The following is a 72,089-nucleotide window of genomic DNA, read 5'->3' on the forward strand; positions in this document are numbered from 1 at the left end:
AATGAGCAGCGATTATGGTGCATAAATACTTGGAAACTAAAAGATCAAATTGAGATAGCCTCTTCACTTTGTGGTTTAGGATATTAATCCGTAATTTTCAAATTGAATTATCTTAAACTCGATCTAGCTTGTATAATAGTTATTTTAGATTTACGGTGATTTAGCGGCAAATTTTCGAATCATAATATATTTTTATTGAAAATAAACCGAAATACGTTAATGAGCAGCGATTATGGTGCATAAGTACTTGGAAACTAAGGGATCAAATTGAGATAGCACATTCACTTTGTGGTTTAGGATATTAATCCGAAATTTTCAAATGGAATTATCTTAAACTCGATCTAGCTCTTGTATAATAGTTTTCTTAGATTTATGGTGATTTAGCGAAAAAATTTCGAATCAAAATATATTTTTATTGAAAATAAACCCAAATCGTTAATGAGCAAAGAATTATGGTGTATAAGTACTTGGGAACTAAGGGATCAAATTGAGATAGCCTCTTCACTTTGTGGTTTAGGATATTAATATGAAATTTTCAAATGGAATTATTTTAAACTCGATTTAGCTTATATAATAGTTTTCTTAGATTTATGGTGATTTAGCGGCAAATTTTCGAATCATAATATATTGTTATTGAAAATAAACCGAAATACGTTAATGAGCAGCGATTATGGTGCATAAGTACTTGGAAACTAAGAGATCAAATTGAGATAGCCTCTTCACTTTGTGGTTTAGGATATTAATCCGAAATTTTCAAATGGAATTATCTTAAACTCGATCTAGCTTGTATAATAGTTTTCTTAGATTTATGGTGATTTAGCGGTAAATCATCACCGCTCGGCTTACGTACTAATGTGTACAAATCACTAAAATATCTATCAAATCACTAAAACAGATTGCTTGTTTCCATATCCTCAAAGAATATATTACTCCCACTTGAAAATATGATTTGTAATAGGGAATTAGCTTATACAAATCACCTATTTTTTAGTAATTTTTTTTATTTGATTAAATATATAAGAATTTGAACACTAAAAGTGTTTGATTCGTAATAGAAAATTACCTTCTACAAATCACCTATTTCTTAGCAATTTTTTTTTATTTAATCAAATTTATAAGAATTGGAAATACACTCAAACTCTCCAAATATAAAAATTATAAATATACTCAAACTCTCAAAATATAAAAATTATAAATACACTCAAACTCTCCAAAGAAGTTCCATGTACGTGGGATTGTAGGCTAAAAGATTATCTTTCATATTATAGTGACACATAGGAGAAAGAAAATACTATCTCTTATATTAGAGTGTCACGTAGGAGAGAGAAAAATCTATTTCAGAGGTCTCTGCTTTAGTATATAGACAAGGTTTTAAACCCCGACCATTGGCCGGGCTCTTGTAGAGAGTTTTCCATAAAGTGTTGCATCTCCTAGTGTTTGTCTGGGCAGTCTCGAACTCCTGTAATTGTTCAAGCTCGATCTTTGAGGCCAATGTCAATATTTGTATTTTTTTTTTAATTTATTTATTTTCATAACAATCAAACTTCATACAATATCACAAGCTTACAAATACAGTATTGAAGGAAAATGCAATTCGAGTTCATACTTGACAAAGTATTGTGTAAAACGTTGTAAGCTCCAATAGAGAGTCACATATTTAAATAAGATAGAAATGAAAATTTGAAGGCATCGCCATGGCTTCAAGTATTCTTTAACCTACTGAAACCGAAGAATAATATGGTTCCATCCTTCACGATGCCATCAAAGTTTTAGTAATTGGACATTTAGACATAGGAAGCAAAACCATTGTGCATCAATAATATGCTCGAGGGCATGGGTTCCTTTTCGCCATCTCGTGACCATAATTCCTACATTGACATCCATTAGAAACCGGAAAATACATTGGTGTTTTCGCGACATGCTCTAATGGAGACTTGGAACCTTCTTAATAGTGGCTTGATTGACCCTCTCTGCACCACTCACTTTAGGAAGTGCATTCGGAAGCCAACCTTGTGTGATCCATGATAGTAAGCGCATGTACATGCCAGTAAGTGGACATTAGTAATGAACCTAGAGCTTCATTTCCTCTTGAAATAATAAAGCTTTTCAAAATTGTATGTTCTAATAACACACGCTCTAGCCACTTTTTTTAACACATTAGGAATTATGAAGAGATTAGGAAACTACTCATTCATCATGTTCAGTCTCAATTCAACTTGGCCAAAATCGTGACCTTCAATAGTTATGATACAATAAGTTGTTGCATAGATCCTTCATATATAGATAGCTTTTTGCACATCATCTAAGCCTTAGCTTTACTGAAGAGTAAAAAAGTAAGATGCAGGTTGTAGAATAGTATTTAGGATCTGCTTCAATCAGTGTGCTCCAACAATGCATTGCCCCTAAACTAATCGATCTAACAACCCATTAAGAGATCAGGTTCAAGGTTTGACCTTCCATCCCCCAAAGAAACAATTAAACTATACTAAAATTTATTCCTTGTAAAGCTTTTCCAAGTTTATTATATCAAAATTTCACGTGTCAAAAGAGTGCGAGAGACATTCAAAATCGACCATCATCAAATAAGGTCCCATATTCTGGTAAAATCAATACATCCACGTTAGAAAATTGAACAACCCTACTCAATAGTAGTTTCAATTTAGAAAGTTGATAGTAATAGTTCATAATCGATCTGCCAATGTCGCCTACCTATAGAAGAATGCTGGCATTATTTTGATTTCAATATTATTTCTTGGTTATAGGTAAAGGGAAATTCAGTTCATTGGCGGGGGCAAATCAACTAACAAATAAAGACGAAGAGATTTTTGCACCTGACAAAGTTTTTCTCCTATAATAATAATTATAGAATAATGCACATTGACAAAATGTTTACAAAGAGGTTTAGAAAGTGCACTTTGACAAAATGTTTATTATTGTAGTTAATAATTCTCTTGTCTTCATAAAGGGGTCTTGCATACATAACGATAATAATGTTGATCCTTAGGAATCATCATGCTGCAAGTCCTTTCAAAATCATTGGCCAAAATTGAAGAATTTAAGCAAATTATCATTATTAATACAACAATGGAAATAATAACAGATCAAAAGTAATCTAAAAATGATATGATTGTGGATGAGCTCTCCCCGTCTCGAACTTAAGGTATGTGGATTCTACATAATAAAGGTTCCATTCAAACTTACACTATTAACTTAAAAGTCATTTAAAACCGCTTGGGTAACGAATGTACTTGTAATAAGATAGGGTAACGAACGCCCCATTCGAATGTTCATGGAATGAGAAGAACATCTCCTAAGTTATACTTAGAAGACATCATCCGAAGCACAAAGCGACTTGATCGGTTTGGCAGAGCCTCTTATAGCACCCATTCGTTACTCCTTCATGGCTGATTAACGGGGATACACGAATAATTTTAAGCATAACCACTTTCGAGAGCAAAATAGGAAATATCCGGGTTTTGAAGAATGACATGGCAGTGAATGTGGTTGTCATTAATGAACAACATATAACTGTAAATTTGAATCAGCGCTTCATTTCATTTGTACATGCCAAATGCTTCTATATACAAAGACGAGCCTTATGGGAAGAACTTGGGGTTGTCGGTGCACTAAACACTCCTTGGCTTGTAATTGGCGACTTCAACTCCATCACCACAAGAACTGAGAAGAAAGGTGGAAGGTGTCCGAACCAAAGAGCAATGAATGAGTTCGTGGATTTCATTAACAACAATGCTCTTTTGGACACGGCTACTCTGGGACATAGATTCTCCTGGTGCAATAGGCAAATAGGGAAGAAGCGGATTCTGGCAAAGATAGACAGAGCTCTTGTATGCAACAGCTGGCTGATAGAAAATCCTAATTGGAGATGCAAGATATTGCAACGCAAGTTCTCTGACCACTCTCCAGTAATGGGATGGTGTCACAAAAACACTAAGTCGGAAAATGTGCCATTTCGGTTTAGAAAGATTTGGCTTGAGCACAATCAGTTTATGAATATGGTAAAGTTAAGCTGGAGTGAGCCAATGTGTGATGGCCCAATTCGTCTTGTCATGCGCAAGCTCAAAAGACTCAAGGGTACTCTAAAGGCCTGGCATAAAGATACATTCTGGGGCACTAGAGATAAAATTGCGCAGGCAACCAAATCCCTCAAAGACATCCAAAAACAGCAAGAGCAGGAGACCTTTGATGTCTAGCTGCACTTACAAGAAATGGAAACGGAGAAACTCATCTCAAACCTCATGCACACGGAAGCCACTATGTGGAAACAAAGAGCAAGCATCAAAGAGGAGCTTGAAGGGGATAGAAACTCGGCCTATTTCCAGGCTAAAGCACGAATGCAGCAGTCCAAATATTTTATTGAGGAGATCAAGACAGCTGAAGGTACTATCTTGCATGATCAAGGTCTTATCAAGGAGTACATGGTGCAAGCCTACAAAGCCAAGTTTGAGGCCATACCGGTACTGCAAAACCAGGAGCTTCTGAACCTCATTCCACAAGCTGATTCTGAATCGGCAAAATGAAATGCTCATAGCTATACCTAGCAGGATAGAAATAACAGACACAGTCATGGGTATGGATCCACAAAGCTCCCCAGGTCCGGACGGCTTTCAAGGCATGTTCTACCAAAATTGTTGGAGCATTGTGAGCACTAATGTTTGTCGAGCCATTATATCATTCTTCACTGATCACATCATCCCGCAAGGAATGAACGCAAATTTTCTGGTGCTGATTCCGAAGTGCACAAACGCCCGGGAGATTGGTCAGTATAGGCCCCTATGTTTAAGTAACTTCCTTTTTAAGATTGTTACTAAAATTTTGGCTAACCGGCTAACCTCTGTTGTCATGAACATCATCTATTGTGAGCAACATGGTTTTTTGAAGGGGAGAACAGGAAGTACGGCAATTGCAATGGCCTCAGAACTCATTAATGATATGCATATAAAAAGATGGGGTGGGAATGCAGTCATCAAATTGGACATATCTCAAGCATTTGATTCTCTAAGCTGGGATTTCCTTCTTATGGTGCTGGAGAGCTTTGGATTCAGCCCAAAGTTCCGCGATATGATCAAGGTCATTCTCAGCAGCGCAAAGATCTCTATTTTGATAAATGGTGGACCATGTGGGTTCTTTGGCACTGGCAGAGGTCTTCGGCAAGGAGACCCTCTATCCCCGCTTCTTTTTGCTATTGCGGAGGATGCTCTTAGCGTGTTTTGAGAGACTGCAAACTTCGTGCAAAACCATCCCTATGGCTTTTGTTGGGAATACATATTCTCCATCACATCTGCTGTTTGCGGACGACATCATCCTTTTTGCAAATGGAAGCTTAAAAGGACTCAGATACTTGAGAAATTGCCTCAATGACTACCAACTAGTGGCTGGACAGCTCATAAACAGGGAAAAAAGTAAGTTGTTCCTCGGAAGCATGACAGCCACCAAAAGAAGAAAGGTGGAAGCAATTTTTGATATGAAGGAAGGCTCCTTGCCTGAAGTATACCTGGGGGTCCCGTTATTCAAAGGTCGTGTCACACAATCCAAAGATGCAAATTCTAGCCGACAAGATCAAAAGAGAGCAAGTGGATGGGCGGGAAAGTTACTTTCTTTTCAGGGGAGAGTGGTCCTTGCACAGTCTATACTGAACATCATACCAGTGTACAACATGGGAATCTACAAATGGCCGAGACAAAGCATAAAGGAAGGGGAAAAAGCCATCAGAAACTTCATATGGTCTGGAAACCCACCAGTAAGAAAGACTATCACGCTAAAATGGGCGAAAGTGTGTAAGCCAAAGGCAGAAGGGGGACTAGACCTTAGACCCCTGAAGGAGTTGAACCTTGCACTGCTCATGAAATTGGCATGGCAAATGATCACGACGGACAACCAGTGGTCGCAGTATATGGTGCAGAAATACAAATTGAAGCACGGAAGGTGGTTGGCTAGCCACAAATGCTCATCCATTTGGAAAGGGCTGAAATGGGCGCTGGAAGAAATGAAAGGGCACATGGGCTGGTCTATTGGATCGGGTAGCTCTCTAGACGTCTGGAGAGATGATTGGGCTGGTCCAAACTCGGCAATAGCCCTGCATCCACATTTCGATTGGAGCAATCATTCTTCAAAAGTTCGAGACTTGATAGTGAACAATCAATGGAGCTTTCCTGATAGTTTGATCGATGTTTTCGCTCTTCTAGGGATGGATCTCAACTCTCTGCTGCCTCCAAGTACCGGATAAGGAAGGCAAATTCTCGGTGTCCTCTGCCTTCGACACCATCAGAGAGAAGGGGCAGCTGTTTGGTGGGGTACAATCATTTGGAACAGCTATGTGCATCCCAGGACAGCCGGTATAGCATGGAAAATACTGCAAAGAATCATCCCGACTGATGATAAGGTGAAGAGTAAATGCATTCCGATTGTTTCCAGGTGTGATGGATGCAAAGAAGAGGAGGAGAGTTACGACCATTTGTTATGGAGCTGTCCCACCACTCAAGCACTTTGGGAATGGATTCTTCATTTATTTCATTTGAATCCGCAATTAGTAGCAGGAGAGGTGGACATAAAGGGACTTTTCAAAGCAAAAAGACTTGCAAGTCCATTGATCCGAGAGTTGTGGACTGCGGCAGTTCTAAGCATGCTAGTAGCTATTTGGAAGATGAGAAATTGTCAAAGATACAATGACGCAAAGATTCAGCTCGGACACATAAAGAACTAGGTAAGGAAGGGCATTCAAGTCGTCAGCCCTCGTTCATGAGCTACATGTACAACACTCACGCCGAACTTGCTATTCTACACTCATTAGATATCGAATGCAAGCCAAAGCCGTGCGGTCGTTCAACAGTCAGTTGGTACCCGCTTTGAACAAGGAGAAATTAAAATCTATTGTGATGGATGTTCACTTGGAAATCCGGGAAGAGGAGGCGCTGGTTTAACATTCAGGGATTACCACTCCAACTTACTTGGTATTCAGGCACAAGGTCTCGGGGTGGTCACCAACTATGAGGAAGAAAGCATTGCGATTGTATTAGCAGCAGAGATAGCAATTGAGCATGGATGGAGGGTAATATGGATAGAAACTGACTCCCAATCGGTTGCTCAATCTTTTGCAAATGGTCACATTTCATGGAAACTGAAGACTAGATGGGAAAGAGCCACTCAAAACTTGATATCCTACAGGATAACACATAGTTGGAGAGAAGCTAACTTTAGTGCGGACTCGGCAGCAAAGCATGGGGCGACTTTGGATTTAGATGCATCGGAATGGAGTGCATCACGACCATCTTTTGTACCCAAAATTGAGAGTCCTGATCAGGTGTACTTTAGATTTAGCTAGAGTATGTTCACTCCTTTTGCAATATGGTGGGATCCTTGTATGTAACTTGTTAATGTTGACTCATCATGTAACCTTATATTAATATTAATATATTCACATTTTTCCTGCAAAAAAAATAAAAAATAAAACTTGTTTAATTTGCTTCCTTGTTATCTTTAAGTGTATCTTGAAACCTGTCATTGATAAGCAATAGCCTTAAGCTCTGTACGTCATTTTGACGATTTATATAGCTTCATAGCTACTGAATATGCTACGTACTACTTTGTCAATAATATCATTATGAACAGATGTTCATTTATTTGTTCAATATATATAGGTACACTTTCCTGTGGTTTTCAAACAAAATAATCAGTCTCGAAGTACCTTGTCATCGTCTCACACCTGATGCATGCCCTCGTTTTTAGGGAGAAGCAATTTTACTGGCTGTTTGTAAAGGAGTACAATACAAAATTAAGGGTTATATCTTTCGGATTTAGCTGCATCAATAAGCCATTATGATGAGGATGGGATCTTTAGGTGTATCAAATTTATTAGTTGGTATTTGATAATCAAAGGGAATATTTCCATCGATGAATATATAGATAGTCAGATTTTCCAGACTTTGTCTTGACGATTAATTCCAATGGTTCAGTTAAGTGTGTAAACTTCCCACTTCAACCAAGCTGGTTATAAATGTAAATAGCTTCACTAAGCCCTATGTATCATAATAACAGGTTCAAGGATGTACTAGTGTATGTGTCATGTACAAAATACTTGGCAAAAAAAAAAAAGTGTGATGTACAAAACACCTACCATGACAATTACATGGAAAAAAAAAAGTAATAATGGTATTGTAACAATTGTGTAAAAAGGAAAAAAAAAAAAAAAAACTAGAGATCACGCACCTTGGAAAGAGACGTTGTGGGATTAATGTACGTAGTAGCAGGATCAAACAAAACGTTAAGTTCCACTAAGTCCGAGTAGCAAGATTAAGCACATGCATAAGCAAATTTGTTGGCCAACAACACCTCAATTTTATTGGTTTCCTTATATTTTCCAAACCGTCATAATCTATAAGCGTTTTATGTTGTTAACAACATATTGGATCAAGTTAAAGTAGAAAATATCTTCCACCTTATATGATATGCAGCGAGATTTGTTGAATATGTACTGTGGTGCCAATGGAAAGGATATGATATGAGCATAGTAGTGTGATCAATCAAGGGTAGTACACTTTGAGATGAGAGAAATATCGATAGTCCTATACTTCACATAAGGTGATCCATCACCAGATACTTTTTTAGTACGAAGAAGATAGAGTATAGGCGCAATTAATTACATAAACTACTGTATAAAGATTTCTCAATTGGAGTTGGTTATATGAGATTTCCTTGTGATGTAGAATTAAGCCGTAGATATTTGTAGAGATTATTTCTTGTAATTAATTGTTATTAAGAGAAACAGAGTTTATAGGAAGCACTCTCCCTAATTATAGGAAACTTTTTAATTTCATAATTAAGCCATAGATCTTTGTAGAGATTATTTCTTGTTATTAAGAGAAACAAAGTTTATAGGAAACACTCTCTTTGATTATAGGAAACTTTTTAATTTCTAACTTGAGTTAGAAATCTATGACTCTCTATGAGTGTTCTAATTGAATTAGGAAAAGTGTTTAACGTGGAAATCTCTATTTATTTTAAAGTCCACGTGGCAGAACTCTCTGTCAAGAATGCACCACCTAGGAAAGAGACATCCCACTTGACTTGTAATGTGCTTTAATATAGAGAGAGATGATAGTAGACTTGAGATTAATAGGTTATGTTCTTGCAATGACCGAACCACAAGTGAACCAAGGTCGCAGAATGAAACATGTGAAATAAAAATAAAATTGGGGTGGGAATGCTTATAGTTTGATGAGGTGCAAGAGTTCATGTAAACTACAAGTGAACTTTTTTACAATAAGTAAACTAAAATCGTACAGTAATGAAACATTTGGGGAAAAAAATTGGGGATGGAAATGCTAATAGTTTGGACATTTTTCTAGCTAATTACTAAAGTAGTTGTTTCGACCAAATATGATCAAAATACTAAGTGGTGACGAAAGAGATGAATAATGTAGAAAAGTGATGGTGACTGAGAGAATGATGAGACTGTACCTTTCGGTTGCCTACATACCTAAATTATCGATGGGATCAAGTCTCAGAAACGTAGTTCTGTATGAAAAATAGTTTGGTATTTATATAGGTAGAGTAGAGGCTTCTTGTCGCTCAAGTATTCTTGTAGCTCAAGTAATTGCAATTGAATATAACTCTCAACTGATAATTATCTCTTTGATAAGAAATGAATCTGGACATAAATTAATGTACGTTAGTAGCAAGCCATGTGGCTAAGGTTCAGCCTTAGACACATGAGTTAATATGCCTGTACATTGATCCATGGTATTACAAATTGGGCTTTAGCCCTTGTCGATTAAACGAATAAAATGGAGACCCCTACTAATGGACGTTTGCCACGTAGGTGGGGTCGAAACACCGCCCCCTCTTTGGCATGCGAACAAAGTTCATATGGTAAAGAAGAGAAGAAAAATCAAGGAAAAAATGGAATAAGAAAAGAGTGAGCGTAATGTATAACAAAGTGTCGTGTGAATGTAAATGATAGGAAAATGGACTGTCGAGAAAAATTCGTGAATTATTGTGAACGAAATAATTGGGATTTGAAAAATGTACAAGAATAGGTGGAGTAAAATAGGACCAAAGAATTGTTCCGAAATATGAACACGAGTAGCGTGATAGGTGGACATAAAGAAATATAAAGAAGTGTACATACTGATGAATAGCAAAATTGACTTGGAGCGCACATGCAAAAATTGCACATATGGAATTGTAGGCAATAGAACAATAATATATACGAGGTGGTACAAAACAGATTGAGGAAGTGAAAAGTACATCCATGCAACTAATAACTTATTTGCATGATAGCAATTCCTAGTATCCTTACATAATTTGATAATTAGAAGATGTGCACGTGATGGGATCAAATACCATAGAAAACTAGGACTCCAAAATTAAATCCGGATTGGATAAGGCTTATAAGCGAGTCTCCCACCTTAAATTGGTTTGGATAATAGAATTATATAAGGACTGGGATACTGGACCAACACAAGATCATGAAAAGGGAAAGAATATATAAACAGATAGAACGTGATGATAACTAAACAAAAAACAGTAAACAAGCACAGAGAAAATAAAGAAGTCCAGGCCTAGCACAAATCATAGAGAAAAATCACGAGCTAGCAATGATAAACGAGAAAAAACAAAAGTAAACACCACCTTGCGAACAAAAGTACTACACCATTGAGACAGTGAGATTTCGTACTTTGCCGTTAAAACTTCCAACTAGACTTTGAAATGCAGCTTCCAAGTTTGAAGTTGTAATACATAAAACAAATTTAAATCAACGTTTTCTTCATTCTAAATCTTAAATCAAATCCAGTAAAACTAGACTTGAAGATGAACATGTTCGAACAAGGGTGGTTGAATGGATTTTGTGTAGACGACGAACATTATACACTAGTATGAAAATGTTAAAATGGCGCCGCCTCTTGCTTCATGCATCCATCACTGAACTTTGGGTCTATAATCTACTACATGCCTCAAAGAGACCAAGACTCCAACGAGTAACCAGCTATGTTGCACAGATGCAGACGCGAACATTGACGCGGCGACTCGGTTATATCACAAAAAAGTAGGACGCGGAAATTAAGTAATATTTATAATTTTATTTTATATAAATTAAACATTAAAAACTAAATTAAATGTATCAACATTCATAAATTCAAAACTATTAAAGATAAATAGTCACAAAATTAAGTTTAATATTTCCTAATCAAACTTTAAAAATATGTCACAAGTTTTAACAAAACAAAAAAAAAATGAAAAAATTAAGTTTTTAATATTATTTTTATTTATTTTTATTTTTTATTTTTTTAGGTCAAAATCCGCGTCCGGTTTAGTTGATTGCGTCTTGACCATGTTGACCGTGTCCGATGCGCGTCTATATCCGCGTCCGCATCCGACGCGAACACAGTGATAAACCGTAAAAACTCAATTAGATTACTCTAACCTAGTTCTTACGGTATCAATAATTTTTTTCCTACTCTCGCATATATATTCTTGCAATATATAGAGTACGGAATTGTTACACTCTTAACTCTCTAGACTTAAACGAATTCAACTAATCAAACACAAGGAACAATGTTGAGAGTAATATAATGTGTGATGTGAAATTTCTATTCTACGATTATACGATAGATTCAAATAAATCTAAATTAACTAAACTAATAAAAATAGGGTTTCGATGGAAGAGAAAGTTATAGAGAAGAGTGATCAATATGCCTAATAACTAGTTTCATGCAATAATCGAATTATTCATTGAAAAGATATCGTATTTAGGTTTTCACGCAACGATTTAACCTAAAGCCTCAACCTTTATCATCCCTAGCAACAACCTACATCTTTGTAGTCATTATTACTAGCATGTAGGATTATTACAACTAAGTCTCTCGACTTAATTACAACAATCCCTAGTTTAATTTATCATATGCTTATTTTGGAAGTCATACAATAAACTAAACTCGTTGAAATACATACACAATTAAATAATTCTACTAATAAGCAATCTATTCCTCATTAGGTTTCATAATCACTCCCTCTAATGGGGGGATTAGCCTAATATCATTGGATTAATTAAACTAAAATAATGAAAGGAAAACATAATGTAAATTAAACTAAACTTGATTAAACAAATAGAACAAGTCATTATTGAATAAGTATTAAACTCTATTAATCTATTTGAACAATAACAATAATAATTCAAAATGAATTAAAACTAAAATTAAAACTAATTTAGAACTAAGATTATGAATAACTACTTATCAAATTAAAACAAACTAATTATGAATTTAAGACAACTAAATCTAAAATAAGAATTGAATCAAAAACTAAATTGAAATGAAAAACTAATTCTTTATTATAAAACTAAATTTGATTCTAAATAATAATATACCTTGTTCTAAAACTAATTAATTGAATGTAAAAAAACTATATCTAAAACAAGTTATTGGAACTAAGTAATGGAGTATAAGCTAATTTTCTAACCTAGATCTATGTAATCTTAAGAGTTAAGTCTTCTCCACACAAATGGAGGAGACCAGATCTATTTTTTCATGTATGGGCTGAGGAGCCATGTTTGGGCCAGAAAATCGAGGCCAAAACCCAATTTGTTCAATCCATAGAGGTCTTTTCAGTTGGATTTGACTTCTACGGACGTTTTGCCCACTTTTGCTCCTCTAATTGGGTTAAGACTTGAACCATTAGAAAGCTCTTTCTGAGCCGGTCGTTTTGACATAAAGTAGGTTCAATTCCGAGATCTGAGTCCAAAGATACGACCTTTGAAAGTTCTGCTGACTTTTATGCGATGTTTCTACCTGCGTTAATTTTGACTTTTCAGCTTTGACCGGGCTTTAAAAAGGCTTTTTCTCCTTGAATCTTGGCATTTTATCATAGAACTTATTAGCAACCGACCATTGCTTATTTATCTCGCAAAATGGACACATTTCTGCACATATTCGACTCCAATGCCTGAAATACACAAAAACACGATAACAGTACTAACTCTTACTTATTAATCAAATAATTGGTCTAAAGCAATATTGTTAAAGGGGTTAAAACTACAGTTTTGGGCTCTTATCAAACCACCCACAAACAACATTTTGCTTGTCCTCAAGCAAATATGAAAAATTAGAATAAGTGACCAAAAATGGAGTTCTAACTAATCTCGTTTCGCCGAGTGCGATTGCATTGACCATATGCAACAAGGCCTTAAACCACTAGGAATTCCCTAGTGAACGAGTTATAGCCTCGTGAGAGTTTTCCAGTGAAGGTACTCACAAACTTCATCTATATTATATTACAACGACTAAGAAATAAAACTATTGTTTCCTTATTTATGTCTCAATGATCTATACATCTCACTAATATTTAAACAAGAATGATCATTCTAAAACTTAAACTAATACATACATAATAATCAAATCATCTTAAGATAAACAACTATACAATGAACTATGATATGAAATGCAATGGCAGGTCCGTTTCTAAAATTTTTGGGTAGCGTGCCTAAGTAGATTCTCACAAGGAATGTGTCAAACACATAACACTCTGATTTTTCCACTCAAGTTTGCTAACTCCAGTGTGCAGTAGGCACACGTTTCCTCACAATCTCAATGACAATTCAAGGAAGCGGAGATCGATCAAACACATCTACCACTTACTATCACACCAACCTATTCCTAATTGAGCTAGAGGTCTTTATTAGGTGATCCGGGGCATATGTGTTGGTTAAAGAAGGAAGGAAATGGATATTCAAAAAGACAAGTCTGAGAAAGTAGGGTCTTCATATTATGTAACTAGAGAAAACCTTGTTATTTTGCTTATACACTTTGTTTCCATCCTTAGCCTTTTTATTTTGGCTTTTTGACTCCTTTTATTCTATTTTTAGAGTTTTTATTTTATTTTATTTTTCTTTTATTTTATTTTCTTTGGATGTAAACTTCTTTTCTTTTTCTTTTCTGAAGCAACTAACTAATTTTTGTTTACATTTCTCTTCCTTTTCTTCACTCATCCTATTTCTCAGACTTATCCAGATAGGTAGGTTGATTTTATTTTCTTTTCTTTTGTTTTATTGGGTAAAGGATTTGTGGTTTGTGAAAAGGCTAATGAAAAGCTCAGTAGGGCGACTAGCGGATAATAAATTTCATATAGGTGTGAATTTCTGGCTATATCGATCCAAAGAGGGCCTAAATTCTCGCTTAGGATATGGTGTGGTGATCAAGCAAGTGGATGTGTGATTTCTCTACTCGAAATTTACTTCTCCCTTGTGTCATCACTCAGATATTTAATTTTTATGAGGATTTTAGGCTAGATGCTCACAGGATATGTATTAAGTACTCTAACCTAGGTCTCAGAAAAAATCTGCCAAGTACAATCAAAGATGCTCATGCAAGATGTTCGTGAAAAGATGCAATGACTATTACCTACGTATTAATCTATGTTTCAAAAATTAAATCCTAATTCAAGTACTATGTTAGATTTTTAGACTAATATTATCATAGAGAAGGGAACAATACCATTATCACTAAGTGTATAACATAAACTTTTTATTTATATTTTTGAATTTTTGAAATTTTATAAGACAAATAATACATAATATACAACCTAATATGTGCTTAAACATTTATATCGTGTTTCTATACCACCCCCAAACAATTTGGGAGAAGGGGGTTCATGAAACAATTCGATAGCACAATTAAATTATATAACTAACTAATTTTTATGATTTTTAATATTTTATGAATAAAAGTGCGTAATTTACATCCTAAAAGTGTCTAATTTTTGCAAATGTTTCTATCCCACCTCCAAACAATCGAACGATTTATCATCAAAGTGTAAAGAGATAAATAAAGAATTTACTATAGAAACGTGGAAAAAATTGGCGTACCCTGTAACAGAAATATTGTAAAGAAGATATGATAACATGAAGCACAATTAAACTGTTACGTACTAACTAACACAAACTCTACTGGAGTAAACATGACAGGCAAAGGGTGGCAAAAAGATTTGAAATGAAATACCAAAATATGCCACCCCCAAACAAAATTTGAAACTCTTTTGAAGTTTGAAAATTTTGTGGCCTATACTCCATTAAGGTGGTATTTTATAAGAAATTATATGGGTCTTTTAAAGTCAGATTTCCCTAGACTTAATGTGGAGTCGTTTTAAGTCAAATTCCCCTAGACTGTGCACACCACCAAACAAGCAAGAACTGGGGTGACACAAAATGGATGATGCGTGGTCAACTATAAACTAATAGCCGAAAGAGTTGGGTGTCTAGCCATAAAAAAAATCATACTAAATGCACCCCCCAAACAGAATGAAGTTGTATAATTTGAAGCAATTATGTAAAAGAATGAAAGAAAACTTATGCAACCCATCAAAGAACATATGCAAACCATCATGTTGTAGCTGTTTTAAAGAGTTAGAATGACCCAAAAGATGAATTAGTGATATTTTAAGTGAGAAAGGAATGAAGTTTCATGAAGCTTAGATGAGGGAAAATAAGACAACCTAGGTTTCTCACTACACTCGGTCAAAACTTGGCTCTAAACTACAGGAATGGTGTACTCATGGGATTGTGTACTAGGCAAACACTCTTCACCGTGAGGGTTGAAAAAATTATAAAGGGACTCTGAGGCAATAGGCTCAAGTGCAAATTCGAGGTTCTTCTTAAATGGTGTGTGAATGGATGGCTTAGTTGTGCTAGATGGTTGGATTGTACGAGGTGGTAACTCAAGTGGATGGTGGTCAGTTGATGGTTCATCAGTTGGTGGATCCTTATATGCTCTTAAGAAATCATAGAATTCTTCATCTAGCTTAGCTGAATCTATAAAGTTGTGGTTCATGGCTTTATCTGTAAGAATTTCATATATATTTTCCATTGTTATTTCCTCAGCTGCCAAACTAAATTTAGATTCGCATTACTTTAAAGATGTTACTTCCTTTAATTCCTACACATTATCTTGTTCATGTCTTAGATTAGAATTGTTGATTTCTATTTCCTCACTCTCATCCTCTAAAACAATATAAGTTTCCTCAATGGCATCATGGTCATCCGAAACAAGTCCGACAGAGTCGTCTTCAAGAATTTTCTCATCCAGGTTGTGTGTGGAGTTAATATAATGGTTAATGGGAGGGTCATGGGAAGGTAATGGTTCATCTTGTGTGTCAATCTCTGGTAAGGTTGAAAGTTCTGTGTTAGGTGAGGGGATCATGGAAAACATTTTGACTAGATTCTGAAGCATAGTTTAGGTTTCTGCATTTTGTTCTTTAAACGTTTTTCCATTGTTGGCTATTTGTTAGGAAATTTGGTCTGGGAAGGGTGGTGAGCTAGATGGGTGGGTGATTTCTTGCATGGTGGAAAGGTCTAGCGTAGGTGAGATTAGCATCAATCTTGTCCGTTCTAGGTTCTGAAGTATTATTTTGTTTCGGGCCATTATTTAATCAAATGTTGTTACTGGAGGGGAAGCTTGGTGGTGTGGTTCTAGTTGGTACAGTGTTTGATAGTCATAGTTATTGGCGTTTGAGTAACTCTGGTTGATTTCATACTGTGCTGGATTAGGTTGACTCCACGTATAGTTTGGATGACTAGAAAACTCTTGATTGTATTGGTTACTATGAAATTTTGAAAATTGAGGCTCATAATTATTATTATATTCTATAGTAGGTCCAAATTCTTGGTATGATGGGCAATGAGAAGCCCAATGGTAAGGACTACCGCAGCATGAACATGGTGAAGGGTTTATATAATAATCACATGATTGTTCGTCTACATATTGATATGCCATATTGGTTTTAAAAATATATTCTAGGACAATTAATATGCAAACGAAACTCTAACTATAAATTTCTAGATAGGCATGTGCGTTGACGTTTACGAAAAAGAAGCCTGATTATACTAGAATTAAACTCCTTTAACAAAAGAAAAGAGGAGTGGAAGAAGGAGTACATGAATGCCTCCTTGCTACGCGTTTCAATAGCGTCTTGTATACGCGAGTTCAGTGTAATTAACAAGTTAGAAACACTGAATAACTTGAAGCAATGGAAATTTGGACTAACTTGTGAAAATTGGGCTGGTACAGAAGAGGGATCGGGTCGCGCTCAGAAATAGCCTTGGTAGGGCGCGGGTCACGCTCAAGAGGAACTCGAGTTACAGTGTTTTGGGTGCGAGGGGTGCTCCAACTTTGCCTTGTATGGGTGCGGGTCGCGCTCCTTCCTAGCTCGAGTTACAGTGCTTTAAGCGCGGGTCGCGCTCAAATTTTGCCTTGTTAGGGCGCGGGTTGCGCACTCCAAAAAATTTGAAATTTTTACAGTAGGTTTCTAAGACGTCCAGTAAGTAGCCTGTAAAATTTTAGAACAATCGGAGCTATGAAAGTCCTTCTACTGCCCTACAAAGTTTGCGAAACAGTTTTTGAACATAATACAAATAACCGAATGGTTAACCAATAAAAACAGAGACAAAAATTGCCAAAATTTTATTGGAGACTCCTGACAGATCAAGGGTATTCCTGTAAAAATTTTAGAAAAATTAGAGTTTTACAAATCCTCCTTATTGGCTGTTGTTCCAGAAATTAAGTGTTTGCAAAACTGCAGAAACACACTAGAAACACTCCACTAGTTAGGAGGTCAAAACAAATAAAAAACTCGTCAAAGTTTTACTACAAACTCCTAACTTAGGATAGATACTCCTGTAAAAAGTTTAGAATTTTTGGAACTGCCTAAGTAACCTTACTCGTCTGGTTTTCAAGAACTTATGGTTTGAAAACGGAAATGCAGCACTGTAAAGATCGTATTTGTTCACAAGGTAAAACAATTAGGACAATTCTGAAAGTATTCCAGTAAATCAATAATACCTTAAATATTATACCTGGAAATTTTTAGAATTTTCGGAAATTTAAAAATACCTTTACCGCAGTATTCTTCGCTGTGATTCCGCAAACACAAGGGAGGACGGGCGCGCTCTGAACAAGGCAAAAGGGATGGTGTGCGCCCCAGTGCTTAAAACAGTAAATAGTAACGAAAATATGAGAAAAAAAATGAAAAATGAAAAGGGTGGTGGGTAGAGAATGGGGGATTGCCCCTTGGATTCAAGCAATTGAATTCTTGCTTGAACGAGATTAAGATGGCAGCGGCGCCATTTGATAACCCATAAAAACTAAACTTAGATTGCTCTAACTTTATTCTTACGGTATCATTTATTTATTTCCTACTTTCACATATATATTCATGCAATATATAGAGTACGGAATCGTTCCACCCTTAAACTAGCAAGACATAAATGAATTCAATTAATCAAACACAATGAACCAATGGTGAGAACAATGAGAGTAGTGTTATGATTTATTTAAACTAAAACTAATTATAAATTTAACTAATTTAACTAAGCAATTAAAAGGTGAATTTAATGAATTTGAAGAACATAGAGGGGGGAAATTCCACCATGCAATTTGGTTGGCTATTAGTTAGTCATCGAATCAAATATTGATCCCTAGTGAATACCAAGTCCTCTTGAATCAAGGTTCCACTAGCATGAGAGTTTAGCTCCACCACAAATCTCTTTGATGGTGGCTCTAAACTGTAGTTCATCATTATGAGATTTATCTCTAAACACTCATAATAATGAACTTGAAATTATATTCTAAATAACAACTATTCTAACAAGCAATCATCCTCACATGGCTTCTTTAACCTCTTCTAATTGAGTTTTTAGCCTAGTTTCATTGGATTCATTGACAATAAACAATAATAGGAAGACATAATTAAATTAAACTAAACTTGATTAAAATAAACTTGATTAAACGAATAAAATAATAGTCTAAGAATCAAATGAATTAAAACTGAAATTAAAACTAATGTAGAACTAAGATTATGAATAACTAATTATAAATTTAAGACAAACTAAATCTATGAATCAAATATTGAATTAGAAACTAAAACTTGAAATACAAACTAATTATCGATTCTAAACTAATTAAAAAACTAACTAAAAACTAAGTTTTCTGATCTAAAACTAGGTAACTTAAGAGCTAAGTCTTTGTCTCTTCATATGGAGGAGACAAGATCTACAAATTCGTGCATGGGTTGAGGAGCCATGTTTTGGGCCGAAAAATCGAGCCCAAAACCTTATTACTTCAGTCCACAAGGAGGTTTTCACCGGATTTGACTTTAATAGCCTTTTTGTCCACTTGTGCTTCTCTGATTGGGTCAAGGCTTGGACCATTAGAAAGCTCGTTCCGATTCGGTCGTTTTGACATAAGGTAAGCCCAATTCCAAGGTCTGAGTTCAAAGGTACGGCCTTCGAAAGTTCTACTGACTTTTGTGCGTTGTTTCTGCCCGCGTTGACTTTGACTTTTCAGCTTTGACCGGGATTTAAAATGGCTTTTTCTCCTTGAATCTTGGCCTTTTATCATAGAACTTCTTAGCAACCAACCCTTGCTCCTTCATCTCACAAAATGGATGCATTTCTACACATATTTGACTCCAATGCCTGAAATACATAAGAACACGATAGCAGTACTAACTCTTACTTATTAATCACATAATTGGTCAAAAGCGATATTGTTAAAGGGGTCAAAACTATAGTTTTGGGCTCATCACACAGCCTATTAGTAGGTGCGTCCGTGCTTTAGAGGTAACAAGTCTAAGGCAAAGGCGTGAGACTTGTACTAGATTTAGTAGAATATGGGGATTGAACCATTCCATGAAATTAGACTGTAATTCTCTTGGGTCCTTTAAATGAAAACTAGACTATTTTTTTTTTTTTAAAGTGAACTGAGAATTGTATTAAGTATAGGAAAAAGGGGATGGAGATTATAGAAAGTGAAAGTGTACGTAAAAGAAAGAAAGGAAAACCAAAATCACAGTGTGAGGGAGTGAATTGCAAACCTACCAGGTAATAGTTTTTGAGGGAGTGAATTGCAATCCTACCAGGTAGGCCTCCACTACAACACTTTTTCAAGCACCTCACCCATTCAGTTGAATCTAAAGTAAGTACTTGTACAAGCCTCCCATTTATATAACCATGGAGGCTTGCCATGATACAGAAAACGGGACTCAGAAGACATATATAGTTGTTGCTTTTTTTGCTGTTTGATCTGCTGAGAAGTTCGTTTCCCTCCAAGTTGATATGATCATGAGCGAGTGCATTGCAGATATACATTTGTTCCATCTATCCTTAAGCTACCATGGAAGTTTGCCTGACCCAAATGTCGAAACCACTACCACTGAATCTGATTCGATTGACCTACACATTCTTCCAATCTCTTTGAATAGCTATCTCCACACTCTCTACGATGGCTAAGCACTTTGCCATATGGTTCGTGTTGACACCTATTTTTCTCCACATTACGAGCAGAAAATCTCCTGAAGCAACCTTGAAAGTAGAACCAATCCTAGTCGGACCAGGATTTCCAATTGTCGATTGATCCATCACAATTAATCTTAACTGTGTTTTCTCAGAGTAGGGGAAGGTTGGTAGGAGTACCAAGAGATTCCATGAGATCATGATCCTCAGATCTGCCATTCTATGGAAGGAGTGCCCAATTATCAACATAGCAGCGGCCCTAACCATTCTTCTTATTCTCGTAGTGCATAGGTTGAAGTTAACTACCTTTTCTTCATGATATATCAAATGACGATGGTGCCATAGTGTTACCGTAGTAGAAGTGACAATGGCATCCCAAAGTTGTTTAATCATAGGGCTTCTAGACTTAGAAGTACTAATGGCTTCTGTGAAGGAAGAGCAATGTTATCGAAACTCAAATGTAGAGGCCACCCATTTCCAAACTGTTTGAGCATGCTCACAGTGCCACAAAAGATAACTAAGACATTCTTCATGAGTACTGTAACAGACATAGCATCTTAATGATAAGTGGCGTGGACACCTTTCCTCTGAACGTTGACATCCATCGCCACATCATTTGTTATCAATTTCCAAGCCGTAGCATTTGTTATCAATTTCCAAGCCATAGCATTTGTTATATATATATATATTAGGGATAGAGGCACATTCATTATGCGCACATTATAGCCACATTTTCGACATACAAATGAATTAAGACCTAGTTTTTTGTGGAGATGATCTCCCCACTATGAAGATCATTCTCACAAAAAATCATAATATTTTGATATGTCTAACCATGTACAAATTAGTGTTCATTTGTGTTCATTTTTGAACTTTTCATCTAACGGTCTAAAAGTTTTGTGAGCATGTTCTAATGTTAGACTTTTTTGAATGAGCTAAATTTTTGTGAGCATGTTCTCCATGGTGGGGAGATCATTAAGTATATAAAGACTTCATGTGGGCAGAGGGTAAAGTTGTTTGAAGTTGTTTAAAGTATGTTCCTTGGTTTTCCGTCTTTCCCACCTGATGCCGCACATAACTGCTCCTGCTACACTATCTTATACCAGGGTTTTGGCATGATATGTGTTGCTCAAGATTCCTGAATGGTTTTGAACTTATTTGCGAATTATTTCCAATGGTCCAACAGGGGACTTTTGAGCTTTTGGACTTTTGGTGGTGACAGATTCTTCATTCTATCATGGCGGTTGGCAAAGGTCACAAACTCCAAATACTTGTCGGTTGTCAAAGTTTTTTCTTCACTCTCCTTTGACAGAGGATGGCTTCATTTTTCTTTATAAAGAAAAGCAAATCTATTCTCACTTTCGGCTGGCATTGGAGTGCGGATTTGGCTGTTGGAAAGCTAAAGCCTTCATCATTTGCGGTATTTTCAAGGAGTCCAACCTCCACCACGGTCGAATGTAGTCAAGCGGGTGGGGGATTAAGAACTTAAATGTCGCGAAGGACGGTTTGTATAACTTACTGGCTCTTTGGATCCTGTTTTTCAGACCGGGACTATTGTTCTCACGATCGCGGTAATGTTGTCGATCCAAGTTTGAGTGCCTTATTTAATATGCCTAGCCACCAAGTAATATTGCAGCCCGATCATCTTGCGAGTTGAGGCTTTTGAGGAATCATGTTTTTGGGTGGGGAGGTTCGTCCAATCATTTTAGGCCTATGTAACAACTAACGATGACCAATCAGTTTTTGTATTCTCCAATCGATGGCCTTTAGCCCTCATTGCATATTTCTGATTGATCCACCCTTTATTTTTGTTGCTAAATGATTATTGAACTGCAGATTATTCTAGAAATTTGCATTGTTTTAATAACCGATAATTTGGGTTTAAGCCAAATGCAGGCATACATCTCTAGGCTAAGTTTGGAAAGTCATTAAGATATATTTTGAGCTAAACAAGTAATTTGAGGTGATCACCATCGTCAGAGAACCAATGTAGAAGTGCTCTTGAGCTAAAAGTATATGAGGTGTCAGGTGGGTGGTGGATACGGTAGGGGTTCCAAATTTCCGATAGATTGGCTCCTCACTTGGCTTCATCTCTGCAAATTTCAAGAAGCCAATGATTGTGTCTGGAAACGTTAAACAAAACTAATAAATTCCAGACTAAATTAAAATTCCAAATCAATTTTTTTTCAATGAACTGAGTTTTTACGATCCTACCAAAAGAATAACTTGAGCCGACGCGTCCGATGGTTCCTTCAAGACTTATAGGCGCATTTCCTTCGTGCAAACCGGCAAAACAGAAAAACGCTTCCCCACCTCTTTTTAAGTTTTAACTGTACTGTCGAACACTCTTGCATACCCTCCCATTCCAAAAGAAAACTGTTACACCATAATCAAAGAAGTTCCATAACGGAAAATTTCCCTCCATCTTCACTTCCCCAGTTTCTATATTCTCTTCATGAATCAGCAATTTAAGACAGTTTATTACTGTAAAGGGTGCGTTTGCAGAATTAGAATTAATCTGTCTACTCATATGTTGCTAATATACTAGAGGTCAAGATTGTTGGTAAAGATGATGTCACCCTAGATTTTGGAATCTAATAATTTGATGGTCTAGGAATCATGAAAAATATTTTCAATTCTGCCCGATGAATATTAAACAAAAAATCACACGAAATGCTTGCATGCACACTTACAGAGTAGCAGAGTTTAATGCACATTGTAGCAGATGGTAAGGACCAAAGCTGAAGTAGGCAAACTAATCAGAGTTGTAAGATGCGCCTATGGACTAGGTAGATACCTAACATTGTATATTTGTACTTGCGCATAATACTAAGCCCAATTGGCATCCTAGCTTGACAAAACATACAACAAGATATGAGTGGTCTGGAGGTCTGAATACTATCCAACTAGGCTTCGCGACAGCCACAACACCATATACCTCGTCACATACACGCAGGTGGGTAAAAGCGACCATGTATGGGCTACTGGATGGACGAGAGCTAACTTGATGCTGATTAGCTCTGGAAATTTCTGCCAACACTTTTCAGCTGACCTTCACAACGTGCCGCCGACATGCCCTCTCTAGATGATATACTATCCATACGAAGAAGAACTAATCGATTACGAAGAAGATGAAGATAAAGCACCCGATTCCATTGGAACTAAACCCACAAACGAATCTGCTAAGAAGTAAGTATATTTATATGGATTTGTTTTATTATATAACAAAGTGGTGGTTTTATTGATTTTTTGGATATTGTATTGGTGGTGCAGGGGCTACGTTGGAATTCATAGTTCGGGATTTCGAAACTTTCTTTTAAAGCCTGAGCTACGTTGATTCTGGATTTGAGCATCCTTCTGAAGGCAATTTTCTCTCTAAACTTTGTTTATATACACTGGAATTACTGTTTAATGTTTCGTGCTCGCTTCAATGAATTCATCTTATACATTACAAGGAGTCACCTTGGTTCAAGCAGCAAAGTTTACAGGTTTGATATCGATTGCAAATAGTTTCTGTAATATGTTTATTGCTTTCGTAATAATCTGTTCGCATCATTTTTTTGGCTTCGATAATGGCTTCATATACTTCTCGCTTCTCTTCTACCTGTTTTATAAGAGGAACACATTTTTCCCAATAAATATGCTTCAATAAAAAGAGGCTTCGATTATGCTACAATAAAAAGAGGAACACATTTTTCCCAATAAGTATGTATATGATCGCTACTCTTTGGCTTTGTTACCACTGACTTCTGAATGGTATATTTTGGTTATAAAATGTGCACAAAGCTGATACGAGCAGTTTCGTTTGTATATATCTAGGTATGCATGATTGACCATGTAAATTTCCTCTATGAAATACATATAAAGGGGTTTCTTATGGTAATGTTGGTATTGAAATGTTCAATACAGAAACTTCGTTACGTAGGATTTCGTGGAAGAATCTCTCATATGTCCTCTTAGAAAAGTAAAGTGTCTTCCTGATATTGTTGAGTTGATTAGGCTGCCCGTGAACATGGAAAAAAGTATAGTCAATTATAAGATCCCTTGCAAAAGTCGCTTGATATATTTTCATTTGGAATCTGGCTTCCCTAAGCTCCTGGGCACCAAAAAATTGAGTTCCTTGGTTTCCATCAGTGCATAATAATCAGTAAGTCGTACTAATCTCAAGATACTTCCATGCTTGCTAGAGGAACAATTATGATGCTGAAGGTAAGAAGATTACTAGCGCAAGACAATAGAGACTAAGCTTAATTTTCTTCTTTTTGTGGTTGGGTTGTACTTTTAAGTATTTTTCGATCAACTTCTATTTCTTCAGTTTTACAATGTTGGGTTTCCATTCACATGTGCAGGTAAGCTAGCAGATGGAAGCCGGTCTAATAAACAGAGCAGAAGCGAGAAGAAGAGTCACAAGGCAATGCTAAAGCTTGGTATGCAACCCATTCCAAGGTTAGGTCGTGTTACTATCAAGAAGAGCAAGAATGTAAGCCGGCCTCTTTCTTAACAATTATTGATTCGGTATGAGTAACAATTATTGATTCAATTCGAAGCATTTTCTTCCCTAAAGGTTTGAGGAGTTAGATCATGGCAAAATCAAGACAATAGTGTGTCTGAGGATGCGTCTCTGACTTCTGCAAGATCGAGGGAATGATATGGACCAACTAGAAGGTGTGAATACTTGATTTCTGAAATGAATTTGCTTGATATGTCGTCGTCTTGGAAGCCTGTAATTAAGTTCCGAAGGATAACTACAAGAGTTTGGTAGATTCCATAAAGCTTTGAATATGCATTCAATAGTACCAACTCACCGAAGTCGCAGAAGGTTTGTTGGCTAATAGTACCAACTGACCCCTATATCACATGTATTCTTCGAACAATTTTTGCAAGCGGGCGTCACTCCAAATCATCCAAAAATTTGTCTGCTGGTTTGAAAGGAGTTTCCGGAGCATCCTAGCAAATTGCAACTAGAAAGGGTAAGAGTTGTTTCTCTCTTTTTTGTTAGGGTGCTAGATTAGCCTTCTTATTGAAATTGAGAATTGATTGTTTCATCTATCATGGAGCTGTATATTGACAAGGTTCCTCTAGATGCTCTCCATGATAATGACATAAGTTTATTTCATGGTTTAGAACCATGGGTCATACTATGTACTCAGATTCAGTAACATGCTGCCTATCTGTTTGTGGAATTGAAAAAAAAAAATGAAGGTTCTATAGATCTTATGGTATATCACATTCTTACTAGATGTCTGGGAATCAAAATTAGTGCACTAGGGCAGCGTATTAGAATGGCAAAGTTTAAAGCTGGAAGTATTTTGTAAACAAGTAGAAACATTGGACTATATTTAATTACACTTTTAGGAAAAAAGAAAAACACAAACTTCTTGCTTGAGTCGATTAGTTACTTTATTACTTGATGCATTAGAGGACCCCCCACCAAAAACTACTTATATTGGTTGATGTCCAAATAAGACAGGAAAATCTTAATAAAGACTGCTTCAACAAACCAACTCTTAGAGAGTATTTTTGCATGCAACACATTTTAAGCAAACTATCTAATGTTCTAGGTCACAACAGTTTGTTTTTTTCACTTGGTCAATTTTATGTGGCATTGATAAGCTATTTCTTGATTTAATGTCATTTCAGGAGCACACACTAGATTTATATTGGATCTAAATTCCAAGCAGTACTGTGATTACGTTATTGGTAAGTTGTTGAAATGTTCTTCTAATGTGCATGATGCTTATATAGAGTTAGACACAATGCCCTGGTTTTGACTTGATAGTCTCTAATGACATTACAATTTTTCTTTTACAGGCCCGTTTGCCACATCTGTGTTAGATGTCTACAATGTCCGTATAATTGCTTATGGACAAATAGGGGATTTGGAAAGACATTTACTGATGGAGGGCCCAAAAGAAGACGTGTGGTGTAAATTGTGTAACTTCGGCTTGAGGCGTTGTTTCACACCATGAGAGATCGTCGGGGACTATAACACTATGAAGTTTATGTAAAGTCTATAATGAACAAATTCGAGACCTACTTGTGCACGGATCTCGATCTCACTGATAATTTCAAATAGGTAATTAGAATGTTATTTTACATTTTTTTTTTACTGCTAATGGTAATACTTTGTAGTTTTTTTTTAATATTTTTGTTGAAAAGCGATAAATAGGTTATGCGCCTAAGTGATATTTCTATGTGTTTAGGTTTGAAATTAGGCAAGTGGCAAATGGAGTCTATCATGTTCTAGGATTGGTTGAATCCCACGTGAGCAACATGAATGATGTCTGGGAAGTGTTACAAACAGGTGACAACTTAAGGGCTGTTGGTGTTGCCAATGCAATTGAGCATAGTAGCCGGTCTCATTGGTTTGTCTTTTCCCTACACCTCTTAATCTTTGTAACTACTTGAACACAAATATTTTAGATACACAACAACATAGTCTCCTTTTTAAGATTACTATTGCTTGATATAAATGTAAGTTGCCTTAACAATGTAAAACAAGAACTTTTAGATACACAAAAACAAATGTAAGAAAAAGCAAGAAAAAAGATTTATAGGCTCTATACATTGATGGCTATGCCTGTTATTATGATTGTCCGATTCTTAAATCTGTTGTTGTTATAAATGAATGGCCAGAACCAACATTTAAATATGAATTCATACAAAATCTCTTAAACTTTACTGAGATTTTATATTTTAGTTTTGGTTTGAGTGGCCTTGACTTATGTAACACTATGTGCTTTTAGATGTGAGAGGCGTATTATCATATGTAGTTGATGTTGTCAATGTTAATCTCAAAATTCAAACATTGTTTTTATGGTTTAAATGCCCAAGAATCCCCAAAGAAAGTACCTTAGATTGCCATTGTTCGAGGTTTAGATCAATTTCTTAAATGTCATGTTATGCGTGAATAATGATGGCCGGGCTGTATATACTTAAGACTCTTATATTCATATTAAACCTCTTCCCTTTTTCCACGTCAAGGGAGGCAATTTTTTTCTTCTTAGATAAGGTAGGCTGTTTTGGTTGCATTATGAAATATAAAGTTTGTCTAAGTTTTAGGGTCTACCTCTTGAGCTTGAACTTATTGGACTATAGGGTTTTATAATAGGTTGGATTTTTCATAAAATAAGATGAATGTGGGGAGGATGATTCGTTTTGGAGAGTTTCCTAATGTTAAAATCCAAGCGGTAGGGATTGGGCAATGTGGCGTAGCTTTAGTGAAACATGTTTTAGATTATTGATGTTAATAGTTTTCCTCTAACTTCATGATGACATTTAGACTTAGATATTATGCATTAACTCTTTTTTTGTATGATTCCTGGTTTTTAGGTCTCATATTATTTCCGATAGCAATGAGTGGGGACTTTTGCAAATAGAACAATGTATCTTGGTATGTGCCTACGAACTAAAGGTAGAATTCTTTTCCCTCTCTTGACAACCCTGAAAGACTTCAATAGCTTATAATTTATGTGTTGTAGGTGACATTGGTTGGATTATGAATTTTTACCAATGGAGTCTAACACATTTTTTTTTATCATGACGAATCTGTTTAGCTTTGTAGGGCATTGGTATGTTGGATTTTCCACATTTTAGTAATTTGATTGTTTAAGGAGAAATGAGTTTTTTAGACCTTACTTTCAATCATCTCACAACTTACAAATCAAAATTCAACCAGTGTACAAGACGAGGGAAAATATTAAACAATTGCTCTTAGACTAGGAATTCAAACTGCTTTCAAGTAATTGGAGAAATTTAACAATCCAAGGCATATGCACTTTCCCACAGTTGGTCAATACTTTGTAAGTGCCTACTCAACTTTATAACTTTATAACTTTTTATTTTTTATTTTTTTTAAAATTTTAATATTATTGATTTATTCGTGAAACTCTTATACCATAGGATAGATTGATTAGAACTCATTCCTTAAATCTATTGATATGCAGATGTCGACCAAGGTTTTAGTTACTATTTCTGGTGTAGGTATATTGAACAAATAAATCATTATGTTTGAAAGGTTGTTGAATGATTTTGTTGTTAACTTTTAACCCTCAATGGACATCAAGGTGGTGAGCGAGGCTTGAAATTAAGATTAATGTTTACAACTATTTTAATTTAGTGTTTTTAATTTCCTTAAACCTTGGGTAAATATTCCCTCCACAACTTGCTTTGTACCAAAGTGATTTATGGATGTATGGTTTTTAATTTAGACATTCATTCAGGTCTCTATTGTCATCCTTACTATCAAGTTTATTGCATATGTTTGTAAAAATCACTTATGCAAATCATTTCAATTTCCAATTGGCTAAACTATATCCTTTGGTTTAGTGACATTGCTAACTATACAAGTAATATGTGTTGTTGTTTTTTTCTTATACTTTTATATCAATGTGTTAACCCCATGTATTTGAATTCTCAATTTACTTGACTTTTCATACTTATCTGGTTCTTTTTCATTTTTCAGGATGCATATAAGAATTATAAGAAGAGGATGAATGCATGGGAGTTGCCACATATGGAAATCCTATGTCTGTGTTCAGGAGCATGTCCTCTCTGTGTTTTTTTTAGTTGTTTTTTTTTTGTCTTATTGTAACTTTTGAGTAGGTTGAGTGTCTGGTTTTATCTTATATATGGTGATCACTATATGTTTCACAACGGATGTACTTTTCAATGGGAAAAGATATTCTACAGGTTCGCTTTGTCGAACAATTTTAACTTAAGTATGAATTTTAAATAGTATGGAATAGCAAAAGTGAAGACAGGAGAATTTGTTAGCAAGCTGACTGATTTTCTTCAATTTTTTTACAAGTGTTTTTGTAGCAGTAAATGGATTACAGTTTTAGTTTGTATTAAAATATATAAATGGGCATTGCTTCTTTTACAGTTTTTACATTGTGAGGGTCAAAGGCTCCTTGCTTAGTATACAGTGTTTCCCCTTGCTTTGAACCCAAAGACTTCTTTGAATCTCTCAGAGTGTGTAACCAACTATGATCTATTGCTTTTGTAGTTTCATGTACATGGTGATCATATTTTTTCCCTTTTAAACGTATTATTGCATGAACTCCACTCAAACTTGAGTTGGTCACTAGAAGTTATTGAAGTGATTGTAAATGTTCAGAAAAACAATATGGAAAAAAGCTCGAGTAATCATTTTTATTTTTATGAACTTGGATAGCAGGAATATATAGAATTGGGTTTCACAGTTCCGCCTTCTAAAAAAAATTCATAAAGGCATAAAATGTTCACTCTCTTCAATAAAATTTGTTTGTCAAGCATGTGCAGAGCACGTGCATTTTTGCTAGTATATATAGTTAACTTAAAATAAGTACATAGGTAAAACTTTACCTATAAAATGAATTCAACCCCAATATTTTGTAGATATGATATACTCACTATAAAGATCATCTCCATGAAATTTCAACTCATTTGGAAACCTCCAACATTGGCAAAAAATTATTGCAAAAACTCGACATTTCTAGACCGTTAGATTTCTTTTTAAAGATCACAACAATTTTTATCTATGTTAGAGGTTACCAAATGAGCTGAAATTTTGTGGAGATGATCTTTATGGCAAATACTTCATAACCATAAAAAGTTAGGTTTGAATTCATTTTATAGGTGAAATTTTACCTACGTACTTATTTTAAATTAACTTAAGTAGCTACTTTTTATAGAAGGACTATATATATATATATATATATATATATATATATATATATATATATATATATATATATATATATATATATATATATATATATGGGGAGGATGGAGCCACAGTCCTTTGTAGCCACATTATAGCAACTATCCCCCTCTCTTATGCTGTTTTTAATCCTACGGTCATGACGAAAAGTCTAATCTCCGTTTTTCACTTAGAAATAAAAGGAGGGTATTTTCGAATAAAAGTTTAACTCAAGATAAAACCCATTTTCTCTCCAAAATTTGGTACGATCATTTTCTAAAAACCTCCTTCTTCTTCAATGAAACGCCACTCCTCTCTCTCTCCAAAATTAGAAGCCTCACATAGGTAACTTTCCAACTCCTACTTAGGATGAGAAGGAGAACGAAGACACACATGATATATATATATATATATATATATATATATATATATATATATATATATATATATATATATATATAGGGATAGAGCCACACAACCTTTGTAGCCACATTATAACCACAGACCAATCCCACCCTCTACTCACTTAAGATCGACGGATCCGGTTTTAACTTCGAAATAAGGGATAGCTTGTAGCTCTGATAATTTGAATTTTTTTTTGACCGCAACCAAAACAGAAACTGAACAAAATTTAGATCGGAAACACCTTCTTCTCCATTCAAACACTCCTCTCTCCTTTCTCTCCAAAATCAAAATACACCGCCACTCCAAAATACTAAAGTTAAACACATTCTCCCCAAAATTAGATTGCCCCCATTTCTAAACACCTTCTTCACTGAAAAATGTTGACTTTGCTCTCTCCAAAATAAGACGCCTCGCATAGGTAATTGTCGAGCTCCCACTTCTCTCTCCATCTCTTAATTTCTCTCTATTAAATCGATATGAATCCGCACAAAAAATTCGTTGATTTCAATTTTGTTGGGTTGATTAAATCGATGGGATTTGTTGCAACTTTTTGCAAATGGAGATGAGTTTGGTTGGTTTTTTGTACTGTTTGTAATTGTTGCCCCTGTTAAGTAATGGGCTATGTATGTTTGCAAATGGAGATTAAATCGCAGGCACTGCATATGGAGGTTTGGAGAACCCAAAATTAACATTGAATGGAAATGTTAAACTGAGAGCTGGAATCAACAAGATTTCTCTTTTAAGCATTGCTGTTGGCCTTTCGATTTGTTCTTTATCCCATTGAATTGTTTTTTTTTATTCTATGGAGCATTGTGGTTAGAGATGTATCAAAATCTGACTATACTACATTTTTTGTTGTTTATGATTGAGTTTAGAATGTTGGTCCTCATTTTGAGACATGGAACACTGGGGTTCTTGGTCCAGTTATGCTAAATGGTCTCAACGAGGGTAGAAGAGGTTTGACATGCAAATGTGTGCTGCAGGTGTGTGGAGATGGATGGTTGGGCTGCTGGTGTGTGAAGTGTAGGCTGTAGTGTGTTGCTGGTGTGTGATGTTGTTGTGTGTGCTACTGGTGTGGGCTGCTAGTGTGTGGGTTGCTGCTGTGTAACTGTGAGAGTTGATGTGTACGTGCTTATGTGTGTGCTATGGTGTGCTGCTGTATGTGAAGTGTGTGAAGTGTGTGCTACTGCTGTGTGAAGTGTAGGTTGCGCTGTGCTGTTGGTGTGTGATGCTGATGTGTGTGAAGTGTGGGCTGCTATTACTAATGTGTGGTGTGTAGTGTTGCTGGTGCAGATGTGTGCTGCAGGTGGTGGTGCTGGTGGTTAGGATGTTGGTTGTAGTGTGCTACTGGTGTGTGATGCTACAAGAGAAAAGAGAAAGATGACTTTAGGGAGACTACTATGCGAGACTGCAGAAGAGTTAAAGGAGACTGCAGAAGAGTTACTATACGAGTGATGTGAATTTCTTTGCATTGTATTGTTGCTATGCTTTTAAGTATTTCCATTGTTGAAATTGTTTTGGTTTTATGAATGTAAAACAGTTGTGTATTTATCCTTAGCAAGGAGCTGAAACTAGCCTTTGTACTATTTTCAGATATTTGTTGAACAGACCAAACTTTAGCACAGTGCTTTGTGAACCAATAGTAATAGCAGTCTTGATTTCATATTGCTGCTGGTTAAGGCAACGATTGTTTCTTTACTTCATCATTTGGTCGTCTTCAATCTTGATTTCTTTATATAAAATATATAAGTACATGTAATGAGGTTGGAAGTGTCAAGTGAGCTGATCCTCTTTGATTTTGGAACTTATGCTTGCAATTATTATTTGTATACTGATGCTCACGTCCCACTGTCACTCTACTCTATTAAGGTGTGGAAGTATGTAAGCGTACATGATGTTGGTTTATCAAACATACATAGTTAGTTGTAACACTAGCACTTAAAAATCAATTATTTGATGCCAAAATGAGAAAAGGCGTATGTAAGTAACCTATAGATAACAAAAAATAAATAGATGCATGATAGATAAGACGAAATGGATATATTGGCATGTCTAGTTGTCTACCAATTCCACAAACTTGTATATTAAGGATGCATGACAAAATTGTTAGCATTTCTGGTATACTCTTCAGTACACTGCTCTCAAGTCTCAAAAACATGAAAAGATCGAAGATATGTTTTCAAATCAACAAGAAGACACATCCCTTCAAGTGCCATTTACAGGTCTACTACATGTCTGCAATCAACAAATAAAAAAGGATTTTTATACAGGATAAACAGAAATGTTTACTGATTTACTACCTTCTGATAGGTAGTAATCAACAAATTAACAAGAAGACGCATCCTTTCAAGTGCCATTTTATCACATATATAGAAATATTTACTGATTTACTACCTTCTGACAGGTTCCAAATGAACTTTAACAGACAGAAGATAAACAACTACCTTCTGACAAGAGATAAACAACTACTTTTTGACAGGTTCCAAAAGTTAAACAAAGCCAAAAAAAACACACAGAAGATAAACAATATAATCCAATGGACTTAATAGAACTTGCTTCATCAGTTTAGCATTATCTATGAACAACAACACATCAGCTTCTATTGATTCTCACCAAGTCTTCGTTCTCCTTCTCGTCCTCGTCTTCGACATCTACTACTGTAAAGCAAAAATAATGGAAAATGTCAAGTTTGAAAGGCAATTGCGATAAGATAGGATAAGCTTAAGAAAGCATTATACTTACTTGTGCCCTTCTTTCTATTTGGATTCTCTGGACAATTTTGTCTGTCATGACAATAGAAACACCAGTGTCAATTTCCTTTTTTTTCGTGAGCTCCACTGACAAGTCTTGTAGTCTTTGCATCATTAGTTGGTAAGTCTCATTAGTTTCCGCAGCTTCATAAACCAACTGATTAGCAACCAATTGAAGTTGAGTAGTTCTCAGTACCTCAGAGTTCTTATGGTCATTTACTAGTCCACGGTCATACTCAGCTCTATACTTATTTGCACCTTTCATTCATCTCTTAAGAATATGGTTTATATGTTTGTGAATAGAATCCGGCCCGAATCTAAATTATTTTAACAAAATTTATATTTTGATGTCTAAAAATTAATTTATATCCTACATTTATATATGAAAATCATTATAATAGTATATATTTTGATGTTTTTTAATAGATATAGATATCCGACATCCAACCCGAATCCGGATAGATTCTAATATAGTAAAAAATTCTGAGTGAGAATCCAATCCGAACCGCTCCATTTCCATCCCTAATTGCCACCAGTAATCTAAAATAGAATCAGATTCAGAAAAACACAAAACAACCAGAGCTATTTCAGTGGACCATTGAGTCATTGACAAATATAAAAAAGAGATTCCATAAAGCTGTGAAGTTTGAATACATTCAATAGATTAATATATCTATTCTTAATTTTCTTAAGCTATTTCGTTATTAGCTTCTAATAAACACATTTGGAATTTAAGTTAAATAAACTTTAAAGCCAAAATAAGAATATATTAAAGAACCTGTGTGGCATTGTCAAACGGAACGAAGTCAACAGAGAATTGGCCTTCCAATAATTTTTTTGGGTAAAGTGTCTTCTTAGAAATAACACGTTGAAAAACCAAAAAAATTAGGGAGATAAACTCTTGTGTCTTGAGTGTGCATATTTTACAAGATTTATGCTATGAGACATGATGTTTACATGATATAATTATCCAGACAAAACGAAAAATAATTCCTTCTTCAAGATATTAACTGGGGAACTGGAGAAATTGCTTACATTGATAGCATTTTCAGCTCTTCTCACCACATGTAATCTAAGAAACGTCACCGTCTGTAGAAATAAAACATACTTCCGTTTATTGTAAAAATGTGTGCTATATCGACTAAATATAATCAAAATCAGCAATGAAATACTGAAACAGAAGCTTGAAAAAAGAAAAAATAAATACCTAAGAACTAAGAAAATAACTAGAATATGAGAGGAGGAGGAGGAGGAACAGATAAAACACATACACAACTCAAATGACTCTGTCAACAGATAAAAGAAAAAGATCAGCATCCTCAACTGGAATAAAGAAGCATTTACCGTGTCGAGATGAAATCATCCGAGTTTTGGGTCTTGAGAGAAACATGAGATTGCTGCTGAAGAAGCACAACAACATGACTGGATTGCAAATTTGCAAGTGGTAAACTGAGAGTAAAGGAGGGAAAGGGAAATTAGAAGTTAAAAAAATATGTTGCAGACTACAAATTCTATTTGATCTCCCCTCCAAATAGAGCGTCCAGACGTCCACATCACAAGATGGTGAGCCAGCATAGCATAAAAGCAAAACACCTCAGGCTACTCAAGTAGTAATGTGTATCCATCTCTGAAGAGGTTTGAGTCTCATACAAGTCATTTAAAGCTTAATCTTCAAATGCATTTGGTGATACGTTGTTAGTTGATTTAAGGAATTAGGAAATATACACAACAAACTACACATATTATACCACAAAAAAAACAAAAGGAGTTGCAATTGTCTCCTTTCTCCATATAAGTTGACTTTAAATAGAGTATAACAAGGATTAACGCAGCTTACGACAAGAACAAGCAACCAACCTTGTTTAGGTAATTCAATTGTGTGATGACAAGTAAAACTACAACTGCAACAAAAACCCATGTTTGAGGATAAGCAAGCTGACTTATTCCCTCCAGTGTCAGCTTCATGGCAATCCCAATGGCTTTTATGCTTACAACCTGCATGCAAACACAAGGAAGTTTGACAAATCAAAACAATAACAGTGTGTAACGACCTAACGACAATATGACCCTATAATGTTATTCAAGTTTCATACTAAGCTTGCTAAGGAAAGACAATTTACTGTTAGCAAACCCATTAAAGAACATATGCCTAAGTAAACCAAGATGTTAGTCGCCCATAAGCGTGGTTCAAAGTGCAACACAAGAGCTAATACTATAGATAAAGTAGGCTGCTTTGCATAAAATAGGAATGTTATAGACAAAACACATGCAATTTAAAAATAATTAGTACTATGTCGCAGAAGAACAATGTTTTGACAATTATAAGAAGGTAAGCACCATACCAGGTTGAGTTACCAAAGTCCAAATTTCTTCTATGGAGTTTGGTCTGTGCTCTTGAGGTGCGAGAATTACAATCACAACTGAGCCCACAATTCAGGCCACACATCCAAGAATACCCATTTTCTGCAATCGTTCCTTCAACAAAACGTGTGTTAGAACAGCACTACCAAGATTAAAAAAAAAGTGTTAGTTTTGAAGGTTTTTGGAGTGGTGGTGGTGTATTTTGAGAGAGGAGAGAGGAGTATTTGAATGGAGAAGAAGGTGTTTCCGATCTAAATTTTGTTCAGTTTTTGTTTTGATTGCGGTAAAAAAAGTTTCCGAAATTACTGTAGCTTTGGTGCCCTTATTTTTGAGTTAAAACTGGATCCGTCAGATCTTAAGTGAGTAGAGGGCTGGGATTGGCTGTGGTTATAATGTGGCTACAGTGCCTGTGGCTCCATCCCTCCCCATAATAATATAGGGGAAGGATATAGCCACAGGTACTGTAGCCACATTATAGCAACAGTCTATCCCAGCTCTCCATCTGTTTTAATCTAATGGTCATGACTAAAAGTGTAATCTCCAGTTTTGGCTTAGAAATAAAAGGAGGGTATTTTCGGAAAGCAAAATTTACCAAAGCCCAAAACCCATTTTCTCCCCCAAATCAGTTCGACCTTCTTCTCCCCAAAATTTGGTTCAATCTATTTCTCAAAAACCCTTCTTCACTGAAACGTCGACTCCTCTCTCTCCAAAATCAGACACCTCATGTAGGTAACTGTCAAGCTCCCACCTCTCTCTCTCTTAATTTCTATGTCTCTGTTAAATCGATATGAAGCCGCACAAAAAATTAATTTATTTTGAGTTTGTTGGGTTGATTAAATTGATAGGATTTGTTGCAATTATTTGCAAACGGAGATGAGTTTGGTTGGTTTTTTGTAATTGTTGCAACTGTTTGCCTACATTTGTTTAGTTGGTTTTTAATATCGACTGTTTGCTTTCAAACCAACGTTGGATTTTGGAAGTTGGATTTGTGAAAACACTATCTAGAGACCTATTGTCAGTTTTTCAGCATATAGGATTTTGATTGTAATGTTCCAGTTTTCATAGGACCCATCTCTAGATATTGTTCATCTTCGAACTTTCAGTTATTTAGGCATAAATTTTGTCAAACCGCTCTGACTGAGGCATATATTACCTAAAAAGCAAGACAACACAAGGAAACAAGGTCCAGAAAAACTAGTCTTGCAACTGCTTTCCTCACAACGCTCTCTAGATACTAAAATATTTATTGTTATACTAGTTGGTTATATGTGTTTTTATATTTGTTTCATTTGAAAAATGTATGCGTGTTGGCATTTATGCCAACTCAATTTTTTTTTTCAAATTTAACAAGGCATGTTTATAGAAATGCAGGAGTTGTATTGTGTACAATTTGTATGATCACTGCTACTTGAGCTAGTTATATCTATATTGGCGGTTGCTATTGAACTTGGTCATATAGGGATATGATGTAACTCTAAATCTTTTCCTTGCTATTGCTATGTTCTGCTTTTATTTATCTGCTGGTATGCTGCACATTATACTTTGTAAACAACTTTAAAAGGAATTCAATGATACAAGTATCAACTCAAAAAGGGCATGAAATTACTTCCATGTATTAAACTCTCTTTTGATTTCATATATGCAGGTGGTCCTTGCTGGAAAAGTATAGCTGCAAAGCCTCAAAGCTTCACTTGAAGCGTAGGAGGTTCAAAATTTTCATTGAGGCTTTGGTTAGTTATTGATTCTACTTCATGTTATTCCATCTTATTGGTAGCTGTTTGCATCAAATTTTCCAATATATTCTACCATTCCTGTAGAAGCACCAACTTTTGAAAGATCACAAAAAGAACACAAGGAAATGACCTTCGCAGAATGAAAATTATGCTTCTTGATCTCTAGCAACTCCGTGTGAGAGTAAACCATCAGGACATGATACTCGCTCAGTTAAACATGTCCTTGTTGATAGCCAAAACATCCAGAAAGTAGCTTCTAGTAAAGGACCTTTACTAAAACGCACTTTGTGAATAATAGCACTAATCGCAAGAGCGGCAAAAAGGTGACTTGTCGGCGATGAAAACAACACAAAGAAATGAAAAAAATAGGTAATACGTCTGTTTGTTTAAAGGTTGAAACAGTAGCATTATCAATGTTGTAAAGAGCTTTGTAAAGATCATCAACTTTTTAAGTATTACATGCCTAGTGGCCTTGTATTCATATTCCAAAGTGCTCATTCAATTCCCCTTTAATGGTAAGAAATAGCATCCTCTTACAAAAACAACAGTCTATATAAATTATAAAGGAGGTTACCTTTGAGGGCATTCCTACCCCCAAATCCTGGTCATTGGGAGATTATACTGCCCACACGGAGACCATTCACACTTTAAGCTTCCATGAGACCATGGAACATTTTGTAGATTAACTTTTGGTTGGATTTTATAAGTGTTATGTATATTCTTGTAGATGGAAGGATGAATGAGATTGAAGGACCAACAATTGTTTTTCCACGTAGAAAAGGAAAGAATAAGGGAAGAGGCAGAGAAAAGGGCATGCAAGTTGGATCAGAAAACTTTACAATTACATGACGTAGTGAGTATTTCAACAATAATTTTGATAGATTGGTAACTGTGAAGACAAAAGTTGATCCCGATGACTTCTTTAGAAATGAACAAAGCATTCAACCTCTTCCATCTTTGGCAGAAGCAAAGAAGTGAATTTGGAATTGTAGCTAGCTTTTCACATTTCAATGAGGATTATTTGCCCTCTTTTTTTTTTGAGCCAACTCTCTGTAGTATGTAAAAGTGCTCTATATTGTATTGTATTGTTGAAATCTAATGAAAAGTTATCTGTTTTTCGAAGCAACTCTATGTAGTCTGTACTCTGTACGCTCTCATTTTGGGCCAAATAACTCTCTTTAATCTAATCTAACTGTAAAATTTTAAAATTGTAATAATGTAAACGAGCTAAACATTTTGACCGACTCCCAAAAAGTGTTTTACTGATGCGTTAAAAGCATCACACTTCTTTTTTCTCAAAATGAATCTTGAACAACAAAAAGAGCGAAGACAAGTAACACAATCTGCACTAATTTGTCTCTAAATTAATATAGGCAAGAAGTAACAATGACTATTCGGAGTGATATAAATTAGTGCAACCATAAGACGAAGGAACATAAGAGAATTGAAACTTTCATTGCCTTAAACATGTTTGTGAGCTACAAAATATCCCATAACATGAACCAGTCAACACACAATTACTTTCCAACATACATATTCTAGAAACACAAGCTTCAAATAGTCACAAAAAGAGAAACTAGTGACAAAACGCCAAAAATCAAGCTTCAAACAACTTCACTACTTTAAACAAACAAGTAAACTACAAAAGATCCCATAACACTAACAGTCACAAAAGATCCCATAATTAACACTCTGGAAAAGAGAAACACAAGCTCAAACAATTTCAATCTTCTTCATCATCATGTGTGTCTTCGTTCTCCTTCTCATCCTAAGTAGGAGTTGGAAAGTTACCTATCGCGAGGCCTAATTTTTGGAGAGAGAGAGGAGGCGTTTCATTGAAGAAGAAGGAGGTTTTTTAGAAAACGATCGTACCAAATTTTGGAGAGAAAATGGGTTTTATCTTGAGTTAAACTTTTATTCCGAAAATACCCTCCTTTTATTTCTAAGTGAAAACTGGAGATTAGACTTTTCGTCATGACCGTAGGGATTAAAAAGACGAAGAGCTGGGATAGATCGCTGCTATAATGCTATAATGTGGCTCGTGGGCTCCATCCCTCCCCATATATATATTTCGTTAGGCAGTAGGCCACAAGTTGGAATATAATGTCTTGTTTCCCAAAAACAAATAATAACTTACAATATGATTCCGTTGAGATCATAGAAGGGATTGGAAGTCCAAAATTAACTCAGTACTAATCACAAAAGCCCAAAATGTAAGTGGGTGTTTTGATCTAATTTTTTCATAAACCCAGTTTTTCTCAAAACATATTTTTATGAAAAAATATTTATTCTAAAAACAATTTTTAAATGAACATGTTTGGTTGAGATTTTTTCTTAAAAACTATTTTATCAAATTAGTAAATTTGCGTGATATTTTTCAAAATATCGTAGCATATCTCGGCATTTTTCACTAATGGGCAATCCATATTCCATATGCCTTTAGAGCTAGATGAGAAATTGAGAAAAAAAAAAGTGTTTTTTAACTTGAAAAACAAGTTTTTGCTATTTATCATAAAACATGTTTTTTTACCAATAAATGTTTTTTGGGTGAAAAACTACTTTCTACCAAAATATAGACCAAACATGTTTATTTTTTTAAAATACGTTTTTTCACTAATAAATGTTTATTGACAATAAATAAATAAGATCCAAATACCCCTAAGCCTAATTAAAGAGAGTAATTAAACAAAGGCAGTCCTCAATCTACTAATACGAATCCTCGGAAGGCAAAATCACCTCAGGTGATGAACATTTGAAAATCTATCCCTCCTGCAAGAGCTCCAGGGCTGGCTCATCCATGTAACAAAATAACCAACGGCTTAGGGCCCCGCAGCTCAAGGGGCCCCCAATATATTCCAACGGTCCAGTCCAGTCCACTATCGCGGTAAGAGAAAAAAAAATGTTTTTACATTGGAAAAGAAAAAAAAAAAAAACGGTATACAGAGAACATACCCTTCGTTTCTCTCGCCATCAGCTTCTCCACCGTTTCCCACGCCTTCAATTCTCAAGCAAAATAATGCACGCCTCCATAACTAATCAACGTTCTTCTTCACCTCTTTATAAAACCAACAATACACTCTTACCTCTATCATCTTCTTTTTGCCTTCTTTGGTTTTATTACTTTTATAATCCCTATTTCTCTCCGACTCTCTATATTCTTCTTCTTCTCTCTATTTTCAAGAAAGATAAAAGAAAAGAAAAGGTTGGTGTCTTTTTTTACTTTAATTGTTAAATTGTTATCTTTTAAATTCTAATTTAATTCCACTCAAACTCATTCTTTTCTTTTTTGGATAGTGGATAGTGGTTTTAATAGGTATAATTGGACTAGTTGCTTAGCCAAAGTGGTTGCCGTGGTCTCGTGGATTGTCTACTTTTTTACCCTATACTTCGAACGCGACTTCTGCTATCAATTAAGCTTCATCTCACGGTGATTGTTTCCATTTTATTTTATTTTTTGGTATGTTATGTGACTATGTGAGGACTTATTGCTTGCTGCTTGCATATTATTTTACTGCTTTGACATGAACCGAAAGTATAAATCCGGTAATAAAAAACGTCAAGAAAAGAGAAAAGTAGATGAGGCGATTGAATCTTAAAGTGGAACAATTTTTAAATTTATAAAAAACTATAAACAAAGTGAATCGGTTAGTTCAAGTGATAATTTAGTAAATGAACAACCTGACCAACCAATAGAAGTGGATAATAATGAAAATATATAACACATTGATATTGATCCTAATGTAAATTTTGCTCCTAGTGTTTCTGTTCAAGATAACATTGAAGAAAATCAAACAAATGAAAGAAATGATAACTCAACAAAAGACTTGCTTGCTAGTATTGATGAGAACCTCAATGAACAATCCAACTCTTTAGTTCAAGATATTTATAACCCTGGACGATGGGGTAAAATTGATACAAAACTAAGAGATTTGTTAGTTAAGAAGGGTCCAATTAGAGTTAGTGATGTAGAATTTTCTATTGATATGAAGACAAAAAGAAAATTTTCAGCTAAATTTTACACCCAAGTAGCACCAAATGGAGAGAAGTGTGATAGAAATTGGTTAGTATATTCAAAATATTGCATTAAGGTCTTTTGTTTCTGTTGCAAGTTATTTAACTCAAGTTGCACCCAATTTCAATTAAACGGTGAAGGGACTGATGATTGGCAAAATATTGGTACCAAACTTAAAAAACATGAACTTTCTACTGGTCACATTGAAAATTTGACACTTTGGGATGAGTTAAGCAAAAGATTAAACAACAAAACAACAATTGATAAGCATATCCAAGAGCAAATTGATAGGGAAAAAGAACATTGGAGTAATGTACTACTAAGAATTATTGTTGTTGTTAAGACAATTTCTAAAAACAATATGGCATTTCGTGGAAAGAATGAGAAACTTTATGAAGCTAATAATGGACTGTTTTTTAGCTTAATTGAAATGATTGCAGAATTTGACCCAATTATGCAATAACATCTCCGGCGTATCAAACATGATAAATTAAAGGTTCATTATCTTAGTCACAATATACAAAATGAATTGATACAATTGTTGGCATCTGAAATAAAAAATAAAATTATTCTGAAAATTAAGGAAGCAAAATATTATTATGTTATACTTGATTGCACTCCTGATATTAGTCACCAAGAACAAATAACTGTCATATTACGTTGTGTAGATGTTTCCTCAAGTCTCATAAGAATCGAAGAGTATTTTCTAGACTTTATAATAGTAGAAGACACATCGGGTAAAAGACTTTTTAATGAGCTATTACATGTTTTAGAAGAATATAATTAAATTAGATTTTAACGACATAAGAGGTCAAGCGTATGATAATGGATCAAATATGAAAGGTAAAAATCAAGGCGTCCAAAAAAGATTGTTAGATATAAATCCTAGAGCATTTTACTCTCCATATGGATGTCATAGTCTTAACTTAGTATTATGTGATATGGCGAATTCTTGTTCAAAGGCAATATCATTTTTTTGGAATTTTGCAACGTATTTATTGTTTGTTTTCTTCCTCTACAAAATGATGGGATGTTTTATGTAAATATTTAACTAAATATATGGTGAAGACTTTGTCACCAACACGTTGGGAAAGTCGAGTTGAGAGTGTTAAAACATTGATTACTCAAGCGCCAGAAATTAGGGATGCTCTACTTGAGCTAGCAAAAATTAGCGAGGATCCAAAAACAAAGAGTAAAGCCGAAAGTCTAGCATTGCATGATTTAGAAAATTATGAGTTTTTGTTTGGAATGGTTATTTGGTATGATATATTAGCTACTGTGAATTTGGTTAGTAAGGATTTACAATCTAAAGATATGCCCATTGACATGGCTATAAATCAAATAAAAGGTCTAATCACATTTTTAAAAAGTACAGAGAAAGAAGGATTTGAAAAGGCTAAAATAGCATCTGTGGATATTGCACGTCAAATGGATATAGAACCGTATTTAAGAAAAAACGTAATTAGGAGGAAGAGACAATTTGATGAGAATGTTGACAATGAAGTAACTCAAACACCTGAAGAGTCATTTAGAACTAATTTTTTCTTATATATAATTGATCAAGCGATATCATATTTTAATAATAAATTTGAACATTTAAAAAGTTTTGAAGAAACGCTCGGATTTTTATTTAACGTGAAAAAATTAAAATCAATAGATGATGATAGGTTAAAAGAATATTGTCTTAATCTTGAAAATTTTCTGAAACATGGAGAGAGTTGTGATATTGATGGTACAGATTTGTTTTTAGAATTAAGACTACTAAGAGAAATTTTAGATACCAAAAATGAATCCGCAATTAAAATATTGAACTATCTAAAAAGAATACAATCTTTTCCAAATGCTTATTTAGCTTATAGAATATTGTTGACAGTACCTGTAACTGTTGCTTCAGTAGAAAGGAGTTTTTAAAAACTAAAGTTAATTAAATCTTACTTAAGATCAACCATGTCACAAGAAAGATTGAGTGGATTAGCTACATTACCTATAGAAAGAGATTTTCTAGAAGAACTTGAATACAAAGATTTAATTAGTGATTTTGCAGCTCAAAAAGTAAGAAAAATGAAATTTAATTGAAGTTTGTGACATGTAAAAATTTCTTCGCGTAATCTGCCAAAGTATTTTGATAATACATTGTCGGTCCCAAGCCCGGATAAAGGATGAGGGTTTGCACTCATATGATGAAATAACGTAAATAAAGCAATAAGTTGTAAACAATTTTTATTGGTATTAATTGTAGAACGCCCCCTATTCAAACTTTGCTTAGGGCCCCGAATAGCCTTGAGCCGCCCCTGAAGAGCTCCATAGTCATCTAGCGGTGCCTCTAATGCTGGAGAGTCGATATAACATATAACATAATTTCCACTTAACCACCAGTCACCTCCTCAACATATTATCAGCCATCTGAGAACAATTATTTTATTATTAGAATAAGAAAGTTTAAATTTGAATTAAATTAACAAAAATAAAATGACCATAAATTATACCTTAGCATAGAAGGCAAATATAACGACCGACCAGATAATTGACAATCTCTCTAGAGGAGCAACCCTCTCCATACCCCCCACTTAAAAATCCCAGATAAGAAATTACAATGCCAGTAAACCCGTTTTGGTCAGATTGTGTCACGGTTAAGATTGTGGAAATCACACCCGTGACAAAGAGGGAAAAAACACTCCATATTGAGTTCGGTCCACACTGTTGTAGTATTAATTGTATGACAAAACAACGAACTCCAAAAAACCATCCATCTTCGTCAAATTAAAAGGACCAAAAATTGTTATTAAGAGATCAAACATAACCCATGATAAAGTAGCAAAAACCAAGCCAGGAGATTATCATGCCGCAACCATGAACATAGTTTAGAACCAACTTTTTTAACAATATGTGGCGATTAAATTTCAGTTTTAGTTTGGGTTAGTTTTTCCATGTGTTTTGGTCCATCGAGTCCGGGTGTGTGGCATCATGCATGGGGTAATATGCGTTCAACTTTGAGATGTTCGCATGGTATGTAGGATTTCTTGTCCAGTTGACTTAAATACGTATTTTCTTATGCTTGATTGTTTGAATAGCGTTACAATAAAACAATTATGGTCAGTTTTTTCTTAAGGACAAAACAACTCTTAAGGACTACCCGAATTTGAAGTTTTTTTATTTTTTGTCGATTATGGTCAGTTATGGCCGTAATCTTTCAACCCTTTTAAAGACACGAGAATACCACCTTTAATCTTTTGCGATGTGCTTCCCACCTTCCACTCACAATTTTCAATTCGGAGTGTTTTATTATTTTTCTTTTTTTTTTTTAAATAAAAAATATATTTATTGATATGAAAAATAAATCAAACAATTGATGATTTAGAGGTCAAACACATATTTTTGTTTTTGTTTTTCTTTGTTTTTTTTTATTTATTTAAGTGGAAAATTTATTGATAATGATAACGAGTTTTACAAATAATTAAGACAGACGTGTAACAAGCTGCACCACAAATCCTTTATGAATAGCAAATTCTGTCTTTATTTCTAAAAACAAACTCGTTAGAACCAGCTATCATTACATTTATGTCTATAACTTTCTGAAATCTCTTGAGGAGCTCAACAGACTATTGTGCCAAGAATCCAAAAATGTCAAAACTAAACAGAATAAAACAATGTTGGTTTCCCTACAAGCCTTCTCATGCTTCTCTAATTTTATTATTATTATTTTTTTATGTGGTGGCATAGTGAATAGAAACACTCCAAAAACTTAATGATTCACTAAAAAAAAAACTAGGACCGCAAAATTGAATTAAATGATTCTTTGTTATTATATCATTAGGAACTCAGAATCAGAAGAATTTGAGGTGTAACTAGGAACCAGACCATTGACACCCACCCCCTAGAGCCTAGAGATGATTGATAATTTAATATCAAATGATTGTAACACTTAATAATTAACACGGATCAAATACTAACCTTTTTGCCAATTAAAAATTAAAATCAAATTGTTATATATATATATATATATATATATATATATATATATATATATATATATATATATATATATATATATATATATATATATTTTTTTTTTTTCATTGGGGTGTAGACTTCTGGGTTGATCCCTTTACAGACATCTCATTCCATTCCATCAGGAGTTGCAGCTCTAGATGCAACCCCTATCATTCCATCAGAGCACAAGATATGATAGCAGTTCGAGATGCAACCCCTGTCATTACCCCTTCTCTTGTTGTAAACTCATAATCGGATAATAATCTATCTGTTTTACCTAGCTCCTCAGCAATATCGATCCCCACCCTTCCATTGGTGAATCTTTCTATCTCCTCATCACCTTCTTCTGAGTGTGGACAAGGTGGCTCGAATGGAATTGCAAGGTCAACTTCTGGTATCTTAGGGCTGCTATTAGCCACGCCTACTCTTCTTGCCAGGAACTCACCTTCTTCAGGAGGCTCTCTACTCAGCTCTCTTCGTGGAAACTCTCCTTTTATCTTGAGAACTCATTCTCCAGCTGTAAACAGAGACAGGCAAAGTATTTATGGCACCCGAGGGAAAGAAGTTGTGATCTTTGACACAACCCAAGTGCAAGATGAGTTAGTCACAACTGATGATGGTATTCTAACTGAGGAAGAGTTATATAACTTCAATCTTGCGAACAATAGTTATGCAACTCTGGTTCTTGAAGAAGAAGGCACAGTAGACGATGATATTTCTGAACAGTGTGAGGAACCTTTTAATGACCAGAATGTGATGCCTACTCCAACCACACCTCTGCAAATGCCTTCATAGGTCACTACCAGAGCTCAATTGCTACAGCAGCAACAATCAGGCAAAAGGGGTAAAGGAAGGCCTAAGGGCTCAGGTAACAAAAGCAAACAAAAACGATAGTTTTATGAAGATATGCATATACAACGTTCGAGGTGTCAATGATCTGAAGAAAGCAAAAGACCTCAATGTCTTCATAATTAGAAATAAACTCTTATGTTTTTGCTTATTAGAAACAAAAGTGAAAAGAGATAAATATCAGAGCATCAGTAGTGTGTGCTGCCCTTCTTGGGCATTTGAGAATAACTACTCTAGTGACTTCTCCGATCATATTTGGCTTTCTTGGGATCCTTCTAAGATGCATATCTCCAAGATTCTGGAAAGTTCCCAATTTATCCATGCTCAAGTCACTGTTCTTGTTACTTCACAAGTTTTCCATCTCACAAGTATTTACGCAAGCAATAATAGAGCAGAAAGACTGATTCTATGGCAAGATCTCATTAATATAAAAGGCTCAGTCACTGGTCCCTGGGGTGTGATGGGAGATTTCAATAATGTTCTCTACTCTCATGAAAGAATCAACTCATAACTGGTTCATCCTAGGAAAACTACTCCTTTTGCACACTGCCTCAATACTGTAAGTCTTTATGATCACAGTTCTAGTGGTTGTTTTTATACTTTGACTAACAATGGAGATGGAATTTTTCGAAAGTGGTCCAAGATAGATAGGTGTCTAATCAACCCTATGTAGGCATCTATGTTCCCCTCTTCTGGTGTTGAGTTCTTACCTCAAGGATTATTTGATCATACCCCGATAGTGTTAACACTCTCTAATAAGATTCATTGCAGATCTCCTTTTAGGTTTTGCAACTACTGGCTTGTTAATCCATTATTCAAGGAAACACTTATCAAATGTTGGTCCATTCCTATCCAAGGAAATCCTTCCTACATGCTCTCTAAGAAGCTTTAACTCTTAAAGGAAGCTCTCAAAGGATGGCCCAGACCCAGCACGTACCACTGATATCCAGAATATGGTGGATGCAACAAAAGCAAACCTTAAGGATATTCAGAAGCAACTGCACTTGAAACCTCTTGATATGCATCTTTGTAATCTGGAAAGAACAAAGAGGTTGGAGTTATGCAATCCTATGCTCATGGAGGAATATGATCTTTTGCAAAGAACTCACACTGATTGGCTCTCGTTCGGGGACAAAGGCAATGCTTTCTTTCACAACTCTATAAAAGAAAAGAAGACCAGGAACAACATTTGGTCTATTATATATGAATTCACAAGGAATTATGCAAGAAGAGCAAGACAAGGTAGCTCAAGCTTTTATTACATCTTACTCAGATCTCTTGGGTGAAGCTTCCCCATCCACATGCTCTCCTCAATTCTTAGACCAACTAAATTTGAAGGTGTTATCTCCATAAATGGCCAACAATCTGATGAAGGATATTACTGACTTAGAGATCAAGGAAGCAATTTTCTCTATGGATGATGTAAGTACCCTCCGTTCTACACTACAGAGCACATGTCCACATGGCAGGACGTCTTACTTCAGCTCGTCCCACACCATCAGATCGTACCAACGACCCAGAACCTAGGTCGTCACCAGCAGCAATTACAACCATTCATGGAAAGATATCAACTAACACAATCTTGGAGCTCAATCAACGCCACAATCAAGGAAACATTAACTTTGTAACAGCACATTAATGGCGAATCACCAAGATAGCACACAAGGTGGATCTGCAATCCATAACGGTTCAAGCACATATCTATAAATAAAGAGAGATGAACTACATAAGGCTTGATTCAAGTTTACCCCGAGAAATTTGATACGTAGGCAACTCTTATCCCAAGAAGAGTGTAGTCATTCCCTATCTAACAAATCATCAGGTTGTAGTCCCAAAATAACCAACATCTACATTGGCACCGTCTGCCGCTTCGTTTTCTTAAGAAAAGAACAACCACTCTTTTCTCAAACCCACGAAGCTGGTCAGAAAAACCACAATGGATCCCAACCTACAAGCATTGGCAGACCAGATAAGGACACTACAAGAAGCCTTCATCACTTTGGAACAAGAAAACCAGACAATACGAGAGCAGGCCAACTCTAACGCCAACAATGGCACCACAGAAGCCGGGGAGCACAACACTGTTGCACCCCTAACCAACACCACCAATCAACGTTTAGAAGACTTTGCGCAAAAATTAGAGAAGTTAAACGAAAGAGCCAGCGTGATCCAGATCGCGCAAAAGATGCTAGAAACGTACAAAGCATCACCATTCATCCAAGATATCAGAGACAAACAACCTCCTTCAGAGTTCATCCAACCAAAGTTTCTGTTGTACGACGGTACCTTTTGCCCAGGCGAGCACGTAGCTCGCGCTTCAAAAAATCCTAGCACTCTACCCATCCCGACTCGACTACGACTACGAAGTGCAAACTTTTTCCAAGAACTTTAAAGGGCCGGAGCAATAGATTGGTTTTACACACTCCTCCCCCGATTAGATCAACAACCCGGCCGGCCTTTGCGAGATGTTCAATGCGAGAAGTCGTCCATAACATAAAGAAGCGCACCGACACGGACTTCTTGTTTCAACTCAAGCAAGCTCATGGCGAAACGATCTGAGCCTTCCTAGGACGTTTTAAGAAGGATCTCCTCTCACTGGAATTAGGACTCAGTGACGGTTTTACAATTTCTGCGTTCACAAATACCCTCTTGGGCGACTCCGACCTAGCGGGGGTCCTCATCTGCCAACAAGCCGGAACACCTCCAACAACCTCAGATCACGAGTGGACAAAGTACATCAAGTACGAAGAGTGGATGGCCAAGTGCAAAGGCAAAGAGGTCCTCACAGTTAGCAACGAGCGAGACCCCAAGGAAAGCAAGCAATATTCAACCAACAACAGCAACAAAAGATCCAGCTCCAGCAAACCCTTATACATGAAGAGAGAATTCTCTAACTTCTCCAGGACGCCAAGTCAAATCCTGAAGAAAATATATACAGCACCATACTTCAAACCAAACATCAACAAGGTGATAGTCACACGAGAACATCCATACTGCCATTTCCACAAACTCCACCACCACGACACCAATGATTCTTTGGGAGCCCAAGCACTACCTCCAAGACCTAGTGGAGGAAGACAAATTAAAAGAGTTCCTGCGGAGTTTAACACGAGGCACAAACCGGATGCCAAACGCCACGCGAAGCGGGGCCGCGGCAATGAAATCGACACGCCAACAAATGAAGCGAAGAAGGAGCATATCAACCCGACGATCTAAATCTCCAGGTCGGTCAAGGCACAATAGGAGGCAGCACTCCTCCGACCAAGATGAGGACAAAATAATCAACATGATTACAGACACCTCAAACGACGAAATCTCAGATCGGGAGAAGCGCAAAAGAATGGGAGCAATCCAAGAAATCTACCATCTCTCACACAAAGCCGAGATGATCAACCCCACCGACCCTAAGAAGACAACAGCAATTTCATTCACAAAAGAGGATCTAGACAAGGTGTGCCTACCTCACAATGATGCCCTGGTAGTGTATGTCAAAATCAACGGTTGGACAGTCAAAAGAGTCCTCATCGACCCAGGGAGCTCATGCGACATACTTTTCTATCAAACATACAAGGACATACACCTGCCGGACTCGGTGATGATAGAGTCCAATGCACCGCTCTATGGGTTCAATGGAGATCGTGCGGATGCCATCCGGAGGCGTAATCTACCGATCTCCATTGGCAAAAAAGATGACATGGTAAAAACTTCAACACGCTTCAGTGTGATCGATGTCAGGTCGTCCTACACTGCCATTCTAGGACAACATTGGATTCACAAAATCCAAGCAATTCCATCAACCCTACACTAGGTCCTACGATATCCCAATCCCAGAGGCATCATAGAGCTCAGAAGCAACCAACTAGAAGCTCACCGATGCAATCAGGTCAACACTACGACCTCACCCAAGCCTCGGGTCGTCGAAGCCAAGGACGTCCCAAAAAGGCAAGATCCTCAAACAGCCAGCCCTATAGCAACGGCATCAGAAAAGCTCAAAGGAAAACAAGCTCAAATAGAACCAAAATAAAAAGTCAATTTGGGCACAATTGATGACCCAAAATTTGTTTATGTAGGGGCTGACTTAGACCCGAAGCTCAAGGAGCTGCTAGACAAATTTCTATCTCTCAATAAAGATATTTTTGTTTGGTCGTATATCAATATGGCAGGAATCGACCCTCAGGTCGCTTGCCACAAGTTAAATGTTGATCCAACCATCAAGCCTATCAAACAACGACCTAGAAAACTAGCACTCAAGTTTCATAAAGCCATCAACGAAGAAATAGAAAAGCTCAAAAATGTTGGATTCATCAGAGAAGTCGAGTACCCGACCTAGCTTGCCAACATTGTAGCCGTTCCAAAGAAGAATGGTCAGGTACGACTCTGCATAAATTTCACTAACGTCAACAAGCACTTCCCAAAGGACAGCTTCCCCCTACCAAGAATCGACATACTGGTAGATAAAACATGCAGCCATAAGCTCTTATCATTTATGGATGCATACAGTGGATACAACCAAATACCACTTGCAGAAGAAAACCAGGAAAAGACGTCCTTCATAACCAAGCAAGGTACATTCTGCTACAACGTCCTACCTTTTGGCTTGAAGAACGGCGAGGCGACCTACCAAAGACCGGTCACCAAAATGTTCAAAGACTTGCTAGGAGAAACTATGGAGGTTTACATAGACGACATGGTGGTCAAAAGCGAAAAGGTAGGTGATCACATCTCCCACCTACAAGAAGCCTTTGAACGACTTCGTCAAAACAAGATGAAGCTTAACCCATCCAAATAAGTATTTGGAGTAGCCTCAGAGAAGTTCTTAGGTTACCTCGTCTCACAAAGACGCATTGAAGCAAACCCAGAACAGATACGAGCTCTCCTTGAAATGCCAGAACCAACGACAAAGCAACAAATCCACAAGTTATCTGGCATGGTTTCAGCCCTCAATAGGTTCATCTCAAGAGCATCTGACAAATACAGACCATTCATGTAAATACTCAAAAAGGGAGCAACGTTCACTTGGACAGACGAGTGCCATAAAGCCTTCACCGACCTGAAAGCTTATTTGTCAACTCCACCCGTCATATCCAAACCAGAAGAAGGAGAAACACTGGGGCTGTACCTTGCAACTACCGACTTCGCAATCAGCTCAGTTCTCTTTCGCGAGCATGATGGAGTCGAAAAGCCGGTCTATTTCACAAGCAAGACGTTGGCAGATGCAGAAAAGCACTACTCTCCAATAGAGAAAACAATGCTTTCTTTACTCTACTAAGCTCGGAAGTTCCGACCTTATTTCCAATCTCACAGCATCAAGGTCATCACTAATGTACCCATCAAACCGGTATTGAGTTCTAACAACAAAGCAACCCGCATGGCCAAATGGGCTGAAGAACTCGGAGAACATCATATTGAGTTGGTTCCCAGAACGTCTCGCAAAGGCCAGGTCGTTGCTAATTTCTTAGCAAATTTCCCCGTCGAAGACATCAACTGGGAACCCGAGCCAATCATTTCACTACATCAACAAGCCACCCCAGACACATGGCACCTCCACGTAAATGGAGTATGCAATAACAGTGGTAGTGGACTGGGGGCTATAGTACTAACTTCACCAGAGGGAGCCTAGCTACAGAAATCAATTAAAATCGATTTTGCAACGTCCAACAACGAAGTAGAATATGAAGCATTGATCACAGGCCTTGCATGGCACAGCAACTACAAGTCTCAAAGCTTAAAGCTTACAACGACTCCCAGCTAATCGTCAAGCAGATCACCAAAGAATATGTCACGAACGAAATAAACTTGGCATAGTATGCTCAAGTCGTCTATGACATAATCAACTCTTTCAAAACCTTCTCCTTAGAATATATTCCTCGAGAAGACAACAGACACGCAGACAGCTTGGCTTTCCTAGCCTCCAAAACACAAAAGGCATGTCCGACCACAGTCTACATTGACGTTCGGAACGACACCTTACCGAAAAGAGGTATCAACGATAGGCGGGGAATCGGGTATGGTTTACCCGAATCCAACCCGACCCGATTACCGAATACATCGAGTTCGGGTCGATTTTCATATCAGTTTATGTATTTGGGTCGGATTCGGGTTCGGGTATGTCGGGTTTGGGTTCGGATTCGGATATAATTTTTGGGCTTTTTTTGAATTTTTAGTGTTATCCGATTGGGTTAGTCAGGTTCGGTCGGGTTCGGATATAAAATTTCAGATATAATCGGATTCGGATTCGGATACTGTGAAATTATTCGGATTCAGATTCGGATATAGCCATATCCGACCCGAACCCGACCCGATCCCTGCCCTAATCAACAGCCTCACAGATTTCCAGCCCTCATCCAAAGAAGAGATCAATCAATCTTGGATGGGCCCATTCCTCAAGTTCATTTTACATGATGAGATCCCATCAGAAACAAAGAATGCTCGTGTCATACAATTCCGAGGCCCAAGATACACAGTGATCAATGGAAGACTTCCATGAAATCGGCGGGGAGGACCCTCCTAAGGTGCATAACCCCAGGAGGGACAACTCATTTTCGGGAAATCCACAAAGGTGAATGTGGCAACCACGCGGGGAGTAAGATCAGCGGCACACAAAGCAATAGCCCAAGGGTATTATTGGCCGTGCATGCATATTGAGGCAAAAAAGGTACGTTCTTGAATGCCTCCAATGTCAAACTTTTGACCACAATCACCTAAGTCTAGCAAGGGAATTGATCGGCATAGCTAGCCTATGGCGTTCCACATGTGGGGTTAGACATTATGGGATCGTTCATCCCACAAAAGAAATCGGGGCTCAAATCACGTCGTAGTAGCCCGCAGTTACTTCACCAAGTGGGTTGAAGCAATCCCACTAGTCCAAGTCAAGGAAGTCAACGTAATCAACTTCATCATCGGACCAATATCATCACTAGATTTGGTCTTACCCCACACCCTAGTCATGGACAATGGAACCCAATTTGCTAGCACACAAGTCAAGGATTTTCTACAAAATGGCGCATCACTCGAAGCATTTTCTACACCTAGATATGCACAAAGCAATGGCCAGGAGGCCACCAACAAGACCATCAAAGAAAACCTCCAAAAAGAAGTTGGAGAGCAAGAAAAACCAATGGGCGAGCAACTTCGAAAAATATTCTATGGGCATACTGGAACAACAAACTAGATCCATTACAAATGAGTCTCCTTTCACACTTTGTTTCGGAACGGAAGCAGTGATACCATCAGGGATCACAATCACAACTACACGTTCTGACATTGTTGAATTAGGAGTCAGTGACAACGTCTTGGCAAAAGAAGTTGATCTACTAGAAGAACGTAGAGAAACTGCCGCAATATCCCTAGCTCGGTACCACCAAACAATCCAATGTTCCTTTGACAAGAGAGAGGTCGATCCCAAGATCTTTCCAAGCTGGCGACCTAGTCCTCAAAAAGACTTTAGCACCAGCCAAGCTCGACCCAACATGGGAAGGCCCCTACATTGTTGACAAAGTCATTGGAAATGGCGCATACTGGATCAAAACCCAGCTCGGTGATAGGCTTCCCCGACCTTAGAATCTGACTCTCCTCAAAACTTCTATCAATAAGTTTTCTCCAAGTACATAAGTAAATATGAATGAAATTTCATCAACACTTTGAGTGCGGCTATCATTTTTGCATTACATGAGCACCTTGCATTTCACCTTCACGCGACCCGACCTAAGACATCACAATGTCAGTCGGATATCAAAGACGAGTCCATTCACGACTTCAACAACAACAACAACCACGTAGCGGTTAATTTTCAATCAATTCAAACCAAGGTCCCCCAAAAGGATCCTAAACCAACTTAACACCAATGCCAGGGTTAAGCATGGTTCAACTGTAATTGCCACTCAAAGGCCAATTATCAAACAAAATTCAATCTAGGGGACCCCCAAAAGGACCCCAAGTCAACTTACAACCTCACAAAGGGTTTAAGACAGACTCAAATATAATGGCCACTCAAAGGCTAATTATATCAATCAGAAGTTCCCCCAAAGGGAACGAATTAGGACATACAACTGGGGACAAGACGGAGCCTAGGTGCCAACTACGCAAATACATCAGGTCGTACTCAAACACTCTACGACCTGTTACAAAAAAAGACGACCTAACAAAGTCAAGCAGTTAATTAGGACTAGTACTATGCAGCACAGGTCGTCAAACAACAAATCAGTAGCAACAAAAGCAATCACATACATACTTCAAGCCAACTTCAACAAGTAAGTAATTTAAGTATTTCTACTTCAATACAAAATCGGTTAGATACCGAGGCCCCCAGGTTATCACGGGAAAACGACCTCAGTATTCCCATCAAAAATAATATTGTATCAGTATCAAGAACAAAGAGCTGTTTAAATATTGTTCAATGACCTCCCAACCCAAGAGAAAACATAAGACGTCCAGAGTCAATTCACACAAGAAAGATCCTCCACATTCAAAGGGTCTAGATCACCACCCTCTACGATTACGGAACCCGGTGAGCTTGATCAACAACAACTTCAGAAACATCCGAACCAGAAACAACAAGAGGAACAGAAGAAACAACTGGAGCAACCGGTGGCACAATGACTTGGTCAGATGGCAGATCAGATGGTCTATTAGCATCTATACCAGCATCTACAGCAGACACTGGTGCATCCCCACTTTCAACAAACATCTTAAGGCGATCATACTTATCCAATACCTCAATATAATCATCCATCAGCACATAAACGTCGCCACTCTCCACCGTGTCCACCAAGTCGTTATATGCAGTCTCAGCTCGTTCAGCAATGGAATGCAGCCTCTTGCACTCAGCGACCCATTGTTGAACCTCCAGCTTTGCAAAATCCAGAGCGGGTTGTAACAGAGCCACTTTACCACCCAACTGTTGCACTTGATCCCTCGACCACAACCCTCGGTTCTCTCCACTTGCTATTCAGGCACCAGCCTGCTACAAGTTTGCTTGCTAACATCCAGCTCCTTTTTGTAATGATCGGAGATAGACACTATGTCCTTTAGCTTCCTATACATTGCCAGAACCTAACAAACACGACAGCAAATATAGATATTAGAGTGGATCAAAATCAACAAGGCCCAAAAGAAGCAAGCTCAGAACAGAAGAATACTCACATAGCACAACGACCGTTCCATCTCCACCAAATTCATTTCTAGACTCTTATTATCCGACTTTTGCGCCTATCCCGTCAAACCTGAATACTCTCCAATATGCGCCCGTCAACCAACTTGGACTTGAAGCTATAGTCACCATTCTCAACAAACTTTTTCAACCCACTATAGGGGTCCTCATACATAACCATCCTATCAAGGACGCCGCGGTCACTCTTCTTACTTGGAGTGCGTACTTTCGACCTCTTGCCCTCCTTTCGAACGTGCTCGGCCCTCACCAACTTTCTTCTTTCCACGGACCTCGGCCAAGATCATATCAACAGCCAAATCAATCAGTTCATCCTCTTGGATGAACCCGACTGAAGAAACGAACGACGCTTCGATGCGATCAGTCGGTCTTCAAACTTAGTTCGGGCTAGGGGTGGGCAATGGGTCGGGTCGGGCTAGCCCGGCCCTAAACATTTAAAGCCTTTCAGTTATTAGGGCCAGGTCGGGCCGGGTCATAAGTCTAAATTTCAAGCCCTGACCCTACCCTAAGCCCTCTTTAACAGTTTAGGGCCGGGCCTATATATTTTCTTCTTTTCTTGCGTCGGTTTAAAACTCATTTATATTACAAAAAAAATTCAAAGATTTGCAAACTCAAAGTCCCACCACTTTGAAATTTGAATAACAACCAATCTAGTAATAATTCTTGATAAGTCCAACAATTTAAAATGCATATCCACAATCTAATAAACTGAAGTACATATAGACTCATATTTATATTTCAAAATTACAGTTAAAATGCACAAGACACATTTTGGAATGAGCTTTCACTGACATACCATTATTTCTTGTACTCAAATCTCACCAAAATTATATTTATCATTGAAGAACACAAAGACAAATAAGAGTATGGAATGAGTTTTTACTGACGTCAACCTATTTTTCATTAGGCTAGTGCCCAGTGCTCATTATTGTTCTTGGCGACTAGGTTAGACGGGGAGTTGTGAGGTGTACGTGAGTTGTGAGATAGAAACAATTAGGTTTACAATTTTTTATGATATAAGACAAGTTATTAGAAGTACCCATACGGTAAGTGATAAATTACAAAGGACAGTGTTATTTTAATTGAAAATATGTAATAAAGAATTGGATAGTTTTAGTTGTGTATTTTATAGTGAAATTATAATTAGGGTTTGGTTAGGGCTTAGTTAGGGTCGGGCCTATGTTTCAGAACCTTAGCCCTGACCCTGCCTTAGAAGGCATTAGGGCCGAGTCGGCCCTGCCCTAAACTCTGTGAGGGCTTTAGTTGTAAGGGCTTTATAGGGCTTAGGGTCAGGTCGGTCAGGGCCGGATTAGGGTCGTTAGGGCCAAATTCCCACCCCTAGTTCGGGCCTTCTTAGCCCCCTCCGACTCAACCACTTCGGAACGCCTTTTCAAATTAGGCTTCCGAAATGAAGTGGGAGCATCACCCTCCCCACCAAAGATTCCACACCTGCACCACCACCAAAGACTTCCAAAGCACCGCATCTCCAGAGGAGAAGTAGTTGGATGCAGAATGATCTGCATCACCAGAGGAAAAATGGTTGGACGTAGAGCGCCCTCCATCCCCCAACTCAGAATGTTGAGGTGCCAAACGATTTGCATCACCCAACTCAGAATGTTGGGATAACAAATGATTTGCGTCACCCAACTCAGGACGTCTGGAAGGTGTCACCCCTCCAGCTATCCTCACCGCGCCAGAATGGTATTCAGCGACCCCACCAGACATCCTAGCTCTACCAGGACGGCTGTCACCAGCACCTCCACTCCTTTTCATTCCAGAAACAAGTGCTTTCTTTTGACCATCCCTCTCCACGGCAGATTCCGAGCTAGAATCAGAAAGTTCAACCACTACCTTGCGAGCCCTAGTCTTTTGCTCCAATCTCTTATGGTTGATTCTCTTTCCTCCATGCCTCTTAAAGTAATGTGCAACCTCCCCAACAAAGCCACGCTTATTCTCTAAACTCAAACAAGCAAACATTTCAATAACACCGCGTTCTTAGATGCAAAACGGATTGTAATCTGCAAAACAAACCAAATAAATTAGAACGTCCAAATTATAATTTACCATACACATTCGACCTACAACCAACGATCTACCAGAAATTGTACAACACGTTTATCAATCTCCAAACCAGGCGGGCAATATCTACCTACAACCAATAACGACTTACGCCCCCATTCCTCCTTACTCACCCCCACAATAACAGGAGATTTCCCCTTATAAACATGAAAACTAAAGTTCATATCACCCGACCTCCTCACAATAAAGTGTTCCGTCACATCATTTAAACAGATGTTGTAGCCCCGGTCATTCAACAAATCCAACACATGGAGAATCCTCCAACTGTCCCCACGAGTTGACAGGGGGCTTTCCCCAAAAAGTTCAAAATCTCCACAGTAAGACGGAAAAGGGCATCCATCGCCCTTCAAACCGCCCATAACAAACAACTACTCCTCCACCCCAAGGAACGAGTCGTTAGTATACAAATTTTCTCCCCGGCCGGATCGTTACCATGCATCGGTCGGTTCATCCAACCAAACTCCTTCCTCAAAGCAGCATAACAATCCAATCGACTTTAGGCTTCTTCTCATCCACTTTGTCTCCAAAGAGGAAGACGAGCGAAAGCCTCATCACCACTACTTAACCCTCTCCTCAACTTCTTCGTCACTTACCGTTCTCTCTCCCATTTACCAACTTCAACCTCACCACTAAAACTATCACTAGTCATAGACATTGCACAATCAAAGAAAGAAGGAAAGCTCAAATTTCTAAAGTTAAAACACGAACTCATGGCAAGAGATGATGAGTTTTCTTTTCTCTTTGCTTTCTTTCCTTTTCTTTCTCTACGGATTTTTCCTTTTTCCTTTGGTTGAAAAGTGAACAAACAAAAAGCTTTTACAAGTCAAAAAACCCCTCAACTACCCGGACACCTCGAGACAATCAAAGCATTTCGTGTTCCCAAAACCCTAAAGCATTACTCACCCACAAATCGCCAGTAACTCGGGCCTCTGAATCTAGCCCACAACAGTTCCATTACATTCCCGAAACCTAAATTCAAAACAAACCGGTATTTGTCAAACCGTGCTTTCAAACTTTACTTTTAACCGTTCTCCTTCCACGCAAATGTACCGTCCAATGAACGAATAAAAATAAAGGGGTTGTTGTAAGTACCCTCCATTCTACACTACGAGCACGTGTCCACATGGCGGGGCGTCTTACTTCATTTCGTCCCGCGATATCGGATCGCACTACAACGACCCGAACCCGTGTCGTCACCAAGATGGCGATTCTGCCATTCATGGAACGATATCAACTAGCACAATCTTAGAGCTTAATCAATGCCACAATCAAGAAAACATTAACTTTGTAACAACACATTAATGGTGAATCACCAAGATAGCACACAAGGTGGATCTGCAATCCATAATGGTTCAAGCACATATCTATAAATAGAGAGATAAACTACGTAAGGCTTGATTCAAATTTACCCTAAAAAACTGATATGTAGGCAACTCTTATCCCAATAAGAGTACAGTCATTCCCTATCCAACAAATCATCGGGCTGTAGTCCCAAAATAACTAACATCTACAGATGACAATAAAACCCCAGGACCTGATGGGTTCAATTCTTTTTTCTTCAAGAAGTCCTGGGATTTGGTGGGCAAAGACTTTTGCAGATGATGCCCTTGGGCAGGTATATTGGTCAAACACCTTTGTGCTTCCTAAGAAAATTCTTGATAAGGTATCCAAGATATGCAATAGATTCCTTTGGTCTGGTCCTAATATGGCAAATAATTAAAATGCATCATGCAAGTCACGAGGTACTAAGATATTCAAAGGAGCAGGGGGGGTTTAGGCATGACAGATGCACGAACATGGAACAAGGTTGCATGTTGTGGATTGGTTTATAGAATTGCAGCGAAAGAGGGGTGATGCATGAGCATGGAATAAATAATTAATTAGTAGTTTCTATTTTATTTGGTTTCCTAATTCAATTAGGAATAGGAATTAGATGGTTTCCTATTTGGTTTCCAATTAGATTTAGTAGTTGTTTTCTTATATAAAGGCATCTAGGCCTTCATTGTTAGGATGGTTATTATTGAATATTAATTCTTTGTGAATTGTTCTTCTTGTTTGAAGGTATAAACCCTAGTTTTAGGTGTTTGATTTATTAAATCTTATTGATGTTCATCCATTGTTGAAGCTTCCGCCAACAAGATACATCAAATTGGTATAAAGAGCCAGGTTTTTCTTGGGAGATATTGTGATGGATTATCGAAGAAGAGGTAGAAGAGAGTCACCACCGCCGCGAAGTCCCCATGGATCGAAGTACCATACCGATCCTCATACTTGGAGAGATTGTGATTTAGATCGCAGTCGCCGCGCGAGATTTCCTCCTTCAAAAAGGTATGAACCTCCCTCTAGATTTCGTTCCCCAACTCCCAATTGCCGCCGCCAAAATTTTGAGTTGCGAAGATCGTATTTTCGTAATGAATCCTACGATTACAATGAAGAGGAGTCTTTTATTGATTCCGATGAAGATGAGTATTCCGATGAGGGATATTCTCACCAAAATAAATATGCTGATCCTGAGACATACTACCCATCCCAACAGCATCTCATTGTTGAGTTATCCTGTTTTGATCCCAAACTACCACCGATGAGGAATCTCGACTTTGATTTTTCTAATAGTCGAAATCCGGACAATCAATACCATCAACATGGTGTTGATCAGTCAAGTCGTTATAGATCTATTTTTTATCAACAACCACAGCAGCGTACTCATGCTTCCGCCAACAAGATACATCAAGGGGCCAACTGGACATGGAGCCAGCAGATTAAAAAACACTATTTCTAGACTATGAAAACTCCATCCAGCTGCTCTTGGGTTTGGCGAGGAATCCTAAAGCATAGAAATATTGCCAGAAATCATATCAAATATATTGTTGCAGATGGCACTAATATATTGTTTTGGCATGATCCATGGTGCTCAAGCAAACCTTTGTGGGATATACCAAAAGCAAGAAATCTTATCCACCTTAATGAGGCAGCGACAGTTAGTGAGGTTCTGGTACAAGGTGCTTGGTCTACTGCGATAACTTCACTCCCAGAGTGCCATATCAAAAATCTTATTTTGGGGACTGAAGTCAATGGATATCTTGAGAAAGATGAAGTGGTATGGGTTCCAAGCACTTCTGGAGGCTTTATAGTGAAATTGGCATATCCAGTGCTGAGGAAAGAATGCACAAAGGTGAAATGGTATAGAGTGGTGTGGGGAAAACTATCTGTACCAAAACACTCATTTACTTTATGGCAACTACTCTCCAATTGTCTCCCCATGCAAGATAGGCTAATACAAAAAAAGATGTTGCAACATTCTGTATGCAGCTTATGCAATGCCTCGTCTGAGCATTCCAAGCATCTATTTTTTGATTGCCAATATTCTAAACAAGTCTGGGAACAAGTGAAGAATAGACTTAGGATTGGAGGGTCTGTGAAGGGATCCACTACAAAATGGTATGATATTTTCCGACTTAATCGTATTAACTCTATCAGTGTTGATATCTACAAAGCATGTATAGGAGCAACTGTTCACAAAATTTGGTGTGAGAGAAACAGACAGAAGAAAAAGAATCTTAAACTTTCTGCGCAGCAGTTGAGTTCAAAGATTATGGGATATATGCAGATATACTTCCAAAAGAATTTAGCAGATGTCAAGGAATCCACTTCTTTGAGGATTGTGGCAGCTAGATTGCGATTGGAATTGAATTTCAAAGAACCATTCCCACAATGGATTAAATGGGAACTAGCAGCAGCAGACTCTTATATGCTCAACACAGATGGCTCTGTCCAAGAAAATGGCAATGGGTTCGGAGGAGTAATTAGAGACATTATGGGAAATGTTTCTCTGGCATATGCTGGCTCTTCTTCAAAACCTTCGGTGATATATCAAGAGCTCTTTGCAATAGCTAAAGGACTTCAGCACGCAAAGGAAAAGGGGATTATCAATCTTGAAGTCAACTCAGATTCCGCAGGAGCTATCAACATTATCTAGGACACAAGCCCATGGTACTGCTCTAACATTGTGGCCTTAATTTCGGCCCTCAGGAGACACTTTGTTAAATGCAGTTTCAAGAATATTTACAGAGAGGGTAATCAGGCAGCTAACTACCTTTCAAAGTTGTACAGATCACTGGATGATCTTGATATTTCATTTCTTCCACCACTTTATCTTAATCTTCATAACATAGTGGAAGAATATAGGAAATGAATTATGTACTTAAAGGCTTTTTATTATACAGGTTGAGGTCGGCCATAACCTCTAAACTTTTGAAAAAAAAAAATCCAAAATCACTCAAGATCACAACCTGGGTAGACTTGAGGCCTTGTATTCAATACTCGACTGCATGAACAACAAAACTTGCTAATAAAGTCTAGGTCCAAGTCAATATTATCAGACCGGCCCACTAATATACAAATCAAAGACCATTGATTCGAGTTGTAGTCCCGATCAGAGCTGCATTGTAACCGACCAAGTATGTTGACATTGGTAGCCATCAGAGATGGAACTCAACACAACAGTCGAAAATGGTAGTGGCAGTCCGGTACTCGTCAGAGTATTCTCGATCTTCCACCGCCAGGAGGCAGAAGGAACGAACTCTCTTGGCTCGGTCCGCTTCCTGCATGGGCCGAATCCAGCCAGGGAACTTCATCCCCCTCCTCGAAGAAATCTTGGCCAAAGCGTCCGGTTAAATTGGGACCAGCATTGAGAATGTTCCATTTTCTGAGCGGCGTCTCCGTGAATGATCTTGAAGAGCGTTAATGATGATAGGAGTCCGCGAGAAAAAAAAATTCCGAAAATCTGCTATGAAAGTGGTATCGTTCTCTCCTTCTCTCCGCCGAATCAAACAACCGTTCATCACAAAAGGACTTGGCGGGCAATTGAAAAGGTATGATGAGATTGATGGAGATCTTTGAGTGCATCTTGTTAATTCTGAGAAACAAGATGATCTTATGGACTTTCGGCGATTCTCTTCTACACCGAAGTTATTCAGATCCACCTGGGTTGGAATTGAGTCGATGAGATGGTTTAACATGCTTCGAAATCCATCCACAATTTCGCGATATGGCTTACAAGTTTTGCTTAGGAGCATTTTAGTCCGGAAAAAAGAAGAAACATATTGATTCTGTTAATTTTAAACAACAAAGAAGAAAAAAGCCGATGAAAGTTTGTTGCGAGGATTTAGGAAGCGGTACATTGAAATCGGATGCATCGATATTCTTGTCATTTATGCCTTGAGGAAGGCATTAATTATGAATAGGGGCCGGCATTTACAACTATTGTAAAAGCGTCCAACAATTATGAACTTTTTCTCGAACTCAAGCAGTTTATTCGAGTTGAAGATGATCATCGACACGAGTTCCACCGCGGAGATAGGGATCGAATAAACAAGCCGCGGGAGACGAGTCAAAAAGCGAAGTTTGACAAACGGCCGTCGAAAGTCGAGAGTGATGGTGAGCCCGCAATGATGGAGCGGCAAAACAAAAGAAACTTCGAGGAGTTAAAGCACGCCCTCGGCGGGGTGCAGCTTTGTTATCTATGAGAAGATTAAAGGAAAAATATCTTATCTCCACACTTTCCTCACCAGAAGATACCAAGGCTGCGTGACAAATCCACGTGGTGCAAATTTCCGATGATTTTGGTCATGAAGGCGAACAATCTGCGATCTCTGGGGTAAAGATCCAAGGTTTGATCGAAGGGGTATGCTCGAGTTATGTCTTTGGGTAAAAGCGAAACAAGCTTTAGTCGTTACAGCACCTGATGTAATCAAGTGGGTCATGCGGGAGTTGATTCAATGTCCCCAACACCAGTAGCGAAATTTCAATCACTCGAGATCGATCCTCGGCCGCGCTATGTTTGCATAGTGGATATGATTTCTCCGCGGATAGATGCTTGGAAACTTGAGGGAAGGACCTGCTACGTTGGGTACGACAATGACGATAGGATTGCACCATCACTCGTTATGATGCGTTGTAATGCAAGCTTTTGTTAGGAGTTAAATGGGTAATGCGAGAAAATCATGATCGATCTGAGGTGGACCGACGAAGTGTGATCTACAAGCGTTGTTACAAAGGACTCAACCTCGGGAGAAAATGATAGTTCCCGATCAAATCATCATTGGCCCATGGGACGGCCGACAACATCGGTTGGTAGATGCTCTCTTCGATGACATTAATAATGAACAAAGGAAGTTACAATTGATTTTCTTCTCTTGGGTATAACTTCTTTCTGATATCATTCACGGGAAGAGATTGGATTCCTCGATAGGGATCATTTCTACTTTTCATCGGGCTATCAAGTTAAATTGTGATGGTAGGGTATGCAAAGTTAGTGTCGGATAAAAAGCGACTTTGAAGTGCCATGATGCGTACTTTCGAAGATTATAAAAGATTAGTCCGGGGTAACACCATCCTAAATGTCGATGGGGAAAAGTAGCAATTACAGAATTCCATTGGTCGGTTAAACGGTATGGAGCAAGCGTTTAGGTGGCCCCAGACCACTCCACGACTCGCTTGGAAATCTGAGATCGTGAACAAGGAAGAAGAAACCACTTTTATTTTGCGAAATTTCGAAAAAGAACAGATAATCTCATTGAGCTTTTGAAGAAAATTGCACGTTTTGCCTTGTGGATGATTGAACAAATGCACAGGATTGATCCTTCACTTGCATGTCATAGTTTGGATATCGACAAAACACAAAAAGCCGGTCGCGTCGAAGCCTCGCCCGATAATCCCGATCGAGCTCAAAGTGAAAGAAGAGATCGACAAACTTAAAGTTGTTAATTTTATTAGGCACGCACTATATCCGAAATGGATATCAAATGTAGTAGCAAAGTCCACTAAGAAAAATGGGAAACTTAGAATTTGTGTTGATTTTCTTGATGTCAATAAAAATGTCCCGTTCCACCAGATCCTTTGCCTCGTATTTGAAATGGTTGATGCCACTTGGGGTTTAAACAATTTCTTTTATGGATGCCTCATAGGATTTTATCAAATTGCATTAAGCAGAAGATGAACAAGAACTTGCAACTTTCATAACGGACCAAGGCTTATTTTCTTTATAAAGGTAATGCCTTTCGGGTCTAAAAATGCACTCAAGAATATCGAATTCATTAATACATCATTTTCGGACTTCTTAGGCAAGTTTAATTATGGAAGCTTATATTGACGATATGGTCATCAAGTGGCATGAAGAGTCATCACGCCTTCATCACTTGCAAAAATATTTTGATCGGTGATGATACATATTCGAATCGTCCTAAATCCATCAAAATGCGCATTTGGATTAGTCGGAAAATTTCTTGGATATCTTATGACCAAGCGAGGCATTGAAGCTAATCCCATCAAATCCGTCCAATTATTGAAATACCTCACCAAAAACCAAGAAACAAATCCAAAGACTTACGGGTAGGATGGCGGCTTTGGTTGAATTTATCTCAAAAATATTCGGATCGCTCCACCCGCTTTTTCCAAGCCATTAAGGGATCCCCAAATGGACCGGATGAGTGTGGCGTTGGCTTTTGAAAATGAAAAAGAATACCTGGAAATGGCGTATTCTTGCTAGTCCGACCACGGGACAAACAATTGGCATCTATTTGTGACATCGAGAAATAAAATTTGTGATGTGTCTTATTCATTGATGATGAAAATGAACATGATTTTCTTCATAAGTAAAGACCATACGACTCGAAAAAAAGGTATTCCTGATTGAAAAATAGCTCTCTCACTTCCATAGTGCCTGAAGATTGAAACCTTATTTTCAGGGCGTATCATCGATATCTGCTTGAATACCGCGAGAAAATTTCTTGAAATCTTTGATTCTAAGCGATTAGCGGAATGGGAAACATATTTGAGTGCCTACGAAATTATCTACAAAGCCCGATCATCCGAGAAAGGCCCGCTTGATGGCATCACTTATGGCGATTTTTCTGTCGATTACATCACCAGACCATGGAAGAAAGCGGTTTGGCGAACCTCCTCCTAATCCACAACAAGGATCGGCGATCCATCCACAAGTGACCCGACCACTTTTATGGACTATACACACGGATGGTTCGAGAACAAATCGGAGTTTAGGGCCTGGTTTGTGTTTTGATCCGGCGATGGCGAGAATTAAAGAAAAATCTGTTACGCCTCAGTTTTTCGCATCAAACAATGAAGTTGAATATGAAGCGGTTCTTTATGCAATCACCAACGACACTTGACACAGAGGCGACAAAATCGAGTTATTCATCGACTCAAAGCTTGTTTAGCGAATCAATTTGGCGGATCTTTTGTTGCGTTCGAAATGATAGGATGGTCGCATATGTCCAAAAATGCATGAGCTATCCATTCATTTCAAATCCATTCTTTGTTCACCAAGCTCTACATAATGATAATCGTCATGCCGATGCCTTAGCCTATCTCTGCTGCGGTTGATGTTAACAATGAAAGAAAAATCTATATTGATTTCCAACCTTTTCCAAAACATAAGCTGTCATAGAAGAACATGTTCAAAACTTATATATTGCTTTCATCCATGCTATTTTCGGGCGACATCTCGAAAATTGACCGAGCAAGTGAATGCCTTGCAAATAACAACAAGGAAAAAAGAGAGAAGAGCTAAAGCTCAATCGGCCGCACAAGTTCAGAATCTCACTCGGGAAGCGACTTCGAAGATTTTAGCCGACCATCAAGGTTTGGCCGATCATCGTGTTGAGAGTGATTCTCCACCCACACATGATCTTGACCAAATCAATGTTGATATGGAAGATGAGTCCCGCGAAGCGGATAATTCTCGAAGTACCATTTGGATCTCCAATCTATCGACGGTGACACTTCACGGATGATTGGAGACCTATTTATTAGAATTTCAACATGGAACTCTACGAGGATTAGGTCCGCTTTCCTACAAAATTAAGAGATGCCCGGAATTTGTCATAATTCCAAATTCTAAAGGAAATCCCCACTTTATAGGAAAGCAAATAATTTTGAGTCCTCTTTTCGGATGTCTTTCCAAAAGATCAAGGTCATCTAGTTCGAAGAGATACACTCGGACTTTGTGGAAACCGATACGGGGACGTGGTCTTGCACATAAAGCCATGACTCAAGGATCTTGGTGGCCTAGCATGCAAAGACACTCAAATTTAATTTGCCCAAAATGCGTACCATGTCAAAAACATGCAAATATGGGCAAACTTCCAAAGAACGAACTCCACCCACCTAAGCCCTTGGCCTTTTCGAAATGGGGCTTGGATATTGTGGGACCCTACCAAAGGCTCACGGAAGTGTCGCGATTTTTATTGGTTCGGTGATTATTTCACTAAATGGGTAGAAGCTTCGGTAACCGCTTGTCAACATCTACGACAGATGTATTATGCGTTTCTTATGGAAAGACATCGTTTGTCGCTTTGGAATTCCATCTAACATCGCCTTCGACAACGGTAAACAATTAGATGCGGAAGAAATTCACAAATTTTAGCCTGTACTAAAATTCAGCATAATTTCTCCGCTCCATATTATCCACAAGCAAATGGACAAGGCGGGAAGCAACCAATAAGGCGATTCTCTCGACTTTGAAGAAGAAGCTTAATGAAGCAAAAGGAAATTGGGTTAAAGAGTTGCCCGGCCCGGTGCTTTGGGCTTATCGCTTCACTCCAAAGCATTCTACCAATCTTTCCCCTTTCAATCTAGCTTATGGCATGGATGCTTGTCCTCCGGCAGAATTAATTGCACCAACTACAAGGACGAAGCGGTACAAACTAGTAACAATGATCTTTGCTCTAACTTTGGTGGCGGGCTCGATTGATAACACTTTCGAGAAGAAGCTTTACAATGTCTAATAAAATATCGAGGCAGACCATGAAGCGCCAAATATGATAAAAAGCTTTGCCTCAAGAGTTTTTGAACCCGAGAAGATTGGGTACTTAGCCGCAAAACGAAGCTCATTGAATCACGGGAAGGCGTCGAGAATTGGGAAGGACCGTTCATTATTGATAGACCCGACATCCAAATGGTCTTATTTCCTTTCGTCGAATCACGAGGAGAAAAATTTGCCAAGCCATGGAATGCTTTTCATTTGAAAAAGTTTTATCGTTGAATGTTTGTTTTTCATTCATTGTAATCATTTTATAATTCAATAAAATTCGATCCATCTTTCGTTTTAACTAGAGATCAAATATCCCAAATTATGTTATCATTACACTTTGGGGGAGGCGACTCCCCAAATTTCATTACGTTATCATTACATAATGGGGGCGGCGACACCCCAAATTTCATTAGGTTATCATTAAACTATGGGGGCGGCGACACCCCAAATTTCATTACGTTATCATTACACTATGGGGCGGACACCCCAAATTTCATTACGTTATCATTACACTATGTAGGTGGCTACACCCCAAATTTCATTCGTTATCATTACACTATGGGGGCGTGACACCCCAAATTTCATTATGTTATCATTAAACTATGGGGCGGCGACACCCCAAATTTTAATACGTTATCATTACTGTTGTAGCGTGGCCCCCAAATTTCATTACGTTATCATTACACCGTAGAGTGGCAACACCCCAAATTTCATTACGTTATCATTACAGCATTGGAAGTGACCCCAAATTTCGATACGTTATCATTTTATAATGGGGACACCCCAAATTTCATTACGTTATCATTAAACTATGGGGGTGACACCCCAAATTCATTCGTTATCATTACACCATGGGGTGGCGACACCCCAAATTTCATTCGTTATCATTACACTATGGAAGTGGCGACACCCCAAATTTCATTCGTTATCATTAAGCGGTGGGGACACCCCAAATTTCATTCACGTTATCATTACACTATGGGGCGACACCCCAAATTTCATTACGTTATCATTACACTCGGAGGCGATTCCCCAAATTTCATTATGTTATCATTAAACTATGGGGCGACACCCCAAATTTCGTTACGTTATCATTACCTGGCTTGGGGCGCATGACACCCCAAATTTCGATACGTTATCATTACACTATGGCGTGACACCCCAAATTTCATTCGTTATCATTTACCGCTATGGGTGACACCCCAAATTTCGTTCACGTTATCATTATCTTGGGGCGGGCGGCATTTCATTCGTTATCACTACACTATAGGGGGACCATGACACCCCAAATTTCATTCGTTATCACTACACTATGGGGGCGACACCCCAAATTTCATTACGTTATCATTACACTATGGGGCGGCGACACCCCAAATTTCATTCGTTATCATTTACATTATGGGGGCGGCGGCGTTAAATTTCATTACGTTATTATTATATTGTGGGGCGTGACACCCCCAATTACGTTATCCTTAATACTTATATCTATTTTGCGACCTACCTCAAAACCAGATTACACAACTATTATATATTTTGACCGACCTATTAAGATTACCAATCGATAAAAATAGATAAAACCAAATATCATGAATACGATTGGAAAAAAGAAACATAATTGAGAAAGAAAAAACGTAACCTAACCTCCTCATCATCATAACAATAAAGAATAAAAACTTCACTCAAGGGATTCGGACATAATGCTATCCTCCTTTGGGCTGGAACACCTAATAGATCCGGCCGATACATCTTCCAACTTCCTATAACACATAGTATAATAATCGGGCCAATTTCTTGCAATTTTTCCCGTTCTCGGAATCTCTTGATTTCCAAAGTCCAACACTTGCGATGCTTCGCGCAACACCGCCCAATTCTTAATTTCAACCGCATGCTTCTCAATTATATCATCCTTCTCTTCACACCCTACTCTAAAATTTTCCACCCTCTCATGACATTCATCTAACTCCTTTTTTCAAAATGCATTTCTCTTCCAATGGTACCTTGTAGTCTCCTCTAATCCGCTCGACCCTCAAAACTTGTTTTGACAATTCCAATTTCTCACATTTTAAAATTGCAACTTCATCACTCAAAACCTTACGCTCCTTGAGAACAACAATTTCTTGATTACTGTTTTGACGCCCGGCTTTCATGATATTCATTTTCATCTCATAGTCGTACAAAACTACTTCATTTCTCAAAATGACTCCTCTCAAATGTTCATTCTCACTGAAAGATGAGATCTCTCTCCTTCCAAATATTACTCAATCTCGCGATATTCACTAGTTTTAATCTTATGATTTTCTTTTTGCTTCTAAGATTTCTTTAGCACAATCCCCAAGCTTAGGCGCCCTAATACAAAAAAATAATGTGTTACTCAAAAAAAAAAAAAAAAAAAATCACACACACACACTAAAATTACCTCTGCAAGCTTTGAATTCAACATATTAACGGTTTTCCAAAATCTACACCGTTGATAATCCAAACACAATAACTCACGGATCTGAAATATTAGACAAAAAGGATTTAAAATAATAATATATAATAATCGGTAAATACTATTTAAATAGCTATTCAACATCTAACCTTCAATTGCCAAGGCTTGCCCGTCACGGAGTGATGAGCATAGGTGTTGTAGAACAACCGCTCATCCCCGGCAACGAAGAAGGTGCAGTTGATCCAACAATGATGTTCGGCACTAACAAAAGTAGACGCGCCGGTTGACACACCATCGGATTGTCGTAAGTCGGCAATCCAAATTTGTACTAACATCGTTGACACTACGTTAACATACCCCATCGGTATTAACAAATGAAGTCGGCAATCGAAAGACTAGTGCAAACAATGGTTGATACTAAACTTCGACACACCGGCCCGGTGGTGCCATCGGCAGAAGTTGCTACACCGGCATTGGTGCCAACAATGGTGTTGGAACTCCAATACTACTTCCACCAAAAGAAGTCGAGTCCAAATTGATTTTTGACAACGAAGGTGAACCCATTGTATCTCCACCATCGCCAACTTTTTTCCATCTACATTACCAAAAGAACCATTAAACAATAAATAAATCGAATATTATTCAAAATCACGTAAACAAGATCAACACTAACATCAAGTCCGGATATCTTTACGGTAGTCATCGCTTCCCACCGATATCATCATCATCATCAATATCAAGCACATCGGTAGTTTTTTATGCGGGAAGACAAAACCACGTGACAATGAAACATCATTCCAAAACATATTATAGGTATTACATATATGATATTTTAAAAGAAATATTATATACGCATGCCGATTCTCGACTATCAATCTCTTCCTCAATTTTACTTGAGTTTATCCCCATCTTTTCCTTCTTTTTCGGACGTATTTCTTTTCTTCTTTCTAATCTTTTCTTGTCCACTATCCCTCGAGTCATCTCCTTCTACTTCTTCGTCATCTTCAATGCTATCATCCACAATAATATTCTTTCTCTTCTTTGAGCCCGCGGTAAGGTGCTAATTCCCTAGGCTCATTCAATAATCTAGTTTCTAAATCATGATAATAATCTACTATATCGTCTGAAACGAAAAGATCATAGACATCTGCATTATGACTAAACAAACTAACAAATTTCTTTTTATCATCTCACGCTAAACACCCACTTATTTGGAAACTTCAGAAAATCCCCAAAAAAAAAAAAAAAAAAAATGATAATCAAAATGTGATGCTAACTATTTAAAATTATAATTATAAGAATATTAAGTTTTACGATATATTGTTAGGATAATCAATATCTTGAACCTCCAATTGCCTTTTTAATCTTAAAACCATACAATTTCGCATTCTTGTAGTTCAAGGCATCCCATAAAACCGATAATTACAGTTTGTGATGGTTATGATATCCCAATGCATAACTTTTTGAAGAGGCCTTGTTTTGCCGGAGAGGCTTCAATAACTCAAACAAAAGGTCCGGACGACATACTATTTTGATAAACCTTACAAATTCTCACTACACGTGCAAATATAGCCCAATAGCCAGGAGATAATTGTAAGGGATGTACTCTCCATCGAGCTAATAACTCGGAAACTGATTTCCGAAATGGAACACTACAACCAAGCCAAAAATGTGAAAACAATAAAATTATCTCATCCTTTTCACATTTTTGGTCGATATCGCTACCAACATACTCAATTGAAACATCATCTCCGATATCATACATTGCTCTCAAACTATCAGCATCAATTCCCTTCGCCACCCTATTCATATTAAAATCTCCCTTATCACCCCATCTCCTCTTCAAGTTATAATTCTTCTCCATTATCAAATATTTTTAGTACTGTAAAAAACTAAACAAAATAAAAATCTAACCTTTTCCCAAATCTCGATTCAATTGATCAAACCCTCAAGCCACGAAACCACCTTGATGAGCACTAGAGTCTCCAACGTGCAAACTTTACTAAGCAAGACGAGCGAAAAGTATTATAAAATCAGAACTTTGTTTTATTTTATTTTCTTCTCTCGGTTTTATGATGATGATGAAGAGCCGACTTAGCGTTCTTTTTATTCAAGGATTAAAGTAACCTAAACCAATAGGTTTCCATGTGTTTCACAACCAATAAAATTCATTGGTTTCTTGTGTTGGGTCTTTCACAAACAATAGGTTTCTATTGCCGCTCTGAACCGAAAAGAAATAAACTTCGCATGGCAAAAAAGAACCAACAAACCTGACAATTGTTCCTTGAAATTGTGGCGGCAGATTTATTGGTTCCTTGAATCTTTTATTGCATTTGCTATTTTGCGGCTGAGAGTGCAATATTGTATGTCCCTAATGCGGTATTTGCTATTTTGCATTTGGATGTGTAATATTGAATGCATTGCTAGGAATCTTCAATTTAATCCTTTGCAGCTTGGTTGGAAAGGGACTTTGAGGAAGACGAGGTTAAAGTGGCCCTTAAATCTCTCG

General features: G+C 37.4%; 5 long non-coding RNA genes across 5 annotated transcripts; 4 read left to right on the forward strand and 1 right to left on the reverse strand.

The window, feature by feature from the left end:
* Positions 1–23,336: 23,336 nt before the first annotated feature.
* LOC147507955 (uncharacterized) lies at positions 23,337–26,169 on the forward strand. The gene is made up of 6 exons (XR_015216270.1): positions 23,337–23,482; positions 23,567–23,781; positions 24,643–24,773; positions 24,858–25,263; positions 25,934–25,993; positions 26,105–26,169. It is a non-coding gene; the product is annotated as an uncharacterized LOC147507955 (long non-coding RNA).
* Positions 26,170–26,508: 339 nt separating this feature from the next.
* On the forward strand, positions 26,509–29,171 carry LOC147507956 (uncharacterized). The gene is made up of 3 exons (XR_015216271.1): positions 26,509–26,658; positions 27,626–27,707; positions 28,758–29,171. It is a non-coding gene; the product is annotated as an uncharacterized LOC147507956 (long non-coding RNA).
* A 1,404-nt stretch (positions 29,172–30,575) lies between these two features.
* Positions 30,576–32,047, forward strand: LOC147507957 (uncharacterized). The gene is made up of 2 exons (XR_015217836.1): positions 30,576–30,798; positions 31,256–32,047. It is a non-coding gene; the product is annotated as an uncharacterized LOC147507957 (long non-coding RNA).
* A 674-nt stretch (positions 32,048–32,721) lies between these two features.
* LOC147507958 (uncharacterized) lies at positions 32,722–35,804 on the reverse strand. Its single transcript, XR_015217837.1, has 6 exons — positions 35,473–35,804; positions 34,988–35,125; positions 34,475–34,579; positions 34,166–34,219; positions 33,123–33,670; positions 32,722–33,037 (listed from the first exon to the last, which is right to left on the reverse strand). It is a non-coding gene; the product is annotated as an uncharacterized LOC147507958 (long non-coding RNA).
* Positions 35,805–36,089: 285 nt separating this feature from the next.
* LOC147507959 (uncharacterized) lies at positions 36,090–38,350 on the forward strand. The gene is made up of 4 exons (XR_015216272.1): positions 36,090–36,220; positions 37,137–37,221; positions 37,309–37,593; positions 37,952–38,350. It is a non-coding gene; the product is annotated as an uncharacterized LOC147507959 (long non-coding RNA).
* The last annotated feature ends 33,739 nt before the right edge of the window (positions 38,351–72,089 follow it).

Source organism: Coptis chinensis, chromosome 3 (assembly GCF_015680905.1).
Source record: "Coptis chinensis isolate HL-2020 chromosome 3, ASM1568090v1, whole genome shotgun sequence".
In the NCBI taxonomy this organism is placed as follows: domain Eukaryota; kingdom Viridiplantae; phylum Streptophyta; class Magnoliopsida; order Ranunculales; family Ranunculaceae; genus Coptis; species Coptis chinensis.